The sequence below is a fragment of the Elaeis guineensis genome, chromosome 3, assembly GCF_000442705.2.
Source record: "Elaeis guineensis isolate ETL-2024a chromosome 3, EG11, whole genome shotgun sequence".
Classification (NCBI taxonomy): Eukaryota; Viridiplantae; Streptophyta; class Magnoliopsida; order Arecales; family Arecaceae; genus Elaeis; species Elaeis guineensis.
In genome coordinates, this window is record NC_025995.2 from 98,859,254 (window position 1) to 98,931,342 (window position 72,089).

General features: G+C 37.8%; 4 protein-coding genes and 2 long non-coding RNA genes across 8 annotated transcripts in view; 3 read left to right on the forward strand and 3 right to left on the reverse strand.

Moving 5' to 3' along the window:
- Nucleotides 1-7,759: 7,759 nt before the first annotated feature.
- Nucleotides 7,760-12,543, forward strand: LOC105041937 (phospho-2-dehydro-3-deoxyheptonate aldolase 1, chloroplastic). Its single transcript, XM_010919014.4, has 5 exons — nt 7,760-8,358; nt 8,453-8,730; nt 9,365-9,641; nt 9,749-9,994; nt 12,016-12,543. The coding sequence occupies exons 1-5, from the start codon at nt 7,819-7,821 to the stop codon at nt 12,295-12,297; spliced, it is 1,623 nt and encodes a 540-aa protein (XP_010917316.1). The 5' UTR covers nt 7,760-7,818; the 3' UTR covers nt 12,298-12,543.
- A 14,121-nt stretch (nt 12,544-26,664) lies between these two features.
- Nucleotides 26,665-34,704, reverse strand: LOC105041936 (polyadenylate-binding protein 2). Of its 3 annotated transcripts, none has more exons than XM_010919012.3 (6): nt 34,537-34,704; nt 34,358-34,466; nt 33,860-33,930; nt 27,329-27,520; nt 27,073-27,200; nt 26,665-26,979 (listed from the first exon to the last, which is right to left on the reverse strand). In XM_010919012.3, exons 1-6 carry the CDS (start codon nt 34,657-34,659, stop codon nt 26,931-26,933), a joined length of 672 nt encoding a protein of 223 aa, XP_010917314.1. In that variant the 5' UTR covers nt 34,660-34,704; the 3' UTR covers nt 26,665-26,930. The 3 variants fall into 3 exon arrangements, with proteins under 3 accessions (XP_010917314.1, XP_073110233.1, XP_019705048.1); XM_073254132.1 differs by having other exon boundaries at nt 34,358-34,460; nt 34,537-34,699; XM_019849489.3 differs by lacking the exons at nt 33,860-33,930; nt 34,358-34,466; nt 34,537-34,704 and adding an exon at nt 31,601-32,136.
- LOC140856546 (uncharacterized) lies at nt 32,024-32,987 on the reverse strand. Its single transcript, XR_012139803.1, has 2 exons — nt 32,850-32,987; nt 32,024-32,136 (listed from the first exon to the last, which is right to left on the reverse strand). It is a non-coding gene; the product is annotated as an uncharacterized lncRNA (long non-coding RNA).
- A 27,090-nt stretch (nt 34,705-61,794) lies between the features above and the next one.
- Nucleotides 61,795-63,791, reverse strand: LOC140856548 (uncharacterized). The gene is made up of 3 exons (XR_012139804.1): nt 63,656-63,791; nt 63,328-63,556; nt 61,795-62,068 (listed from the first exon to the last, which is right to left on the reverse strand). It is a non-coding gene; the product is annotated as an uncharacterized lncRNA (long non-coding RNA).
- Nucleotides 63,769-65,909, forward strand: LOC105041935 (small heat shock protein, chloroplastic). Its single transcript, XM_010919011.4, has 3 exons — nt 63,769-64,144; nt 64,244-64,676; nt 64,857-65,909. Exons 1-2 carry the CDS (start codon nt 63,910-63,912, stop codon nt 64,633-64,635), a joined length of 627 nt encoding a protein of 208 aa, XP_010917313.1. The 5' UTR covers nt 63,769-63,909; the 3' UTR covers nt 64,636-64,676; nt 64,857-65,909.
- Nucleotides 65,910-67,006: 1,097 nt separating this feature from the next.
- LOC105041934 (ras-related protein Rab11D) overlaps nt 67,007-72,089 on the forward strand; it is a 7,615-nt gene continuing 2,532 nt past the window's right edge. Inside the window, exon 1 of the mRNA XM_010919009.4 lies at nt 67,007-67,386. Coding sequence (XP_010917311.1) covers nt 67,172-67,386 — 215 coding nt within the window. The 5' untranslated portion in view covers nt 67,007-67,171. The remainder of the gene's footprint in view (nt 67,387-72,089) is intronic.

Consider the following 72,089-nt stretch of genomic DNA (forward strand, 5'->3'; position numbering starts at 1 on the left):
CATCTCCATAGGGGAGCAAGACTAGACTCCTGGACCAGCCACCCTCCTCTATCATAAAATATAGCAGTCTGCTGCACACCATCCCCCATTGGTCCGACAATATTAGGCTTTACTAAGGATCCAACTACATCGGGCTTCTCCGCTATGGATCAAGCAACCAGAGGGCACAAGTCTGGCAAATGCTGCTGCCTACCATAGATCTAGCAAAGGCAACCATTTCATCCTGGGTCCGGCAATGATGGATACGGATCCAGCGCCAATGGGAATCTCCAAGCATAAATCTTGTGATGATAAGCACCAATCTCATGGTGACGAGCTCCTCTGTCATAGACCATAGGCACGACGAGTATGGGACAACCATCCCAGAGCACGACCCTCCCCTCCCCTCCTCCTTGGCTAAAGAATTGGTTTATGCTTTTCAGATCCGATGTTGTTCAGTTACCTACATTTCTATTTTCTAAGTTGCTACATTGGATGCAGGTACATCTCTTTGGCTTGCATATGATAATTGCTACTATAGTTGCCGTAATTGGTTATTTAATATGAAGCGCATCCAATCAGGGGTGGCAGTCGTGTTGGGTCAGTTTATAGCTATTAGATTATAAATTTATAAATTTAAATATAACATCCAATCTAGTTATTAAATAAGTTAAAATTTAAAATCTAAATTTTTTATATTTAACAAGCAGACAACCTAACCCAACCTACTAACCTATTTAATAAATAGGTCATATCATGTCAAGTGCAACAGAAAAACTATTTACATGTTAATTTCATGTGTAACATGTTTAAACTACTATTAAAAATAGTTAACTACTCAACCTATTTGTGGCACGCATGTGTTGCTATTCATCATTTTTTAAAGTGCTAAGCATGTGTTGGTTATGTATATGCAATGAACAAGTTAAGTAGTCTACTATTTTTAATAGTGAGTTAAATGGCTTTGCTCCTAGATCTAATCGGATGTAATTTTTTTGTTAAACAAGTTAAGCATATCAGATCGGGTTGATCTACTTATTAAACGTGGTTAGTTCGAATATCAAATATTGATATGTTTGATAAATTGATCATATTCGAATTTGAGATTTTTTTATCCAACTTGTATGTAATCTGATCCAACACGATTAACAACTTTAAGAGCATCTAGATCACATAATTTTTAAAAAAAGGGATTCAATGTTTCTCTTAAAACATGATTCACCATATTTGTGGTTTTTTAGGATTGTCAATTTGAAACTTCTTAAATTAAAAAAATCTCTATCTCTTCCACTGAGTATATGCTCTCACCCTACCATATACGGATAATTTCATGTAATATTCATTTATTATTTATCCAGGAGAGCTTTAAAAATCTTGGATATATTGATACCCAAGGTTGTCTCATCATTATTAAGATAACGATTAAAGAAATACATCTTGTTTTTAAAAAAAAATTAAACTATTAATTTGCTGATTACAGCCATACTATGATATTTTAAGAGGAACTCAATAAATGTTAGAAGGTAGACACAATCAATTCTCTAGAAAAAAGAGTAATTACACCTCCCATTATGCAACGACCTCCTTCGGCCAATTATTGGGGTCTTTATTATTTCACTAGCTAGCAAGGGACCGCAGAAAGCCTGTCAAATAATCAAACACGAAACCAAGTACAATTATTTTTCAAAATTATGGGCCATACTTGAGAGGCGGTACGACACATTAAATTAACAAACATGCTTGGTCCTCGTGGTCTCTGATATGAATGATGGCGAGGGGCATCGCAGCATGTTCATGTTGAAGCTCATGTTTTTAAGTCCGATTCGTTCTACCATTCAAAAGGCCGATCCGTCCAGACCTTCAGATATTCTTGATTTGCTTGTCTGATGCGTCAATTGGCCCATGGCCCATTATATTTTATTTGAATGAATACCAAAAGATTCCAGGAAAAAAATAAAGGAACGGAGCATGTTTAGAAGGGAACTATTTTCGTTCCCCAAAAAAAAAAAAAAAAAAAAAAAAAACCATTTCTCGAATTCATTTAAGCAGCACATGTGAAAGAATCGTGATCGGAATGCATTTTTTAAAGTCCTTTTTTGCATCTTGATGTCACCATCCCACCATTAAAATGACCAACAATTAAAGAAATCATGGGAACAGAACCAACGCGAGAGAGCCTAAGTAATTTATGAAGTTGAGATTCCATTGATCGAAGCGAAATATATAAATTTAGCTTAATGCCATCACGAGCTTTCTTTTTCTCCAAGAAAGTATCTGAGAGAGAATTAAGAAGATTATACCGAGCAAAGAACAGGATCATTGGCCAGCCATCAATGCTCTCTATGTCCCAAGAAAATCTCACTTATTGAAAGAACCCATTTTTGTACGTAAGTAACTCTTGGATTCAATTCCTTGATCAGGCATGCACTATATAATTATCAAAATACAAGACATTTGTAACAAAAAGGATAACAAGAAACTTCAATACTAGGATGTTTCCCAAAATAAATCTACGTTAATGCGGGGAAGGTGGATAAAGGGAGAAAAGCAAAAATCTCAAAGTTTGGGCAATAATGCGGTGGAACGCCAGGTCCTAAGCAAGGCCTCCTTTCACATCAAAATGATTTGATCACGGGGCCTAACTAGGTCGGCATGAAATAAAGGCAAGGATGCCTTGAAGAAGTTGCTTTAGAAAAATAATATAAAGCCCAATCCTACTGCTAAAACTATCCCATGCATTGCTGGCATGGCACATGACACGATACCATTAGTTATTCATGGATTAAACCAAACCAGCAAGTAACGCTATTTTTAATATATTTTAAATATTAATTATCATTAAAAAATTAATCTACGTATATTTTATAATACAAAATTTTTTATAATTTTTTTATAATCAATATTTGACAATAATTTTTCTTCAATAGATAGTATAGCTAAACCATTTAATCTTTCTTGTAACATCGTTGATCGTAAATATGATTTTAATAATTTTAATTTTGAGAAACTTCTTTCAGTAGAGACAACGGTGACAGGTATGGTCAATAATATTCTATATGCAATTGATACATTTGGATAACAATTCATTTCGTTAATATAATTAAATATATTCAAAGTAGTATTTTTTTCTTTTGGCATAATTGCTTTTAGAACTTTTAATTCTGAAAATAAATCAATCCCATCAAGATCATAATGATTATCATTTGTTAAAATACTTTGAAGATTAAGATAAAATTTTTTTCAAACTTTCTTCGTCCAATGAAATTAATGTTTTGAAATCAAACAAAAATCTAAAATTATTTTCATATAATTGAAATTATTCAAACCTATGTTTCAATGAAAAGATAGCTTGATCTAGTAAATATAAAAAATAATTAACTCTAAATGATTCTTCTGGTGATTGTTCAATATCCACATTAACATCTTCATCAAATTATTTTTTCTTTTTACTTGATATTTTATACGAAATATAGGATCAAGGAGGTGTTACGAGGCGATGAGAGGGGATGAGAATTGAGAAATTACGAGAGAAATCGAGATAACGAGAGCTAAAAAGCTCTTGCTAGGAGCTGTTGGGGAGTTGGGACTCCGGAGAGGAAGAATGATGTTTGGTTTACCCAAAAATAAGAACAGGGAGGTGATGAGAAAGTACGGGAGAAATCGAGATGACGAGAGCTAAAAAGCTCTTGCTGGGGCTTGGGAGTCGGGATTCGGGAGAGGAAGAATGGCATTTTGTTTGGGGAGTCGGGACTCCGGAGAGGAAGAATGACGTTTAGTTTATCCAAAAAAAGAACAGGAAGAAAGGTATTGCGAGGTAATGAGAAATTATGGGAGAAATCGAGATGACGAGAGCTAAAAAGCTCTTGCTGGGGCTTGGGAGCCGTTGAGAGTCAGGACTCGGGAAAGAAAGAATGGCGTTTCGTTTACCCAAAAAAAAAAAAATTGGGGCCTAGGGCGATCGTCCAATTTGACCCGTCCCAGGGCCGGCTCTGAAAATAAGCATCATTACTTCATATATATTAAAAAAAATAAGATAAAGATAAAATTAAATTTAAAAAATATACGATAGTGAGTTGGTGGATAAAAATTTGGGCCCATACGAGGAATGGAGGTTCGACCCTACTGCTGGGGTTCGAAAGAGAATGAATGATTGTGCGACAGTGGTTATTATGGAACGAGCAAGTGGAGTGATTGAGGCATAAAGGCAAAGAATAAGAAAGGATTAGAGTTTCATAGATTTCAGTTTAGTTTGGGATAGATTTTACTATTACCTGCATCCGTCTTAGATTAGCTTTGAGTTTTGAAATCAAGACCCATATTTGCCGTCAACTCCGAAGAAGTCGGATAAAACCCTTCTCATTAAAGTATACTACCATCCAGTGAGTAAAGTATACTCCCACCCTAAGCATAGATAGACACATGATGATGGGAATCAGGATTAAGACAAATTTAATGAAACTAGCATATAATTATCCATTCTACTTCATTAAACAGAAAACTACAAATACAATTTGCAAACTAGTTTTCTTTTTTTTATTAAAAGAATTGGTGATATAAGTTTCCTTGGAAAAAAACAAGTTAAGTTGTGCACTTTTATTCATATTTGTAATATCTCTTCCAATGTTCTTATTTTTCCCTTTTCAAGAAAAAAGAGTGACAATAATATTTTCATAACTGCATCAAGTTAGTATACAAAATGAACTTTGTGTCCAGCAGACCTTATTTTTTTTTATAGTTAAGAGAAATTTTTTGTGCACCACCTCCGGTGTAAAAAATCTGACGGGAAGCGCACCACTTTTTCTTATTGGATCACAAAATCATTGCTTTCTAATGCGTATTTAATATCCGCAGTTCTATTTTTTTTTTAAAATTTTAAATGATAAAAATACTTCTTTCTTTCTGAAAAAATTATGATATCCTATGCTGATATTATAGCATCCTCATTGAAATTATGATTTTCTATACATGATGTCATAATTTTTTTACAGAATGTCATAAAGACTAAAGGACATTTTTATCATTGAAAAGTCATAATTTCAACACATGATGCCAAAATATCAGCATAAGATATCATAATTTTTTCAGAAAGAAAAAGATATTTTCATCATTCAAAATTTCAAACCAAAAAATTAGAAACCGCTGATATTAAATAGATATTAAATGCGTGTTGAAAAGTGATAATCATGTGGTCCAATAAGATGAAGCGTTGTGCTCCACATCAAATTTTCTACACGGCAGGTGATGTACAAAGAATTTCGTTGGTAGTTAAATACTACCACATAGGCATTGAACATTTTAATAAAGAAGTGTAATATATTTGTAATAAAAAGAAAAAGAAGGGTAACCATCTAATGTCGGTAACATCGGCAAAATAATAATGGAGCTATTTTGTTATTTTTTTCTTGAAAAATAAAACTTATTTCATGAGTAAACATAGTGTCTTGTCTTCTGAACGTATTAAAGAATCATGAACGGGCCATCTACCATAACCAATTTTCAGCATATGTAAATTTGGATTCTAGTTTAGGCAAGTTATCACATTAGTTAGCTTTCTACAAAAAATAAAAAGAGTCAATTGTTATATTCCTGTACTGGCTTCATCATTATTTCCCTGCCCTCACTGCTGTTGGGGAGCTCATGACTTCATTATTCAGATATTTGCTCTACATTACAGTTCACAAAGACAGCGATCTCTTCAATTAATATTTTTTATGCTACTCCAAATTTCGACTGCTACTCCACGTCTGCATTCAACTTAAATGACTACGGGACCTATTTTAGACTATCAATTTCTTCTATTCAAAGCTATTATTAACATCCACTAGCTGTTGCATTACCACTTACAGGCTTGATGTTTTATGATTCTTGTAACTTGAATCTTTACACCTGTTGTGGGATGGGCATCGGGGGCTTCGAGCCCGAAAGTCCCATACCGAAAACATACAAGAGAGCCTACTGCTTAAGTACTACCAGCCTCCCTCTTCCACATGAGGTGCCTTTTGCGGGACAAAACCGTGAGGGGCGGGGTGCTGACTAGGTCAAAGGCCTGGGCCCCGTTCCAAAGCGGACAATACCTCACGATTGGGTGGAGGCGATGGGTTGGTACGACTGGGCAGTAGACCTCGACCGATGGCGCCGTCTGTGGGAACCCGTCCCCTACCTGCAGCAGTACGCTCCCTTGCAGGGGGGCTGTTGTGGGATGGGCATCGGGGGCTTCGAGCCCGAAAGTTCCATACCGGAAACATACAAGAGAGCCTACTGCTTAAGTACTACCAGCCTCCCTCTCCCACGTCGAGGTCTACTGTCCAGTCGTACCCTTTGACCCAGTCAGCACCCCGCCCCTCACGGTTTTGCCCCGCAAAAGGTACCTCACGTGGGAGAGGGAGGCTGGTAGTACTTAAGCAGTAGGCTCTCTTGTATGTTTCCGGTATGGGACTTTCGGGCTCGAAGCCCCCGATGCCCATCTCACAACAGCCCCCCCTGCAAGGGAGCGTACTGCTGCAGGTAGGGGACGGATTCCCACAGACGGCGCCATCGGTCGAGGTCTACTGCCCAGTCGTACCAACTCATCGCCTCCACCCAATCGTGAGGTATTGTCCGCTTTGGAACAGGATCCAGGCCTTTGACCCAGTCAGCACCCCACCCCTCACGGTTTTGCCCCGCAAAAGATGCCTCATGTGGGAGAGGGAGGCTGGTAGTACTTAAGCAGCAGGCTCTCTTGTATATTTTTGGTATGAAACTTTCAAACTCGAAGCCCCCGATGCCCATCCCACAACAACACCATTGCTTTGTTTGTTCATAGAACCTTTCTTCTCTTCTTCTACTTATCCATGTTCTGTTCCTGCTTGTATTTGGTCGTAGGAGATTTTGATCTTCTAGTTTCTAATATGGTATAATTAGCTACTCTCTATTGGATCCTTCGTAGATTTTTAATACATAGCTTACGGCTCCACTGTTTACCCAAAAAAAAAAAAAAGTGGGTCAAGTTATGGAACTTCACAATTAATATAACTACAGCACTGAAAAATGTCAGGACCATGTGCTTGTACATTATATATATATACACACACATACAGACATACATACATACATATAAAGAGCAAAAAAAAATCCTCGAGAGTCTCTCAAATTGCAGAAGGAAACAAAATGCACATGCTGCATGCAAATCCAAACAGCCGGTGTAATAGTAACACGAACACATGGCTATCCAACATGAAATCCCTTTTTATATATTTTATTTTTTTAACACCAAATCTCCTTTCTTAAAATTAATCTTAAAAGGTAAAAACTAAGGGTCTTTTGGATAAATCAGCAATATAAAGTCTGAATTCTTTGCTGGATTCAGCATAGCCTGCATCAACTGAGCACCATTCAATTTAGGAAGAATAAAAAAAAAATATCTATAATTTTTTTCTTTTTTTTAGATTAATAGATTCATATGGCACGTAGGTTGAAATTTTGGTAGACTTTAGAGATGCAGGTTGGGTAGACCAAAAATTAGGCTCCGGCGGCTCGGCTTGAATCCGTTCCCATCGGCTTCCCCAGTCGGACATCCAATCCGTTAATCACAGATTAGGTAAATAATTAGAAGAAAGTTTAGTCCACACGTTTATCCATTTATCTAAACGGGCGACTCCATATGGTCCACCGTACCTCGTATTTTTTTTCTCGTTCCATTCCCGAAATACCCCTCCCCAACTACCACGGCTGGCACCCCACCAACCCCCGCACTCACGTCCATCCCGCTCCGCCCGTATAAATCCCCAGTCTTTCTCCCTCGAGCTTTCTCAGGGCTCTCTCTCTCTAATTCTAACCAAGCGAACGAAGAGAGAGAAGAAAATGGCCCTCGCGAGCGGCTCTACTCTCTCCTTCACCAACCCTCTCCACCAACTCTCCCCATCCTCCGCCGCAACCGCCTGCGGCGGCCAGCTGCACCACTTCCCCTCCCTCCGCCCCACCCAGCCGCGCCACGCCGGCCCCCGCCCGATCTCCGCCGTCCACGCGGCCGAGCCCGCTAAGAACCCTGCCGTCGCCGAGAAGCCCCCAGCTTCCGCCCCTGCGGTGGCGCCGGCGAAGTGGGCGGTGGACAGCTGGAGGTCGAAGAAGGCGCTCCAGCTGCCGGAGTACCCGGACAGGAAAGAGCTGGAGTCGGTGCTCCGGACGATTGAGAACTTCCCGCCGATCGTATTCGCCGGCGAGGCCCGCCACCTCGAGGAGCGCCTCGCGGACGCCGCCGTCGGCAAGGCCTTCCTCCTCCAAGGCGGCGACTGCGCCGAGAGCTTCAAGGAGTTCAACGCCAACAACATCCGCGACACCTTCCGCATCCTCCTCCAGATGAGCGCTGTCCTTATGTTCGGCAGCCAGATGCCCGTCATCAAGGTATGATCCCCTTGCAAACCCCTCCGATCCGGATTCTCGGCCGTCGTATGGGCCGGATCTGGGGTTCTGATTGCACGATTTGGTGGTGGCGCAGGTGGGGCGGATGGCGGGCCAGTTCGCGAAGCCGAGGTCGGAGCCGTTCGAGGAGAGGAACGGGGTCAAACTCCCGAGCTACAGGGGAGATAACGTCAACGGCGACGCGTTCGATGAGAAGTCGAGGACGCCGGATCCACAGAGGATGATCAGGGCCTACTGTCAGGCGGCGGCGACGCTCAACCTCCTCCGGGCCTTCGCCACCGGAGGCTACGCCGCGATGCAGCGGGTGACGCAGTGGAATCTTGACTTCACCGAGCACAACGAGCAGGGTGACCGGTGAGTAGAGTGGATTTTTTATTGATCTAGAGTTGCGAGACTCTTGTCTCAACCCCACCGATCAGAAGTTTAGCAATGTTGCTTGTGTTCTTCTTTATAGTTTGGACTCTGTCTGGTTTTTTTGATTTTGTACAGTGTTCGCACGTATCAATATTTTATCATATTATTTTGTCCTTATATATTGATTTGTCTTCAGAATGTTCATCGGCTTTTATTCCTCTTGATCATTTGTTCCTAGTTTTCTTTATTTTTGTTGCAAAAAGATACGATTTTATACTTTTTCTGGGGTGAAATTGCTATAGTTTCCAAAGAAAGACCAATTTTCCGTTTTATCTTCCATTTTCGGAAAAAAATGTCTTCCAGAATATCCAGACGGTAAATCGTTTCCAAAGAAAGTGACTCAACTGGACAAGTTAGAAATATTTGCCTTCAACATCCCCAGACAAGGAGAAAATATAATGAGTCCATGACTTTTCCTCCTAATTCTGGGGGAAAAAGCAAGAGATTTCTGATATTTAATAGTCTACTACTGAGTCAAGACTGAGACCTGTTCTAGTTACCATCATTCTTATTCGAAATCCAAAATCTAAGGCTGGTTTCTTGGCTTGTTGCGTCGGTGGGAACGAGCTAACAGGTACCGAGAGCTTGCCCACCGAGTGGACGAGGCACTGGGGTTCATGTCAGCAACAGGGCTGACAGTGGACCACCCTATCATGACAACGACCGAGTTCTGGACCTCTCATGAGTGCCTCCTCCTCCCTTACGAGCAGGCCCTCACTCGCGAGGACTCCACCTCTGGCCTCTTCTATGACTGCTCTGCCCACTTCCTCTGGGTCGGCGAGCGCACCCGCCAGCTCGACGGAGCCCACGTCGAGTTCCTCCGTGGCATCGCCAATCCCCTTGGCATCAAGGTAGCTGCAACGTTCCGGCTTAATTTCCCTCCAAAGAAAAGTTCCCATTAGTATGCGATGTTTTGGAGACCAAAAAAATAGGTGCTTTAATGGGTGAATGGATGCAGGTAAGTGATAAGATGGACCCGAGGGAGCTGGTGAAGCTTATAGAAATACTAAACCCTCACAACAAGCCAGGGAGGATCACAATAATTACAAGGATGGGGGCTGAGAACATGAGGGTGAAGCTGCCCCACCTCATTCGAGCGGTCCGTGGAGCTGGCCAGATCGTCACCTGGGTCAGCGATCCCATGCATGGGAACACCATCAAGGCCCCCTGTGGCCTCAAGACCAGACCTTTTGATGCCATCCGGGTATGTCCAGATTCCTTCTCATTTGTCATTTTATCCTAAATTGTATTTAAAGCTCTTACGAGTATCCTACGTATACATTTCATTTTTAAAAAATGATCTCAAGTTTTTTTTTTTTTTTTTCTAGATTATTGATGATAAATTTCTAACTTTAATCTCTTGGAGTAGAATAAAATTCAAGTATGAAACAATAAAAGCTATTTGTGAACCATGAAGTGCATACCTTTCACAAAGTTGGTTTTTGAGGTGGTAGTGTATATAATCTTCAGCACCTCACAGCAACTAGAAAAAACTGATTTTGTTTATTTCAATTTTCAAGAGAATATTCCTTTTTCCTTGTTAAAGTTATTCTCAATCAATTCTTTCTACCATAATACATAATTGATGGGTCCACTGTTCTTTTTATCCTTCAAAATGCTAATGGTGCACAACATCTCTGGCCCATCATATAGAACACTGAGAGGGTTGTGGGGCTTTTGGCTCCATCAAACAGCTTTGGTGGCATAACGTTTTGGTATGGTAGCTATTGACTTACGTAAGGAAACGAGGGTTTGCTGGAAGTCACAATTTATTACTTAAATGGTAAAATGGAACACAAATATTAATATTTAAAAAAAAAAAAAAAAAAGAGAGAGAGAAAAGAATAATAGTCAACCTTAGATTAGTTAATCAACATACATGGCGACACCTTAGTGTGAGATTATCTTGGTTCCTAAGTAAAATCGTGATGGCATTTTAAGCAGAGTCTTTACATTCATCCAAGACAAAAAGCAGAAGGCTATCAGAGAGTATTTAATTCTGCATGTTGAAGTACCCTTCAGTGAGGAACAGAGACAGGAACACAGAAATGATGACCATGTAAATGGTATCATTGAGAACGACCGCCTTCTTCTCCTTCCCACTAAAATTATTATTCAACAATGGACGTACTAGTGGTTGGTGTGGCCCTAATGTCTGGAGCTAAGGTTGGTGTGGAGGATATTAATCTAATCTTTATAATATGGCATTGCTAAGTTGTTTGATGGGTATTGCGTGTTTGTGCGTCGATATGAAAGGCTGACCCGGCCCCTCATCTTTTCTTTTGTATACGAGTAGTTAAAGATTCCTCTAGTTTGAAATATTAAATTCCCAGTGGCATCTTTCTGGATTCGGTCAGTCAAATCCATGCCATTTACTGAATTGCTTATTTGCTCGACTGGGAACATAGGGAGAAGGACTGCAAAGGTTGCTTACTTTTCTAAATGCTGTTATCTACTTATATCGGAATTAGGCAAGAAAATTGCCGAACTAAACATCAGTCGGCATTAACAATGTTGAGAATATCGGAATTAACGCTTGTCTAGAGGTGAAGAGCCATGTGGCTGGGTGGCAGGCTCCCCACAGGCAAAAGTTTTGGGATATTAACATTATTTTTCCAGAATTTTTGTTTTGAAGAATTATGTTGGCTTACCATTTCTTGTTTAGCAACTTGCATGTGCAGCCTGTCTTGGATGTGCAACCCTTTTTCCAAGCTTTCTTTATGTTCAGACCTTATTCTTCATCACCCATCTGATGATAATTGACTCCATCTCACCCATCCAAAGTTGATAGGGACTTGGGGCATGTTTGGATTCCCTATTGCATCGTTAGGGTCCGTATTGAAATTGAGGTCGTAGGATTGCGACGAGCTTGTAATCCTTTTGAACTTGTTTGGATATATCCCGTAGGAGTTGGATCTTTCAAATATCCACCAAAGTTTTAGCCTAAATTCTAGTATGCGGACTTATCGGTCCGTAGGATATAGATCTTTTATTCTTCCTATAGGATTCAGACTGTGAAATTATTGCATTGATATGGCCATGCTTAAATTAACTTTCCGGTCTACAGATCTAGCAAGAAATTCAATCTAAATCTTGCTGGATTACGCAAAATAGACCCATAAACGTTGAGGATAGAATGCATCACTTTTCACAAAACATGCTTGATATGATGAAAATGAAAATCTGTTGCCGTTATTGATGTCATGTCATCTCCTTTCTGGACAGGCGGAAGTACGAGCATTCTTTGATGTGCATGAGCAGGAAGGGAGCCACCCTGGAGGCATTCATCTGGAGATGACGGGGCAAAATGTGACTGAGTGCATTGGTGGCTCTCGAGCCGTGACCTTTGACGATCTGGGCTCGCGCTATCACACCCACTGTGACCCAAGGCTCAACGCATCGCAGTCTCTGGAGCTCGCTTTCATCATTGCAGAGCGTCTTAGAAAGAGGAGGATCCGCTCGCCGCACTTCACCAATTTGAGCTCTTTGCCCCCATTGCCCTTCTGAGTGCATGAAGTTTGGTATAATCCGCAAGTTTGATATAAGCTCGTGTATCTCGCGATGTACTTTATGTTTACGTTACATGTTTGTAATGGAATAAAAGCAACGGAATGGTCGCTGTCACATCAAGTGGTTGGGTCGGAAGACCGTCTGTGTGGTCGAGAAGGCATCGGGAAGGCAGTGTGGTTGGTGGGGCTAAATCTTTTTGTCGTTGGGGTAGACATTATTGGTTTAAAGCATGGTGTTCCTTCATCCCACTTATCGTTCCTTGTCCATTTTTATGCGTTCGTCATGCAAGTCATATTTTAATAGGTGATATATTGGTGCTTAATGCAAGTCAAAAGAGAGAAGCCGTGTGGGATTTTTGCTTGCATTTCTTATACTCTCTAGCTATCATCAAAGCCAATTTTACAAGGGCATGGGAAGGGATAAGATTGCAAAGGAGTCGGGTCCGACTATGTCATGCTTGATCCTATTCTAACGGAACTTAATATTGGATCTGAATCCAATACAATAGATAACCAGGTTAGATCCATGAAAAATATTTGATCCGATGGGTTGCTTGAATAGGATCCAGTCGTGTGTGTCTTGGACATAATCCAAAATATCCGAATCCAGAACAACTCCAGATGGGATCCCGTCTATACTGATGAGATTTTATTAAGAAAATTCTGTTTTTAGTTTTGAATGAAATTAAACTTGGACTACCATAAACTTATTTGCTAATATGATCAAAATTTCATAAATTCATGTCCATCTGGTCTGCAATCTATTTCTAACATAGTGAGATCAGTTCGAATAACTGAGGAAGAAATTGACTTGGAATACTTTTTTCGAATCAATTCAAATCAAGTCGTAGATCAACGTTATCCATTTGCAGCCTTAAAAATGGCATCCGCCTAAGAAATGAAAAAAAAAAAAAAAAAATGTTTTTGAATAGTGACAAATTTTATTTTATCCAAAAAAAAAGGTGACAAATCTTGGAATAATACATCCAAAGAGGAGCATTGATTTTTAGATGTCCAACCAAAATCACAGTCCTCAAAGAAACACCTGTTCAGGAATTTTAATAAATAATACATCAATCAAAAAATTTGTGAAAGAGTATATATTCTTAAATTTTAAGCTGCGAAAATTTATGGACATATAAATGTGCATCTATAATGATCCAGGATATCATCCAAAAAACCTAATCGAAAAATATTATTTAAATTTATTATTTTTATATAAATATCTAAAATCTTTCAATGAATAATTGACGTGAAATTAAATATACGCTCGCGCAGATTCTCACATATTCTTCCTATTTAAATTTTGACATCCTCATCAGATTAAGGATTAAATTCATACATCTATTTATAAACATCATGATCAACCCATGATCAACCTAATAAACTCATACTGCAGTATCTTCTAGTCCACATGAGTTATAGATTAGATCCGTTCTGATATCATTTGTAACGATTCATGATCTTGTCCAAAAAAAATAGTTGAAAGATATTAATTAGATTTTTTTATTTTTTATAAATATTAAATATTTTTTTAATAAATAATTAATATGAGATTAAATATATATTCATACGAATTTTTACAGTATCTGTGATATATTAGACAGATATATGATACGCCGATATATGTATAATAGTTTATAGCTCCATTCTTTATTCGACATCTATGTTGAACAGACGTCATCCATCAGACAATGCCGTGGAAATGTCTCTTTCTGTAGTCTAGCATTTTAAGCATGATCTCTGCATCTTTCACTCACCAACCAGCCTCAATTGCAACATCACATGGTGGATCCAATCTTCGTGGCGTTAGGTAGGACATCTTTAAAAATCGTTGCAATCATGGAGGCACATACATCACATACATACACATCACATATTTTTTGTGTTGGCAAGCTGATCTTCTCTCCAAGGCGATCCAGCTAACTCCAGTCCACAAGGTACCAAATGTTCATCTGATGTGACCTAGATATCATATCGATATACGGCAGCACAGATCACATGCATTTTCTTATCGTGGAGATGGAGATTGGATTCATTCCTTTTCTTCACAAAATTATTAGTCAGCATCATCCTATCACATATATCTTGTACTATTCAATAAAAAATCAAACACATTATTTATTATTAAAAAAAATTCATTATTATTTAAATTTTATATATATATATATATACTATTAATCATGATTAGCTAGCTAATTTTTTTTTTACTGATTTGAAAAAAAAAAATTGTTTTTTGGAGTAATATGTCGGCTTTTTATTCAATGGTACGTGTGCTAGGACGATTCTAACTAATAATTTCTCCTTCCCTTCTCGTGCCGGCAAACGTCCGCATCATGTCCTCCTGCTCCATGGCGACGAGAAGCATGAGATGTTTGCCTCGGTGCATTGGCATGCAAAGAATGACAAGTTCTACCAAAAAAAAGGAATGACAAGCTCTAGGCTGCCATAGAGGAGAAGATTATGTTTGGCATCATTTAAGAAAGAAGGTGACGAGTGAAACAAAGTAAAAGGGAATTCCCACTACCAGCAATTTTGGGGAGACGAAAGATGACGCCTGCCTCCTCCCAAAAAAGATGATGATCCCAGATTAAGCAATCTGGGAAGAAGGAAGATGATCGAGGTTGGAGATGTACGGCATGAGAAGGACAGCGGCACGGTATAATCTCCTGTGACGCGCGGAAGGAAGACGGACTTGGAGGAAGTTGCGAAAGGTACTCTTTAAGATACGTGTGAACTTCGCTGGCACAGTATAATCTCCTTCAAGCGCTTGAGCTGCTGCCCAATCTGCTGCTTTGTTTCCTTGCCTTCGTTCGTGTGTAGCTTTGAATTCATATATGACCTTCTTCTATAACTGAATATCCTGTAACAATGGGTTAGTTTGTAGACGTTGTACATTGTTTGAATTGAGTAGGGATATAATACTCATGGAATCTCCTTCGACCCATAGTGGAGTAGCCTGGTGTTGCTGCGCTGCACATTCGATACCTCCCCATACCACCACAAGTTCTACATATTGTCACGCTCCCGATCCGAGATTGTGAATCGAGGGTCATGGCAACCGCCGCATACTCATAGAAAACTCTTCCCATAAGCATGCAAGACATCTTATCATACTATCCTAAAACAACAGCGGAATAATTAGTCAATAATTTAAATCCAAAATATAACGATCTAAATTTTTTCTTTAATATCTTAATAAATTCAACAATGATTCATAGGTCTTACATCAAATTCAATAAGACTTTCAACCTAAATAAAAGTATAATGATTCTGCTTCTGATCACTCTTCCATTCATATCTTGTATCATCTTAATTCCTCAACATCTGTAAAAACAGTAAAATAAGAGGTAATGAGCTAGACAGCCCAGTAAGCAACGATCACTTCTCAACAGATTTCATCAGGCATATAAGTAAATAATCATTTATAGAAAATAAGCGTATAGAGTTCATCAATTCGAAATCAATTTCAATTATGCAATATAATTCATGCCAAATTCATTTCTTTTTCGAAATTTCAAGTTTCTTTCAGGATTTCAATTTCTTTTGTTCTTCAATTTCTTTTTCGTCAACCATGAGCTATGACCACATTATCCCTGTGGCAGGGTCATAATATCGCGTATCTGCTTGCGGTGGGCTGCGAATCATCTGGCAGCCAAGTCCTTTGAAACCGCTGGTCTAACTGGCGGTTTTGTCGCTGGTCTATCTGGCAACATAAATCCTCAGGACAGTCAATTGCCAACGTATATGCCCCCGTTGGCGGGGTCCTCAACACAGTCAGGTTGTCAATTCTTATTGTTTCTTATATCATAATTCTTCATAAATCATGTTTCATATTCTAATTTCGATAATAAAACATATAATCATGTAGTATCGAAATCAATCAATATAATACATCATGAAATCAATATATTCAATCATGCTTCATCATAACATTTCAAATAAGATATTTTCATAACAAAAATACCATTCATCCAATTCATGCATCGTTTCACAAATCATGTCAGAAGAATACACTATAATTTGCCGATGAATCTAGAAAAGGTGAAACATTACTTACCTCGAACGCATTCCAATAAATCCATAAAATTCTATAAATTTTCTTCCAAAAATTCTGTTCGTAGATCATATCGCGATATCCCATGATCAAACATCCACAGTCCTATACAGAATCAATTTGAATAATTAGAAAGAATACGAATTCTATATTTCAACGGTTTAGATTGGGTCCGATCATCTAATTTCATCTAATCAAAATCTAATTAGGACCTAAACGATCCAAAGTTTGACTATCAGATCAAATCGGATTCGAAGTGATAGGACCAAGGTTTCTTCATCGATTTCATAAAATCAAGTGGAGAGAGAAAATCAGAGGAGAGAGAATTCATGAGGTACAATTCGAATTGATCAGGTGACACAATCCAACATTACGATGGGTCCAATATCTCGATTGGTGAAATCAATGTGATCAAATCAAGTCATGGCTAGATCGGAATCATGGATGATCAAATCTAAAGATTCATGGTCTGATTAGAGTGGGTGCCAGTACGTTGTTTGACAATCATGGATCAGGGTTCTTCATTAGAATCAGATCAGACTTATTAAAAGAAATTTCTTCATTCACTAACCTTTTTTAGAGAGAGAATCAGTCAAGAGAGAGAATATTTTAGAGAGAAAAAATTTTAGAGAGAGAAAATTCTAGAGAGAGAAAATCCATCTTGAATTCTTCAGACAATATGATTCAACAAATTCTGATTGATCATATCAAATCATGTTAAAATTATCATGTGGATAATTAAATAAGATCATGAGAAATAAAATCTAAAAATACTTGATCTGATCAAAGTGGATGTCGGTGTACCGTCCGACGATCACGGATCAAAAATCCATCACGAGGATCATTTAAATTCATCATCATTCTTCTCAAAATTCTAGAAATCTTAGGAGAGATAATCTAGAGAGAGAATTCTAGAGAGAGAAAGTAGAGAGAGAAAATCCAATTCTAGAGAGAGAAAAATACTAATTCAAGCTGAAGAGAGAGAGGGAAGAGAGAGAAACTCTCTTTCTCATATTTTATTATTTATATCATTATTTATTAATTAATTTAATAATTTTTCTTTTCTTTTCTTTTCTCTCTCTTTTTTTTTTTCACGGAAGAGAAAGGAGAGAAAATCCTATTTATTATTATTATTATTATTTTATTTTTCTTTTCTTTTTTTTTTCCTTTTCCTTTTTCTTTTCTTTTTCTTCTTTTTCTTTTCTTTTTCTTTTCTTTTCCTTCTTCTTCTTTTCTTTTTCTTTTTCTTTTCCTTCTTCTTCTTCTTTTCTTCCCGGGCTTTCATTGGGCCGAAACAGGGGACCTAGAGGTCCCCGTGCCTTGATCGGCCGATCACGGCCATCTCATGGCCGGAGGTGGCCGGCGGCAACGGCCGACTCTCCCGGGTTCGGAGAGACCAGGGCCGGCGGTCGGCGTGACCGTCGGCGCCGGAAAATCAGAGGAAAGAGGCGGCGAACAGGGGGGTTTCTTTCTCCAACTAAATCCGGCGACACCCGTCGCCGGCCATCGTGCACACAGGCACGGGAAAGAAGGGAGAGAAGAGAGGGAGAGGAGGGAGACCTTACCACAACCTCCGATGACCCCCACCGGCGAGAAATCGCGGCGAACACGGGTCGAGGAGTCGCAGCTTCAAACGGGAAAATCGGAGAAAAATCTCCGGCAATTGACGACGACGGAAGGATCTACCCATAGAGGAGAGGGGAAGGGTTCTTATAGAGCTCGTCCTAGGGTCTTTCAATGGCCCTAGGACTCCGATTCTTGATCGGAGAAGAGGAAGACTCCGATCGGGAGTCTTCCTGCTCTGTTTTTCTTTTTCTTTTTTCTTTTTTTTTTGTTTTGGGCTTAGAATTCGTTGCTTGGGCCAGGCCTCACATTCTTCCCCTCTAAAAGAAATTTCGTCCTCGAAATTTTTCCTTGCTTGAGTCTTCATAGTTTCTTATTTGAATCTCATCCATAAATATTTTAATTCTTGATATAAATTCATTCTTAAATCATTTCATAAGAAAAAAATCGGTACATCAAATATCGATCTGAACGGAACCATCCATTTTCTTATTTATCAAGATCAACATCTCAAAGATTTTCAATATTTCAAGATTTCCAAATTATGATCTTATTTTCTGTAAAAATTAACATTCAATATCTCATGACTCAAATTAAAATCAAATCTATTTCTTGTGAATAGAAGAGGATCAATGTCTCTATTCTTGCATAAGAACTTCATTCATCATCATCATTCATTTTTCTTTTCTTTTTTTTATATTTATTTCAAAATATTTACCACTCTTAATTTCAACCCATCATAAGATAGGAAAAACATACTTATGTGAATCATTTGATGATATCACAATCAATCAAAATTCAAAAATATTTTCTCTTATTCGTACTTTCAAAAATTAAAAATTTATCATTTCAATCTCATTCTCGAGCTTTTGATATTTTAATTCTCGATACAACTTCATCATTAAGTCATTTCATAAAGATCAATATCACCATTATTGATTGAATCAATATCACTATTTCTAGTCATCGAAATTTTCTTACTCAAACCCTCAAACTCTTAAATATTCTAATTCTTGAAGTAAATTTTATCATTAAGTCATTCCATAATAAAAATCAGTAACTCAAAAATTGATCTAAATCAAAACTATATTTTTCTTATAATCAAAATTAATGTCTCTATTCTAAGTAAGTATATCAATTTTCTTTATCTAAACATTAACAACTCTTAATTAATCGATTCATTATCAAATTATGAATAACTCTATTCTATCTTTTGTAGAACAATCGTCAATATCAACAGATAACCTCAATCTTTTTCATTCAGTCTGAGAAATAATAATAATCAAAAGAGTTCTAACTTCAAATTTCATTATACCCTGGAGATAATTATTTGAGTATACTAATCTAAGATCAAAATCATCATTCGATAAACAATCTCAAATTCTTCTTAATAAATAAAGAATTATAAAATTTAATTCTAGAATAGAGAAAATTTATCTCTAAATATTCTAAATCTAAAATCAAAAATCAAAGGTCCACTCATCCTAGAATTAGGATGCTAATTATTTTTGTAGCATAGTAGGTGGAAGCACTACTTTTAAAAATCACATTAGGATATCTAAAATTTTTTTTTTATATCAAACTATATCATTTATTATAATTCTTTGACTCAGAGAATCAACATTCCTGACTTACTCAAAGTAGTTCAGATTACCATGCTTCCGCTGCGCACTCTGATCTAACAATCAAAATTTCTTAGGTTCACCAAAAAAAAGTTGGATCAAATTATTTCTTTATCCTAAAATTTTAAATTTCAATTGAAATCAAAGATTAACTTTCGATTCTCATTCATATCTTTACTGATGTACAATAATCTTGATTAACCCTTGAGTCCAATATCATATTTAAACCATCATATAGATTTACTATAATCAATATGAATCAAATCTTAATTCTCATATCAATTCAATTTGATAATTTTCAAACCAAAAATCTTTATAAGTCAAATCAACGAGAAAATCCTTCGATGCTCCACCAAATTTGGACATAATCAGAATATATATATGGATTTCAAATCATTGTTTTTTTTTCTAAAATTTCTATCATCAGGATCTTCAATATCTATTAAATATCCTTTCATAACAATCATACAAGCTTCAAAAAAAATCAAATCTCCATTTAATAGTAGATTCAATTAGGGACCTCATTAACAAAAGCAAAGGAACTCCATATCAATTCCTAAATCCCAATTTTCTAAATTGTAAATTCACATGGATCTCTTAATCTGAGATAAATATAAATCAGATCATTTATCTTAATCTAAAGATATCAATTTTTCATTAACAACCTCAACAATAATATCAGAAAATCTCTTGATCAACTTAGATACTAAATCTTTAAATTAAAATTTCATACATATCAGGTAGTCTCCAAGAGATATAATAAGATCTATTTTCTAGATCTAAGGATGATGATTCAAAGATTCCGGTACGATGAATATTCTACAACCTCATAATCGATTTCATCAATAAGAAATAGGCTTCTTTGCAATATCTTCAAATATACATTCATCATAATATGCCACTTTATATATATGATCCACATACCAAGTTCAATTTCAATAAATATTCCAATCAAGCATCATAAAAGATTTTTCTTAGCCCATTCTGGAATAATATTTTATTATCAAATCTTTATCTTGCCAATAATAGTCAACTTCTCAACTAGAAGTAATATCATAGTATTATTTTCACATAGAATTTGAACTTACGATTCACTTGAATAACCAATGATCAAATTAATAACCACAATGCATAATAAAATTTTATTGTCAATCCTTTTGTGATTACTTTCGATCAAGATCTAGCTAATCATATCATGATCAATAGATCATCCATCATATTTTAAATTCTATATGTCATAATCTATTGTGATCCTTTCATACATAATCTCAATGTTTAATCAAAATTTTTAAATATTTCTCCCACTACAATCATTAAAGATCTACACTATAATGTCCCTGGTGTCTATCCACTTACACCCATTCTATATCTGATTCTATGTTTCATAATTCATCTACTTATGCTCTGATACCATATTAATTGTCACGCCCCCGACCCGAGATTGTGAATCGAGGGTCATGGCAACCGCCGCATACTCATAGAAAACTCTTCCCATAAGCATGCAAGGCATCTTATCATACTATCCTAAAACAACAGCGGAATAATTAGTCAATAATTTAAATCCAAAATATAACGATCTAAATTTTTTCTTTAATATCTTAATAAATTCAACAATGATTCATAGGTCTTACACCAAATTCAATAAGACTTTCAACCTAAATAAAAGTATAATGATTCTGCTTCTGATCACTCTTCCATTCATATCTTGTATCATCTTAATTCCTCAACATCTGTAAAAACAGTAAAATAAGAGGTAATGAGCTAGACAGCCCAGTAAGCAACGATCACTTCTCAACAGATTTCATCAGGCATATAAGTAAATAATCATTTATAGAAAATAAGCATATAGAGTTCATCAATTCGAAATCAATTTCAATTATGCAATATAATTCATGCCAAATTCATTTCTTTTTCGAAATTTCAAGTTTCTTTCGGGATTTCAATTTCTTTTGTTCTTCAATTTCTTTTTCGTCAACCATGAGCTATGACCACATTATCCCTGTGGCAGGGTCATAATACCGCGTATCTGCTTGCGGTGGGCTGCGAATCATCTGGCAGCCAAGTCCTTTGGAACCGCTGGTCTAACTGGCGGTTTTGTCGCTGGTCTATCTGGCGACATAAATCCTCAGGACAGTCAATTGCCAACGTATATGCCCCCGTTGGCGGGGTCCTCAACACAGTCAGGTTGTCAATTCTTATTGTTTCTTATATCATAATTCTTCATAAATCATGTTTCATATTCTAATTTCGATAATAAAACATATAATCATGTAGTATCGAAATCAATCAATATAATACATCATGAAATCAATATATTCAATCATGCTTCATCATAACATTTCTAATAAGATATTTTCATAACAAAAATACCATTCATCCAATTCATGCATCGTTTCACAAATCATGTCAGAAGAATACACTATAATTTGCCGATGAATCTAGAAAAGGTGAAACATTACTTACCTCGAACGCATTCCAATAAATCCATAAAATTCTATAAATTTTCTTCCAAAAATTCTGTTCGTAGATCATATCGCGATATCCCATGATCAAACATCCACAGTCCTATACAGAATCAATTTGAATAATTAGAAAGAATACGAATTCTATATTTCAACGGTTTAGATTGGGTCCGATCATCTAATTTTATCTAATCAAAATCTAATTAGGACCTAAACGATCCAAAGTTTGACTATAAGATCAAATCGGATTCGAAGTGATAGGACCAAGGTTTCTTCATCGATTTCATAAAATCAAGTGGAGAGAGAAAATCAGAGGAGAGAGAATTCATGAGGTACAATTCGAATTGATCAGGTGACACAATCCAACATTACGATGGGTCCAATATCTCGATTGGTGAAATCAATGTGATCAAATCAAGTCATGGCTAGATCGGAATCATGGATGATCAAATCTAAAGATTCATGGTCTGATTAGAGTGGGTGCCAGTACGTTGTTTGACAATCATGGATCAGGGTTCTTCATTAGAATCAGATCAGACTTATTAAAAGAAATTTCTTCATTCACTAACCTTTTTTAGAGAGAGAATCAGTCAAGAGAGAGAATATTTTAGAGAGAGAAAATTCTAGAGAGAGAAAATCCATCTTGAATTCTTCAGACAATATGATTCAACAAATTCTGATTGATCATATCAAATCATGTTAAAATTATCATGTGGATAATTAAATAAGATCATGAGAAATAAAATCTAAAAATACTTGATCTGATCAAAGTGGATGTCGGTGTACCGTCCGACGATCACGGATCAAAAATCCATCACGAGGATCATTTAAATTCATCATCATTCTTCTCAAAATTCTAGAAATCTTAGGAGAGATAATCTAGAGAGAGAATTCTAGAGAGAGAAAGTAGAGAGAGAAAATCCAATTCTAGAGAGAGAAAAATACTAATTCAAGCTAAAGAGAGAGAGGGAAGAGAGAGAAACTCTCTTTCTCATATTTTATTATTTATATCATTATTTATTAATTAATTTAATAATTTTTCTTTTCTTTTCTTTTCTCTCTCTTTTTTTTTTTTTCACGGAAGAGAGAGGAGAGAAAATCCTATTTATTATTATTATTATTATTTTATTTTTCTTTTTTTTTTTCCTTTTCCTTTTTCTTTTCTTTTTCTTCTTTTTCTTTTCTTTTCCTTCTTCTTCTTTTCTTTTTCTTTTTCTTTTCCTTCTTCTTCTTCTTTTCTTCCCGGGCTTTCATTGGGCCGAAATAGGGGACCTAGAGGTCCCCGTGCCTTGATCGGCCGATCACGGCCATCTCATGGCCGGAGGTGGCCGGCGGCAACGGCCGACTCTCCCGAGTTCGGAGAGACCAGGGCCGGCGGTCGGCGTGACCGTTGGCGCCGGAAAATCAGAGGAAAGAGGCGGCGAACAGGGGGTTTCTTTCTCCAACTAAATCCGGCGACACCCGTCGCCGGCCATCGTGCACACAGGCACGGGAAAGAAGGGAGAGAAGAGAGGGAGAGGAGGGAGACCTTACCACAACCTCCGGTGACTCCCACCGGCGAGAAATCGCGGCGAACACGGGTCGAGAAGTCGCGGCTTCAAACGAAAAAATCGGAGAAAAATCTCCGGCAATTGACGACGACGGAAGGGTCTACCCATAGAGGAGAGGGGAAGGGTTCTTATAGAGCTCGTCCTAGGGTCTTTCAATGGCCCTAGGACTCCGATTCTTGATCGGAGAAGAGGAAGACTCCGATCGGGAGTCTTCCTGCTCTATTTTTCTTTTTTTTTCTTTTTTTTTTTTTTGTTTTGGGCTTAGGATTCGTTGCTTGGGCCAGGCCTCACACATATGGAACAGAACAACAACAAATTGGTGTGCCAGTTGCCCACAGTAACCGAGCATTATGATCTCTGGTTAGGAATCCTGCTGCAGCTTTTTCCCCTCCAAGGCTTCCATCAAAATTCAATTTAAGGACTCCTGGGTGTGGAGGAGCCAGCTGACTGCTGTTTGATAATGGACCCAAAGATATCTGATAAAAGCTTCCCCAGTTCCTTAATTGAGCTCTACCATAAATCTGTTCTACGGTAGAATGCTCGTCAATCAAATAAAATGTAGTTCTTACCAGTTTGATTGGAGATAGTTTTTCATTCTAAAATAACCTTGCATTTCTTGCTGTCCACAATTGCCAAGCTAGGCAAGCCATTTCAGATCCTTGTCTCTTCTCTATCAATGCTGGCAAAGAAGAGGGTATTTGCCTGTTGCAACTTAGTTGCCAGCTGTCTTGCAAAGGAACAAGCATTGATGACATGATTAGTATCATCAATTTGGCCTGGACATAAGTCACAATGTATCATTTTTTTCCGCCTCTGACGTTCCTTTCATGAAGATAAAATTTGCAAGGTAATTTGAGCCACATAAGTTTCCCATAGAAGATTTTGATCCTTATGGGTAATAACTGCAACGTCCAGATCCACATTGAATTCATTGAATCAGCTGCATTACATGGTGTTAATATGTTATAGTTCTCTAACAGCCCCATAGAAATAGGTATTGTGCTTATGTGGGTCATAATATCAGTAGAAAATATTTTGGATAGCTTCTCGAGGTTCCAGGTTCTATCATCATTTATGACATCAGCCGGCTGGGTGTTTGGAAAAGCAGCATCCATATTCGTATAAGTGGGCCATGCATTTATTGGTATATTATGGTACCAGGGGTCCGGCAGTGCATGTATCTGAAACCCGGCACCTAATAACCATAAAAATTGAAACTGAATTTGTGATGCTGCAGCTACTATTTTTATTCATAAGGCGGAACTTTGTTGGGGCTTGTGGTAAATAAAAACATGAACCCTCAAAATGGAGTTTACCAGCCACTGTTTTTGCCTACAATTATTGTGGATTCAGTATCAAGCAGCCTGCTAGTTTACACAAACGCTTGTTGCCTGCCTCTGGGTAATTTAAGACCTAGCCCTCGTGTTTTTTGAGTACAAACTACAATCCAACATATCAAATGTAACCCCTTTTTTTATTCACTTCATGACCTCAAAAAAATTCTCTAAATTTCTTTTCCAGCTGCTGAATTATGTTGCTTGGGACATGTATAGCAGCCATTATATACATGGATAGCAATCATAAAACTGAATGCATCAAGATTGCTCTTCCTCCATCCACCACCAGTCTTCAATTTTACCAGCCACTTTATCCATGAGGAGTCTGAAATCATCAGGCAATAGCTTGGTACATGATAAAGAAATAACCACACATGCCTAAATCTCTCTGCATAAACTTTTCCTACACCGGAGATGGTGATTTTGGCATGGGGGTGATCGATCAATTGCAACTGAGATCACCTGACGACAACACTCAATAATTTGTGTAATTTGACGGGTTTAGAAATACCGACACATGCTTTTCCACGTTCCACTTCATTCAAACGATCGGCGTTATCCACGCCGTTTTCCCAATTTTACTCTCCAAAACAAGACCAGATAGCATCATTCTCAGGAGGGATAATGTCCGCCCATCAGAGTTTTAGGTCTTCCATCCAAGCTGACATTTACCAGCTTGGTGTTTGATGACCAAGAGGTTACAACAACTATTATCATTTACATTTAACAACCTATCTAAATTATTGATAATTTAATATGATAATTTGAATTACTATATTTAGTATATTTTTTTGAATGATAATTCAGATTATCTTGACGATCGACAATTTGGATTGCTTTGAAAAAAAAAAATGACTATCTAAATTACCATTTTTTTAACAATATTATAATAAAATTTTTATACAGAATTATTTCTCCTCTCAAAAAAATCACACAACCTGTTACTCAACTCTCGCCCCCTCCACATACACCTCCAGCCCACGATTTCTCATCTCCCTTTGTCTGTCCGTGACTCTTCCGTCTTTTCCTCCACCTTTCATGACTCCTCCACGCCCATCCCCATCACCATCACAGCTCCACATCCACCTACCCCCTCCAACGCCTGCATTTTCCCACACCTCTCGATCCATCACTTCTCCACGCCACCACTACACCAACATCCCTCCCCTTACTTCTCACTAGAAAAAAAAAAACACCAATACAAAATTATTGAAGATATTTTAAAAATTTGATTTCACATTATCGATAATTATCATATCAATCATGTCTATCAAAATTTTTAATAATTTTATTATAATATCATCTGTATATCCAATACAATAATCAATATTACTACTGATAATTTAATGATGACAATCTATTCTCAAAGCAATCCACGTTATCTTTCAAAATTGTCCAGTGACACACCAAATGCTACCTTAGGATTACAACAATGGACCAAAGATAACGACAATGGACCAAAACCATTTCGACGGTCACAAGTCATTGATCAATCTTTGCAACGTCAGGGACACTATTTTAGCCATCATTACTTGCCATGTACCCAAGAAATTCTCACGCCGGAAAAGAAAAAAACACAAGAACAAAGAAAGAGGAAGAAGAACAATACAACTAGTTCTTCGTGACCACGGCACGTGACCCTCTAAGATGGAGAAGCAAACCAAATCAATCAGGAACGAAGCAAATAAAAGATTTGCTGAAACATTCTGCAGATAGGAACCTTCTGAGGGTCAAACGACACCAGCAAGGCAGTTTATACTTACCATATGGACTCTTATGAAAGCATTATAGAGTTGCTATGCAAAAATAATGTCATAACAGATCAAGATGTTATCCTTCAACAGTCTGGCAGTCACATTATAATAGTCACTATCCTACGAAATCACAATAACATATGGTTCACCCTAATTGATAACCACGAGTTGCTTAAGTCTGACAACCCACCAAATATAGGCTAAAAGCAAATGTCAAACCATAAGTATTTCAAGGATATGCATATTTGGGTCCTAAGCACGCAAGCCTGACAAGACCATCCACTATTCAGAAATAAGGCCTATAGCGCATTGGCCTCCTGAATCTGGGAACCTTCCTGCAAATGCAAGAAATAGCTTGTCAAAGGCAATTCATGTATGGAATACAACAAAAATCCTATTGCAATACTAGGATCAAACGGTCAACTGACCCATATCCATATGGGGAGGACAAATATGGTGGCATATATGGCCCCCTAAAACGATATCCCGTGTATGGATTGAAACGCCTTGGACGGAACTGCTTCATTCCAGGGACATTAGTTCGTTTAGGCGATACCTGCAAAAAAATAACATTTTCTATGAAGAGCTGACCAGGTGCAGACATGTTGTTCCAGCTGGAAAAAAATAGTGCTCATTCAAAAAAAAAAAAAAGACAATAAATTAGACATCTTGGACCAAACATACTTTGATTTGACGCCCATGTAATTCAGATTCATTCAACTGAAGAGCCTCTTGAACTGCCTCAGTTTCCAGAAATTCAACATAAGCAAACCCCTTTGGCTGACCAAACTTGTCTGTCAGAATGGTAACCCTGTTGACTGTTCCACAAGACTGGAAATGCTGCTGCACTTCTTCAGGTGTGCAAGCATAATCCACCTGCAGTGTAACAAAGACAATTGACCAAATACAACCAAATAATGTCAGATTTGAAACTTTATCACAGTAGGCATGCAGCAAGCTGATGCTAGAAAGTTGTTTATACATGTCACTGTTTTGTCTCTACAAGCAAAGCCCATAACCATTGAGTGCTTGCTCGAATGGTACGGTATCACCTCTTACCACTTGGGTAAGCAGAGAAAGACAAAGAGGGTCATAACTAATTGCTGCTGGGTGCTGCAAGGGATAAAAGCCTCCAATGGCAACCACAGGTAGACACCCAGTCACATGACCGTGAAAAATTATAGTCAAGAAAAAAAAACTGCTTTAAATTTGCCCCAACCCAAAAATTATAGTCAAGTAACCACCCCACCCCCCACCCCCGCAAAAAAAAAAAAAAAAAAAAATCCAATTTCCACCATATTTGTCCTTAAGGTCTTTCATCCAATAGAAATTCCACATTTCTGTGAATCTCAGACTCTAATTTCAGAGGAACACCCCCTTCGTTGAGTCTTTTGTAACTAAACCATTAACCAATATGTGGACTAACCCACATCGTAATTACTCCAAAGTATATTCTTCGAGTCATTCAAGTTTCATAACCAAAGGCATATTAAAGGAACATACAGTACGCAACCAGATCTTTTAATGTTGACTTTGTTATGAGATAACCTCTATGCAAAAAGATAGTTGCACTCCTAAATGGTGAACCATCCCTATATGCTTCCAACAATAGCATTGCAGCATAAAACTAATGTTTTCCAACAACAGCATTGCAACGTTTCTTCAACTTATGTGAGATACCTAGAGATAACCCATAATTTTCAGTAGAAGACATCCCCCATGTCGCAATTGAAAACTTCTGCAGGGTTTGGTATCTTCCTTCCACCTCACTTTCTCAACATTGCTCTTGAGCGAAATAGCACTTGAAACATAAGATTCATGTGACATGCAAGAATAGCTCATCATCCTTGCAAAAAGAAAGGACTTACACAACTGAAAACATAATGCCAAATTCCCACTAAAAACTCAATGCCAATTTTGTTATGGAAATCTTGACTTGAAATGGTTTCAAGCATCAAAACAAACTCTAGAACTGCCATTATAAAGCAGAAAGAAATGTGGACATGTTTGTGCAAGACCAACCAAAAAGACCAACTTGCACAGCATTTCAAATTCCTTCATATGTAATATAGAAGTCTAGTTCCACCAATATTAAACCTTCTTTTGCATTCCAATTAACATTCCTTCTTTGCCTATTCTATCTGAAACACTCATATGCAATCAACATTCCATCTTAAGTTTGTTTCCCTTCAGTAATAGCAACTTGGACAGCAAAAATAATATTAAACATAACCACCTTGGTTTTATAATACCATCACTTTGGCTTCCCAAGCAAACAAGAATCAATAGGCTAAAGAGTAACGAAATGGAGATTTTCATCCATCTACGCTTCCTATGAAATTCTTCATCAGATCTACAATTTCATCTTGGAAGATGTCCTGCAGTTATTCATAGAAAGAAGTTATAATCTTTACCATGCAAATGTTTCTATATTGTCAAATCAAAGACCATTTTATGGACTTCCTATTGAAACCTCATTCTAAAATTTCAAACAACAAACCCATTACATCTGTAGGCCTGAAGAAAGAGACAAAATACAAAACTATAAAGTTGGTTACCCACCTCCTTTCTTGATAAAACATAGACTTCCATGGAAAGATAATCACCTAATGCATCTCTCTCCACAGATCAGTCATTCCCTCCAATTCTTTTTCATACACAAATCCATTTCTTTACAGGATTTTTAAGATACATGAAAACACAATATCTTACCACCTATTCCAATAACTCTTAACTCTATATTTTTCATTCTAAGTATTAACCCTATCTAATAGTCATTCACTTTTGTCCTCTATGTTCAACCTCTATTCTGATAATCTTACTCTAAATTTTGCATGTCTTAGTATTTTTTGAGTGGAGCATTTCTAAGTATGAATCCTGCCTAATAGTTATTTACAGTTGTCCTCCTCCATGTTCATCCTTCCCCTTCCTCTTCTCAAGTGATACTGTCTAATCAACAAACTTTGCAGTAGCCATGTCAGTCAGTCTTGTCTTTTCCTACATTGTTCCAGTGCTCTTTAAACTCTTGTGATCCTATATTAAAAACCTGAAAGTTTGTGAAGCAATATTAGAAGAAAAAGATTCCCTCCCTCATCTCAGGAGCCAATTTGGAAAAACTTAATTTAATGTTGAAACATCTTGTCCTCAAGCTCTTATATCAAAAAGCTTCTGCTCTGGTAACTGTTATTATGGTTCAGATCAGGACAAGATGAAGGAAGACCATTACCACCTTGCTGTCAATTAGGGGCAACAAACTGTCCCATGAAGGAGTCTTTGATGGTTTCATCAAATGGAAGAATGTGTTTTAAAAGAACATCTGTAAACAATACATGTCCATATATAGCACTATGAACATTGATCATCCGTGTCTCCTGGGTGAAATAAACGCACCCTACTCCCTTGCCTTAAGAGTCAACAAGTTGCCAATTCCATAGCATGAACTAATAAGCTTTTAATTCAACCCATAAAAAAGTCTTTACAGCTACCAACTAAACCTTAATGTTTCACAATTAAAATTTATTCCAACCAGAGAGATCAAAAAAAATGTCCCACAACTTACATTCTAGGTTAAATTTACCTTCCAAGGCTGATTTAACCATATGGCGAGTTACGTATGGTACTTGTATACCAGAGAATACAGTATCTAATGAAAATATCACTATATAATATGCTCATGGCATATTAAAGAGAGACAAAGTGCATAGAGGGATTGTCAATTGAGGCTGATGATGCACTAACTCAGACCTTCATAACTGCACTTGTCAGCCCAAGCTTTTTATCATTGCACCAAGCAACAGCCCCTTTAGCCCAACTCAAAACCAACCTAAAATTTAGGGATTAGGTCTGAAAAATGGGCCCAATAAGCTATTGGTTTGAATTTGGTTACAAAATCAAACCCACAATCTTATAGGGCTGAGTTTGGATACATGCTAAACCATACCCGAAAACGAAAACCTGACCTAATCATATAAGTACATAAGTGTCTTCATAAACAATATGCTTAATATTTCACCTTTTACTTCCTCATGTAAATAGTAATAAAGACATTCCTAGTTCTCTTTCCCTCACATGAGTCCTTAGATTATGGTTGCCTCTCTCATAGTGAAAGCAGCAAAAGCTATTTTGGTGAGGATTAAAAACATAAATCAGAAAACAACAAGAAATGATGACTCTTTTTCTTCTTAAAATGATGACTCTTTTTCTTCTTGTCCCTTCACAATCTGCACTTAGACTTACCACCCTTTAACCTCACCTCATGGTTAAGATAAGAGTTCAGTAAGACCAATAAATACCTGACAAGAACACAAAACTCAATTGATACCAAATCATCTTTCAGTCTATTTTTGGTATGGATGTCGGATATACATCGGGTTTAAATTTGGATTTTGACATATATAACTTAGGTTTCTGTATGAATATAGACAAACTGGACCAAAACCCAAATCATTGACCCCCTAATCTATAATCCATGAAGCTGCACAAGCACAATGCCTTCATCAAGATGACGGCTAGAAGAGCAAGCTAAATAAAAGCAAGAGGATAAAAAGGGAGGAAAATTAATATCTGATCTTTTCAACCAAGGTTTTAATCATTGTGTAGCTACTCAGTGATAGCCAGAGAATCGGACATTATAATGATGCTATTAAAACGAGAGCATAAGGCTCCCAAGTCCCATCTAAAAGGTGCAGAGTCATAGCTGAGTATCTTAAATCTACATAGAAGCCCTGCCTTCCGCAATATATCCGGCATGTTCTCTTCACAATCTGAAAACTGGTGACTCTGGGTTAGCGGTATATTACACAATCAACAGCCAAAAACCTAGAGACATGATAATGTATGTACTAAAATGCAAATTTAGAAACTATCAAACAGAAAAAATGAGTTCACAAAGTATTCATAAAAAGTGGCAGAAGTGAAATTATTATTGTCACAAGCAAGAGATCAAGGACCTCTCACCATATAATGCAAAGCAACAAGACACTCCAAGAACTTCAACTCCACCTCCAAGAATAGTGAGGCTTCAGCATCTAAAGTTGCATGTTCACATGATATTCCATTATGTTGACAGCAGGAAGGGATTCATTACTCCACTTGCACCCTTGTCTTACGCCATGCCAGGAAGTCCTATAATTCAGTTTCCTCTGGCCAAATACCTAAATCTTCACATTCTTTCCTCATCCTCCTGTTAACAATAATATAAACATCTAACTCTATAGTCTTATCCATCTTTTTTTTCATTTTTGCCCTTTTCTTTTTCCTTTCCCCTCTTCCTGAGATTTTTTTCCTTTTTTGGCCCTTGAATTTTCTGCTCTCTCTTTGGCCTCCTTGCACTCATCCTTTTTTCTAAAAAGAATTGTTTTTTCAATCTTCTTTTGTTTCTTTGTTTCTTTTTTTCTTTTTTTTTTTTTTCAAACCACAAGCTATTTTATAATAGAGCTTCCTGGCACCCCTAACATTGGGTATCAGAGAACTCAAATGATTGAAGATTGCACCTGCGACCATTATTAGACGTACAGTCAAAAAGACTACACTGGAATCAAGGAAAAATTGCTAAAAAAAAAATGAGGGGAAAAACAGACTGCTAATGTGACACAAGGTGCAAATCAGTATCCAGAACATCATTTTTCTTGCTTTCTGTAGTTCTATTAGATATTCATTCAATTACAATGAGCCTCACAACTTGCATAAATAAACAACTATACACAACATATAAGTTTCATACTTTTGGTACAAAATCAATTATAGGACATATATATACAGCAGAATGTGATTTTCCAAACACGCACACACAGACTAAAAAAAAATGATGCAGGTTTTAGTATACCTCAGAAGGAAAGGCTGCATATAAGTCATGAACAATACACCAAAATCACATGATAAATGGAATCCCCAATAAAAAGTTGCAATACGGAGAACAATAACATGAGATGAAATTCTAATAAATGGAAATTAGCATGTATTGCATAGTCTCAGACAATGTGGTAATGCAATATGGCTGAGAATTATGCCCCCCAGTGAGACTGAAGACTATTTTAATTATAACAAAGAAAGAGGCACTGGATTTTTTTTCTTTTTTTTTTTTTTTTTGGTACAGAAAGAAAGAACTAATCAAAAATCATAATGATGGAATGTGCAAAACCGTATTAATGTACTCTTTCAGGAAATATGAGCCTTCAAACCTTAAGTTTCAGAGCTATGTACTAACCTGATAGAGAAAATATCAAAACATCAGGTTCCCTTGCTGGCAGCTATAGCATAGAGGACATCACCATGAAACACAAAAAGCTCTTCTATCTAAACTAAATACATTACAACCAAAATTCAGTGACAGAACTGAACTGGCTTCTTCATACACCATAAACATAACCATCAAGCCATCTCCCAGCTTTTCCAGGTCAGCTATATGCATCCCAGTCAACAAGCATCCCATTTTAGGGCCCTCTGATGTTATTTCAAGCTTATTCATATCAATATTCATTTGTCAAAGTCATCATGAAGTACAAAATCGCATGCGTCATAAAACATTAAAACTGGAGAAATAATAATAAAATCCTTAATTATCAGTAATGAATGCTAGTAGAAAGTCCGTGCACATGTCTGAAGAGACAAATGCTTCAACTCAAATCATGACCTTGAGCACATAAAAGAAAATTCTAATACTAGAAATATTAGTCATTGCAATTTTAACTGCTTTATGGAAATCCCTATTATCAGTCTTTTCAATTTTCACATTTTATTTATAAAGAAGCAATTATGTAGAATCAATCTTCTCTTGCTACCTGATTCAAGGACAGAAAAGCATTTACTACATTTCCTTCATCCATTTTTGCCCTAGCATTCCCTCTGCTTCGATAGATACACCTTTCAGCATGATATCCATCAACTCTTGCACAACAAACCTCAATCAGATTGACAGGTTTCAAAAGGCCAACACACAGTGGTTGCAAAAGGAGAAGAGAATGGGTGAAAAGTGAAGAAACGGGGACCACATGGTTCAGTTTAGCCATAGAGGAGATGCTCACAAGTCAATATGAAGCTAATTCTCACAATCTTCAGTGCACGCTAAATTCACAACTCTCTTAAAAATTATGTGCACATCCAGTAATTCTCAATCCATGGATCAATAACTTCGCAATAAGCTCATGATCATAACATTGACTACGATACAATGTAATGTTCAATCAGTGTGCATGATTACTGGAATTAGAAACTTACATTTCCAACAAACACTGACCGAGAATCAACCTCCTCCCTGCTTGCTTGAGTTGCAGCTGCACTAGCGGGATCTAAACACACAACACAAACAGAAAACTTATTGATATATACACAAATAAAAATATAAATCAACAAATCCTCATTTCACCTGTGCATGAATACGAGTATATATATTCCACGTGAATTTTCTACCTTAAAAAAGAAAAAAACGATGGAAAGTAGTCTGGAGCTACTCAGAACCCCTCTTTCCTCATCAATTTATTTCAAATGCCTGCCTTCGACCCTTGTCTAAGTTGGCATGACAGAAACAAATTAGAACCGAGACGAGACGTCCAGCAACAAAAGTTACGGGCCGAGGGTTTCAAATCTAAAGAAATCCAGCATTCCATCAAGTGGATTATCTACAAGAAATGGAAGCACTCGATTGTCCAAAATCGATAAAGATTGGAGCAACCCTAGACGCTGGCCGAGGGAAGGGGGCAAAGAGGGGGAGCGGACCTTGGACGGCGCTCATCTCTTTCTCGACTTTGGCTTGCATCTCCCGCAGGGCGGCCGCCTCCTCCTCCATCTCCTTGAGACGCTTCTTCATCTCGTCCAGCTCCTGCAACTGCGTGAACTTGGGGGGATTAGGGTTAGCCTTAGGGTTTCGGGAAGACGAAAGAAGAGAGGAGGATAACCTTGGAGGCGTCTTCATCGGCGCGGGCCATGTCGATGTCGGCGTTGGCGGCGTCCATCTCGCCCTCCATCTCGGCCTCGTCGGGGATCTCTCCGCCGTAGACTTCGTGCTCCTCTTCCTCCATTCCGCCAGCCGTCGCCCCTCTTCGCTGGGCTCGCTCCCTCTCGGATCTCCTTTTATATACGCTAGAATTCCGCAATGCCTGGCACGTGAGATAGGCAATGGCGTCATGTTAACTTCATAAAGCCGGATTTTTTTTTATTATTTTTTATTCTTTAGATCCAAAAATACCCCCTCCCTAAACTTATTTCTGAAAGTGCCGATCCATGTATGAAATCACCTTCTGAAATGATGATTTCATATCATGCGTACCTCCCACATGGCAGGAGGGATGCCACATGGTCAAACGCTGAAATCACCATTTTATGAGATGAATTCAATTAGTAATTACCCCTTCATCCGGTGATTTCAAGTGACCTTTTTCTACCCCCTCGATCCCTCTATCCCCCAACAGTCCGACCTCTTTCTTGTTCCAAGAGCGGTTCTCTCACTCGTCCGAGCTTTTTTCTATTCCCAACTCGATCCTCCAACCCCATTGCCATCCGTGTCGACGTCGTCCTACCTCACCTTCCCTTCTCTTTTTTTTTTTGATTTTTTCTGTTAATTGTTGGATCACCGACTTCCCCATCCGGCTTCCGACTTCCCCACATGCTCCTCGTATTCCATGTTTCCTTAAAAGACTGTGGTTTTTATTTTTAATTTGATAATTTTAATTTTTTTTCAAAATATGTACTTAGATTTAATTATTTTTGTATTCTTATGACTAATTTGTGGTCTGCTTGTTTTATTTTAATTACACTAGTTATGTTGATTACGTTTATTTAATATTTAAAATAAATTCAAATAATTTGAAATAAAATATATTATCTATGGTCGATTAAAAAAATTTAATTAGGAATAAAATAGATTAATGAGGTTAATTAATTTATTTTAATAATTTGTGCCATAAATATGATTAATCTGTATTAGTCACGATTGATTGGTGCAGTGATTATATTGTGTTAATCTAATAACCTAATTTGAATTTTTTTATTAATTTAAATAGAATTAGATTAATTAGTTTAATCTAATTAGAATTTGTGCTATGTTAAATTAATTTCTATAATGAATTCAATTAATTAATTTTTATTAATTAATTTTTACGAATTAAATTCTGCTATGTAATTATTGTATTATTTTGATTAGTGTGAATTTGTTTGATTAATTTGAATTAAGTCGGATTAGTTACGTTATTTAGATTTAAAACTAAATAAATAGTTTATTTTTTGTGCCATGTCAGATTATTTTTGTTTTGATTTATTATAATTTTTATTAATTAAAATAATTTGAATTAAATTCGAGTGGAACTTGAATTAATTTGAAGTAAATTAGATTATATTAATTATTTTACTTTGAATTAACTCATATGAATTAGATTAATTTGATTAAGTTGTGTTAATTTAGTGCTTGGTTAAATTAATTTATACCATACATTTGATCAATTTGAATAATTTGTGCTATATTAATCGAATTAATTTATTCTTTAGGTAATAGAAATGGCAGAAATAGCGACGGTCTCATGCTATATCAATGGTTCTATGGTTAAAAGATCGTATGAAATAGAGTATACTGAGTGATCACAAAAGGACAGTATGAAATAGCCTATACGCCTTGTAGATGATTTATCCTAGATTTCGGTAGGTCTGACCTCAACAACATTATCATTATTAGTGATAAAGACATCCAAGGCCTCGAAGATAGCAGTTAGAACAACTACATAGGACAAACAGATTGTGGATTTCTCAAGACATTTAATCATATGGTTTATCATTACACACGGCAGATTAACTTTATCACCCGAAAGAATTCTTGTGAAGAAATAAATATCTATATGTGATACATTATCTCTATGACCTCCTCTAGATAGAAAATTCAATGTTAATATATGATGAATTAATCTATTTTTCAGTGATAATAGATGTGCACTAGGTTTATTTGTTTGTCCTAGACCATCATCATCAAAAATAGTTCTAATACAATTATAGTAACCCAATCTATTATGACTCCAATAAGTGATATTAAAATATCTATCACCATCTGACGTAATACCTAGAATTTGATCAAGAATATCACAGTCAAACTCGATAGTCTTTCCTTTCATAAAAGATAAAACAGAACAAGTTGATCTATCAAAACTAAAATTACTATAAAAAAGATATGTTAGCTTATTCAATGTAATCATAGAAAGCCAATCAATTCTTTCAAATAAAAATTCAATTCGAAAATCACTAAAAGAACTTAACTTAACTATCCTTCCTCCTATAGTTTTTCATTGAAAAAAATTTGATTGATATTTTTTACTAGACTTGAAGTTCAAAAATAAATCCTATTCATACATATCCTGAGACTTTTGTTTTCTTTTGTCTACTTGAGCCTTTTTTTCTTTTGAAATATTTCTGTCTTTTTTTTGAAGCCATGAGATTGATTCAGGCTGGAATATATACATGACGGAGAGAAGAGTATGTTCTTGATGCTTAGAGAGCAAGGGGTGGGGGGTAGAGAGGATTATTAGGGTTTTAGAGAGCAACGGAGGTGGGGGGGGGGTTATATCAGGGTTTTTTGGATTCTTGAGGGAAGGGGAAGGAGAGGTATTTAAAATCATAAACTCGCCATTTGTGATGGCAAGTTCACTGAATTTGTCGGTCCAACAGGTGACTTCTCTGAACTTACCACTTGGACTGGCGATTTCTAAAATCGCCACTTCGAATAGCGAGTTCATTGTCCGGACACCCATTCTTTTATGTGCCATATCAGGTGCTTCTGTGGCCATAAAATCGCCACTTGAAGTGGCGATTTCATACGTGGACGGTAAATCCGAAAATAAGTTCTGGACGGCCATACTTTTGAAAATATTTAATAAAAAAAATTAAAAAAACCCTTGAAAGCCCAATGGTGAGCTGAGGATCCGTTCCTAAGCTGAGATGTCTGTATTGTGGCTTGTCGTACCGTGCACGTGCAAAAGATGGATTGACATTCCTTTGCACGAATCCACTATTGAATCATCCACCGATTGTTTTTAGATCTAATGAGGATGGAGTTCGGAGCACTTTGATCCAACAGTAGACTTTGAAACCGCTATTACATTGTTAGTATCGTAGCTTTTGCCCCTCAGCGGCATCTGTAGAACAGATTCTCAAGGATTGCTTAACAACAAATATCTGTAAAACAGAGTCTCAAGGACCGCTCAATAACAAATAGTAACTAGCTTATGACCCATGTGATTTTTCCTAAATAATATTTAATTTTATTTATCTATTTATTATATCTATTATATAAATTTTTTATAAATAATTAAAATAATTTAAACAAATAAAAGATGGTAATAATGAATGTCCAATCACAAATTAATGTAATTTTTAGGAAGATTTGTTAAGGAGGAGGATAATACCATTGGGTTAGAGATAATTGCTTTCTTTCTCGCTCTCCTTCCTTGCCATTTACCTTTTTGGAGTTATAATAATTTAAGACTAAATAATTCTTAAATTATCTTTTTGCATGAGATGCAATATTTTTTGAAAAAAGTATTCTTTATTAATTTATTAATATCTAATATATATATATTTTTAAAAAAATTAAAAAAATAAAAAATATTTTACGCATAGCATGGATTATAAGCTTTTTTTTTTCTAAATTTGGGATTCTATATGGGCCTCTTGCCATCTAACTTCTCCTAAAATTTTCGCCCTCTCTCCGTATTAGTATTTATTCTTCTCTACTTTACTCTTCACCTTAAGAGCTCGTTTTTTCTTTTTTCTTTTCGCTGCTATGGAGGAGCTCAAAAGGCTTTGAAGAGTTGAGACCTTATTCAGACTGAGAATTTTACAAAGATAATAGATTTTTTTTTATAAAAATTGATGTCAACATGGGATCATGAAGTACAATAATATTGATTTTTTTTTACCCTCCTCAACCAAGAGTGATTGGATTATCTTTATTATATATAATATCTTATTATTTGAGCATATCTCCAATTTTTAATAGTATTTTTGAGTTTATATTCTTCTATATATTCAAATTATATAAATAACTTCACAAAGTTGTTTGGATATATGTCCTTATAAAGTTTTTTTTTTGCATATCTACCTATTATGACATTTCAATCATTTTAATTTTAAACTATTTATTTTTTAATGATGTTGGATGATACAGGTACCTCAGCAAAATATATATATATATATATATATATATATATATATATATATATACATATATATATATATATACATGCAAATACTAATTTTAAAAATGGTAATTTCACATATATGTATATATATAATAATTTTAAACGTATATGCATATAATTAGGAGAATATATATATATATTAAGAAAATTATATAAATATAAAATTCGTTCCTAGCCTTCGTTCAATGTAGGCCTAAGCCCGTGGCGGTTACATTTATTAATAACTTGATTAGTTGATTATGGAGATAATCCAGATTCTCACCGGGGGGTGGGGCTGGGAGAGTATAACTTGAGAGTATCTCTACAGAACCATGGTGTACATCAAAGTAATTAGGAAAGCAGACAACTCCATCACTTCTACTTATTTCGCTGCCTTCCTTATCTGAGCGCTTTCCCTCTCTCACCCTTCCTCGCCCTCCAAGACCTTGGATTCATCTTCCCTCTTCTTTCTAGTCTCTCCATTTTATTCTCTTTTTTCCATTTTAATATACATATATAAGATTCCCATTCTCCTGGGCGAAGCTATCAACGGATAAAGAAAAGAGGGACAAAAAGAAAAGCTCGAATCCTCTCCGCCCTTCCGATTTCGACCTCCACCTTCGCCTCGCCATCCAAGAACAACGACAGGAACCCCTCCCCTCCCCCAATGTTATGATATGGACAACAATGATGACTTGGTGGCACTGCAAGTAGCATAGCTCCAAGAAGCTATTACAGCGTTACCAGCCAGGCTCTCATCCATCCTGGCTATCTATGTATTGATCTTGTTCGCCACTACCATCTGGTTGTTTGTCTCGTTAAACTCATTTTTCATGTTCGCTACCAATTCCAGTGCTCGTTCTTGGATAATTATTAACTATATAAATGGAAACGAAGCTGAATAAGGACTTCAGAAATAGCTAAAGTACTAGACGGCCTCTGTAGATAAAATAAAAGGTCCTTACCGTATATGATGATGCAACTATTCTCCCATTAACTGTAAAACTATCATTTCTTTGATGAAACATATATTATGGGCCATCATAGAAATATCCTCTAACAGACGTCCAGTGAAAATATTGGACTACAGGACCAATTCTCAACCACATGAACTAAAAGAATATCCATAATTACAGTTCAAAAAATAACAATTTGAAAACTAACGTTGTTTTTTTCTGGATATACTTGGTAATTTAGGAGTTCTTGCAGCACATTTCAACATGTACAAAGAACATCTCCAAAACCATGAAACCTGCACCCGTGAATGTCAGAGGAGAACACTTATTTTGGATCTTAGGCCTCTGAAACTCCAGTAGCATGGCCTTCTGACCTGATGGGAGTGTTTCTTTGCCATACCATATCTACTCTGAATGATCCTACGGAACCACTCCAAAATGATTGGAGTGCTCGATGAATGCTAATGCCTGTGGCAAACCTTGTAAATATCCAAGGATCCGAATGCTGAAGCTTCTGGTACGATTTCACCTGTGCGCTTTGAGTTGGCGGGGGAAGCCAGCAGGAGAATTCGAGTCATATCGGGATGGAGTCGGGTTGTATCTTTCGCCGGAACAATGATTGATCTTTTTCTTTGATGATCTCAACCGTCGGATCGTACCCTGACAATATGTAAAGCATAACACGACTTCGTGATCTGCGCTATGGATGGACGGCAGAGGTTGTCTCGCTTTGCATGGTGTGATAGAGCGATCCAACGGTTGAGGTCGCGGAAGAAGATCAATCATTCTTTCGCGCGAAAGAAACAACTCGAACCGGGAGGGATTTGGCAGCGAACCCACTCAAGTAATTAATGCTCCACCGCGTCGCGTAAGACGTAAGCACGCCGCGGGGGCCTTTAAAACGATAAATTATTGCATGCACCAGTGAAGCAGGGCAAATCGCGGAGCATATGCACGGTGGAGAACGCGCAATCGGGAATCGGTGAAATACAAGGGATAGCGTGGCGTGTTATTCACCGTGGGATTTGCGCGGTCCGTTTGCACCTGGTGCATGCAATATGGAGGCCTTTAAAACGGCTCGGCTCAAAATTTTCTAACCACCATATAAAGGCCCCTCCCTTCTCATAAGGAAGCCCTGGCCTTCACCTCTTCGTCTAGCTTTCTCCGAGAGCCGTAGAGATTTCTCTTCCCACTCTTCTAGTGCTAATCTTTCCTTCTTCTCAGCCTTCCTGTTCTCCTCTTCTTCGTCGTGTTCCGAAGACCACCGACCTGTAGCCATGGCTAACTGGGTGGGGGTCATCGGCGAAAAAGGAGGAGAAGAAGAGACGAACGATCTTTCCATCGAATCTAACCAAGAATCGCTTTGAGTCTTCGAACCAACCCTAGGTCTCCGGCTGGTTTTTCTTTCTGATGGCTGGTCTTCTTCTTCGTGGGTAATGGCCGTGGAGTTATGTTTTTTTCTCTTTCTTCTTTTCTCTCGTCTCTGTGGATGCAGGATCTTATTCTTCTTTTTGTTATACGATTTTATATGAGGAGGCTGTGATGATTCTTGGACGAGGGTTTTGCAACATTGTTGAGAAATTATGTTTATTGGTGGGTAATGTCCGTGAAGTTATGTTTCTTTCTCTTTCTTATTTTTCTTTCGTCTCTGTGTCTTTTATCCTTGCTCTGCGATCTTATATGAGGAGGCTGTGATGATTTTTGGATGAGGGTTTTGCTGCATTGTCGAGTGGGATAATGGTTGGTTTCAAACGGCGAGGGAATCTTGGTTGGCCTTATGTGTTCTTGCTAAGGCAACCGTTTGCGGCCGTTTCGATTTAATTGCAGAGATTGGTAAATCTGAGCCCTCCTCTTCTTCTTCTCTGCTTTTCTAATTTCGGGGTTTTTTCCAAGATTTTGTTTTTCTAGTATTTCTTTAGTTTCTTTGGTATGCTTGGTGTTGCCCCTGAAGAATTCATGGCAAATGGCGAGGTAATCTTGGATGGCCTTCTGTTGTTCTTGCGAAGGCAACCGTTTGCAGCCGTTTTGAGTTAATTGCAGAAATTGGTTAATCTGAGCCTCCTTTTCCTCTTCTTCTTCCCTGCTTTTCTAATTTCCGGGGTTTTTTCCAAGATATTGTTTTTCTAGTATTTCTTTAATTTCTTTAGCATGCTTGGTGTTGCCCCTGAGGAATTTGGCAAACGGCGAGGTAATCTTGGATGGCCTTCTGTTGTTCTTGCGAAGGCAACCGTTTGCTGCCGTTTCGATTTAATTGCAGAAAGTGGTTAATCTTGAGCCTCCTCTTCCTCTTCCTCTTCCCTGCTTTTCTAATTTCTGGGTTTTTTCCAAGATTTTGTTTTCCTAGTATTTCTTTAATTTCTTTGGTGTGCTTGGTGTTGCCCCTGAAGAATTCATGGCAGACGGGGAGGTAATCTTGGATGGCCTTCTGTTGTTCTTGCGAAGGCAACTGTTTGCAGCCATTTCGATTTAATTGCAGAAATTGGTTAATCTGAGCCTCCTCTTCTTCTTCCCTGCTTTTTTTCTAATTTCCAGGTTTTTTTCAAGATTTTGTTTTTCTAGTAATTCTTTAATTTCTTTGGTGTGCTTGGTGTTGCGCTGAAGAATTCATGGCAAACGGTGAGGTAATCTTGGATGGCCTTCTGTTGTTCTTACGAAGGCAACCATTTGCAGCCGATTCGATTTAATTGCAGAAATTGGTTAATCTGAGCCTCCTCTTCCTCTTCTTCTTCCCTGCTTTACTAATTTCTGGGTTTTTTTCAAGATTTTGTTTTTCTACGTTTTCTTTGATTTTATTTAGTATGGTTGGTGTCACTTCTAAAGAATTCATGGCAAACTAGGGTTTCTTCCTGTTACGGTGGTTACCGTAAGTGCCACGGATCGACGGTTACCGCGAATGCTCGGATCAGCATGGTGTTGCGGGCTACTTCAAGTTGCCGAGTCACCACCACGGCCACTAATCGTTATGCAGAACTGAGGCGCCCACGCAGTCCATTTAGCATATGAGCTGCCCCTATTGCCTCAGTCGACTTATTTCTTCGATGTGTGTGATAGCTGTCCACTCTGAGTGGATCAACTAAGGCATAACGAGCTCCTCCAAGCTCGCGGGAGTGATTGAAGGCTGAATTATTTCGCCCACAATAGTATGTCCAACACCTTGCAATATTGGGATTGCACGTTCTCACGGCCATGCAACCAGTTGTTCGACAGCCTTCTATATAAACCATCGGAGTCCCGAGGATCAAGTAAGCCAATCAATCCCTTTCAGAGAGCTCGTTGCTGTTTTATTGTTCTCTGAATTTGACTTGAGCGTTGGAGGGTCCTCGTCGGAGCCACAACCTCTGATTTGGACTTGTTTTGCCAGGTTGCTCCAGCGCTGCAATCCTGCGCGGGGCTCAGTCGCCCTCTTTCCAACCTCGACTGATTTCAAGCAGCAACACTTCCAAACGGTCAGGTAATCTTGGATGGCCTTCTATTGTTCTTGCGAAGGCAACCGTTTGCAGCCGTTTCGATTTAATTGCAGAAATTGGTTAATCTGAGCCTCCTCTTCCTCTTCCTCTTCTCTGCTTTTCTAATTTTCGGGTTTTGAAGATTTTATTTTTCTAGTATTTCTTTAATTTCTTTAGTATGCTTGGTGTTGCCATGGCAAACGGCGAGGTAATCTTGGATGGCCTTCTGTTGTTCTTGCGAAGGCAACCGTTTGCAGCCGTTTTGATTTAATTGCAGAAATTGGTTAATCTGAGCCTCCTCTTCCTCTTCCCTGCTTTTCTAATTTCTGGGTTTTTTCCAAGATTTTGTTTTTCTAGAATTTCTTTAATTTTTTTAGTATGGTTGGTGTCGCTCCTGAAGAATTCATGGCAAACTAGGGTTTCTTCCACACAGCGAGGCAATCTTGAATGGCCTTCTGTCGTTCTTGCAAAGGCAACTGTTTGCAGCCATTTTGATTTAATTGCAGAAATTGGTTAATCTGAGCCTCCTCTTCCTCTTCTTCTTCCCTGCTTTTCTAATTTCCAGATTTTTTCCAAGATTTTTTTTTCTAGTATTTCTTTAATTTCTTTAGCATGCTTGGTGTTGCCCCTGAAGAATTTGGCAAATGGTGAGGTAATCTTGGATGGACTTCTGTTGCTCTTGCGAAGGCAACCGTTTGCAGCCATTTCGATTTAATTGCAGAAATTGGTTAATCTGAGCCTCTTCCTTTTCCTCTTCCCTGCTTTTCTAATTTCCTGGTTTTTTCCGAGATTTTGTTTTTTTAGAATTTTTTTAATTTCTTAGGTATGCTTGGTGTTGGCCCTAAAGAATTCATGGCTAACGGCAAGATAATCTTGGATGGCCTTCTGTTGTTTTTGCGAAGGCAACCATCTGCAGCCATTTCGATTCAATTGCAGAAATTGGTTAATCTGAGCCTCCTCTTCCTCTTCCCTGCTTTTCTAATTTCTGGGTTTTTTTCTAAGATTTTGTTTTTCTAGGGTTTTTTTAATTTCTTTAGTATGGTTGGTGTCGCTCCTGAAGAATTCATGGCAAACTAGGGTTTCTTCCAAACAGCGAGGCAATCTTGAATGGCCTTCTGTGGTTCTTGTGAATCAATAGGTCTGCTCTTCGGCAGGCAACCAGTCTGCAGTCATTGTTAGATAGGGAAGAGGAGGGAGAATCTTTCAGACCTATTGATTCAAGAATTCCTTTTAGTGGGATCTTTGGTCCTATTGATTCAATAATTCCTTTGCGTCTCCTCCTCCTCTTCCTTGTGTATATGTTATGTATCGTGGTGATGATGGGTGATTTAGATGGATAATTTCTCCTATTCTTTGCATGTCTTATTCTTTAGCAATAGACACGAGGCAGCTTTGGAAGATCTGCTGATCCGCTGGCAACCAATCTGCCGCCATTGTTGGATGGGGAAGAGGAATCTTTGGGTCCTATTGATTCAAGAATTCCTCCAAGTCTCTTTTCATTACCATGGGGTTCTTCTCTTTCTTGTTCTTGTTGATATTCTTGTTCTTCCAGGTAGTGATAGTTGTGATCTTTTGCTTCTTTCTCTCTTTTGCTCTTCTTATTACTTTTTTCCTTGTAAAGTGGTTGAGGATTGTTGGAAGATGGTTTTTGCTGCATTGTGGAGCAGAGCAGAAAATGAGTATTTCTAATGGCAAGGTGATCTTGTTGGATGGTCTGCTGCTCTGCAGGCAACTGTTTGCAGCCATTTCATAGAATAATGGACTAAAAACAGAATGCTGGATCAAATGATGAATCTGAGCCTCCTTTCTCCTATTGTTTGGTGTTCTAATCTGCTTCTTTTTCAAGATTTTAAGGTTTCATTAAACTTCTTTGCTATTAATAATTTCTTATTAATGAGTTGTTCCATGGAGGCTGCTGAAAGATGGGTGGTAAGGTTTGAATCTGCTCCCTTCTGAGGAAAGTGTTTGAGTTATTTTCTTCACTTTTAATAAGGTTATTGGCCTTCTCTGTATAATGCTGTTGCTTTTACTGCATCATCCTTTTTTCCTCTACTTTCCTTTTAAGCAATGTATGACAAAATTTTCTAATGTGATTCTCAAGACCACAAAGGAAAATTCTGCATTGCCATACCCAGCTGCAATGGTAAGTTGGTAACAGGAGCTGGTTTCTGTACAACTTCTGTTCTACCATGCATTGCTTGAGTTCTGATGAGGCATCATGAGAGATTCTCTGTCGTTATCTTTCCTATGCAGTGCTGTGGGAGCCTGCATACAAATTTCTCCAGAGCCGGTCAAGTCACATCCGCTTGATTATATTCGCAACCTCATTGGTACAACCCTTCAATTGTTTATGCTGCTGCTTTATATGCTTTTATTTTTTACAATCTTTCACTTGTCTCTACAGAGGTAGCGGTAATTTGCTTGCATACTTTTATGCTTGTCACTTGGACTGCTTATTTTTCACAATGTTTTACTTGTCTCTACAGAGGTAGTGGTAATTTGCTTGTATGCTTTTATGATTGACGCTTGGACTGTACTCCTGTTGCTGTCAACTGGCGCATCAAGGGCTTACTGTATAAATTTCTACACTTCTTGTTTGCATCTTGTGTGTGAGGGGATTATTTGAGTAGTTATTTGCCACATTATTTGAGTAGTTATTTGCCACATGTTCTTCATGGCCATTTTAAACAAATATGAGGACTATTTTATTATTTTAAATTCAAGAATTGCTAATCCCTATTGTTAGGGGAGAATTTCGCCTGGACGATAATGTGAAGAGGCCCAAGGCTCAAAAAGTCTAGGCCCAGCAAATTAAGGTCCCTCATCGTCGCTGACCCCTCATCGACTACTCTTGCGACAGATTGACCCTCGGCTCCCGAACAACCGGTCGATGCCCCGTTGCCCGAGCAGGCGGAGACTCCATCGATTGGCTTCTGGTGAGCCCTCCGCTCGGCAACCGATTGCCCCAGGCTGACTAGGTGGTAGCACTCAATAGATTCATTCAGCCGACTTATGGATTCTCTCTCCGATCTTGACTTTAGGTTTTCATCCTCTACTAATCACTGTTTCTGCTCGTAAGCCAGGATTCTAAGGCACGGGTGTCTGCCAAGTGACTGAACGCCAAGCGTGGCCACCACGCAATCCCGTCGGGTCACGTCACCTCGAAGCCATATCCTAAACGGCCAGCTGTGCATCATGATAAGAAGCTACGCTAAATCAAGTCATTCTGGAGTCATTAATCACATTACACGTATGGTAAGGCCCACCGCCGTGGCCCCTGACAAAATGCGATAGATTGAGGCGGCCGGGAGGGTCAGGAATGGCCCCCCTCTACCTCTCATTTATGGCTCTTTCCTCGGAGGTCAATCGAAAAGCGGTCGATCCATGGTCGGCTGACCCTCCTTCGGATGTCCTCTTAATCTCATCGAAGCCCCCGTGGGTCTACTGACAACTGTCAAGCGACAGTTGGCCATGGCACCTGAGGCGATGACGATAGACCGTCCTTCAGAAGCTCCTGCTTTCGCCTATAAGAGGAGGCTTAAAGGGGACTCCAAAAAAGATACGCAAAAACTTTGCCTCTCACACTTCTCTTTCTGTTGGACTAGATTTCTGACTTGGGCGTCGGAGGGCTCCCGCCGGAGCAAACCCCGATCGGAACTTTTCTTGCAGGTCTTGCCACCGGCAGCCCGACTCACCACCAACTCCAGCCGCTCCGACGTCGGTCAGAAATCGGCACCAACACCTATATTTTTGTGAAATTGTTTATGAAATATTTGGGAAAATATGGAAGTAATTGTAAAAAAAATATATATATATTCATCATAATTTGGAAGGCCCGTTGTTCTGCATGTTGCTATTATAAGTTGTGGTAAATGGGGTTGGGCAAGCCTTTCCTGCTACTCAACTCTACATGCCATTTTTCTTTCTGACTTTTCTTGCTTTCCTTGTTTGTCAAATATTGTTCTTTATTATTTTAGCAGCAGCTTATGAGTTTACATGTATCAAGGTTGTTTCCTACGCCAACTTCTAGAAGCATCTTGCCTGCTATAATTGTGATGGTAGTCTTGTGAAAGTTTGCCTCCTGCACTGAAACCGTAATTCACTTACTATTATATATGCATTTTTTTGGTGGTGAGGGTGGAAGGTGTTATTGTGTATCATTCTTGTTTTTATTTTTATTCTTTTATGATCTGTGATACTCAATCAGCCTTTGCTATCATTCTTTCACTCAGATTGTTGTGGTGATAACAATAATTTTTGTGAGGGCTCATAGTTGCGCAGTGTGCATATGATACTCTGCAGTAAAACCAAAATGTAAGCAATAATATATAGTTTGCTACTTCTTTTAATATCTTTTAAATTTATGGATTTTCAATCTTAAAAATCTTTTTACTTTAGTACATGTCCATATATGTACATGCATCCAACATAAACCTGTTAATGTGCATGAACGAAAATTGAGTCTGCATGCATACACTGGTATATAAACATAATTATAACTGTTCTAATGCTGGGCTTGTTTGTTGCATGTGGTTTAGTCAAAGGAAGGAATACTTGATCTATGGCTTTAATGCAATCAGTTACAATTGTTTTGGATAAAATTATAAAATATACTTATTATTTTAGTACATGCACTTATTTATCTTTCTCTTTTTTAATCATGTACATTGGAGTGACTGTGTAGGGCTATGTCTAGTGAAAGAAGAGTGCAATGAAAGTAGGGAATTGAGAAAGATAGCCTTGCACAAATCCTAGCTATGTTTGTATTCGTGTATATGTAAAGAGATGCATGGATACATGCAGTTTTTGTTACATTTCTGACATAACTGTAACCACATGCATGTGTGTGTAAATGCCAGGTTCTTTAGGCGAGGGTCATTTCTCCTTTTCTTTGCATGCCTTCTTGTCTAGAAATAGGTGAGGCAGTCTGCTGTTCTGCAGGAAAGCAATCTGCAGCCATTGTTAAGATGGGAAAGAGGAGGGAGGATTTTTCAATCCTATTGATTCATGAATTTCTCCTAACCTCTCATTCTTCTTCTTCTTCTTACGTGTGTATGAACATTTGTATATTGAGGCAAATGATGGGGTGACATTCAGTTATTTCTCCTCTTCTTTACATGTCTTCTTTGCTAGCAATAGGCGAGGCAGCTTTGGAAGGTCTGCTGTTCCACAGGCAACCAATCTGCAGCCATTGCTAGGAATGATGGGTGACTTGTAAGGGTCATTTCTCCTCTTCTTTGCATGTCTTCTCTAGCAATAGGCAAGGCAGCTCTGGAAGGTCTGCTATTCCAGGGGCAACCAATCTGCAGCCATTGTTAGATGGGGAAAGGGAGGGGGGAATCTCTCGGTCCTATTGATTCAACAATTCATCTTCTTTTTCTTCTTCTGTCTTGTTCTTCTCCAAGGCAATGATGGGTAACTTAGATGGGTCATCTGTCCTCTTCTTTGCATGTTTTCTTCTCTAGGAATTGGTCAGGCAGCTTTGGATGGTTTGCTGTTCTGTAGGCAACCAATCTGCAGCCAAGTTAGATCAGTAAGACGGGTGATCTTTCAGTTCTATAGAGATCCAAAATTCCTCAGAGCGATCTTTTCATTATCACAGCATTCTTCGTCTTGTTCTTGTTCTTGTTCCTCGTGGTGGGTAATGGCAGTGACATTTTGCTTCTCTCTCTCTCTCGCTCTCTTATTTTTTTCCTTCTTATATGAAGAGGCTCTAGTGATTTCTGGGTGGAGATTTTTGCTGCATTATGCAGCAGAACATCACTATTTCTAATGGCTAGGCAATCTAGGGTGGTCAGCTGCTGCTTTGCACATGTGCAGCCATTATCGAGTCGCAGAATAACAACACAATGCTGAATCAAATGATGAACCTGATCCCCCTTTACCTCTCCCATTTTTTGGTTTTGTAATTTGTTTTCTTTTACAAGAAATTTTCAATGATTCTTTATTTTCTTTAATATTAATAATTTCTTCTGATTGAGTTGTTCCTGTGACTTCCGTAAGAATTCATAGGATTTGGAGGCTACCAAAAGATGGGTGGTAGGGTTCAGATCTGCTCCCTTCCAAAGAAACTATTTTATTTATTCTTTTCACTGGTAACAACTGTTTTAATCTTGTCTGTATAATGGCATTCCTTTTTCCTTCATTATTCTTCCTTCCCCCATGTTCCATTCAAGCTACTTTCTGACAAATAAGAACATTAACTTTCTTTAATGCTATCTTCCAGACCTCAAAGGAAAATTCTGCATTACCATACCATGCTGCCACTGTAACTGGAGCTGGTTTCTCGACCACTACTCTTCTGTCATGCCTTGCTTGAGGGTTGATGGGGGCACCATGAGAGAGATAGTCACCTTTTCTACGCCGGATTGTGGGATCCTATGCACAAATTTCTACAGAGCTGGTAAAGTTATCTACTTTCCTCAATAATATTCTAAACCTCATTGATAGACCCTTCAATTGTTTATGTTGCTGCTTTATTAGGTTTTATTTTTGTAATCTTTTACTTAGTCTCTATAGTGGTTGTGTTAATTTGCCTTGCTTATATGCTTTTATTCTTCAGACAGTTAGATTTTGTTCCATGTTGCTATCAAATGTATGCAAAGCCTGTTGCATAAAAAGTGCTCTATGAGCTCATGGTTGGTGTTCTTTCTCAAGTGAGGCACTTGTAAAAGCTTAGATGGTTGTCTCTTCAATGATGCTCTTTACATGAAAATACATACATACATATGTATGTATGTATTCTATATTCTTTTTTCGTAATTCTAATTATCCAGGGTTTTCCTAAAGCTTTGATGAGTTGTTCTCATCTTTTCCAAGTTTTGAATCTTTGAGCCAAACTGTTCTTGAATTCTGACATGTGACAATGGTTTTAGCATTTCTGGAGCTTTGTGTCACTGTAAGACTGCTCTTGTTCTCTATTGTCCTTTATGTTCTTCACCTTCTTCTCTTATTTCTTTTTCTACATTTTAGTATTCTTAAGCCAAACATAGCCTTTCTGTATATATCTTTTATGCATATGCTTAGGTGATGATGATGGCGGACTCGTAAGTATGCATGGGCACTGGGCTGTGCTTGGCACGGCCTGGCCCAGGTCCATCGGGCCATGCCAGGCACGGCTCGTTTACCCCGAACCCTAGCCTGGCACGGCCCTAGGCTCGGGGTCTGGTGGGCCGTACCATTGTTAGACCCGCGGGCCTGATGGGCAGCTCATTTTTTTTTTCTTTTCTTTTTTAAAAGTAGCCCAAACGAGCCGTGCCAGGCACGACCCATTTAAGGCCATTACGGGCTGTGCCAAGCACAACCTGTTTAAGGCCGTTATGGACCAGGCACGGTCCGTAACGGCTAATTCAAATTTTTTTATTTTTTGAATTGGATAACAACTAATTTTTTATTTTTTACTATTTTAACCCTCCTAACAGCCATAAAACGGCTAGTTTTAGGGATAATTTGGGAAAACAAAAATGTTAGAATTCCACAGTTCTACATTATTTGTTTTCCTTGGTCCAGGAGTCCCTAATTTCTTCTCTTTCTCTCTCTTTCTTTATATATATATATATATATATATATATATATAGTAAGGACTGTATGATTGGTAAATGAGCTGTATAATTTAGAGCAAGCATTACTTTTATATTAAAAGAAAAAAATAAAAAAGCCTCTCTAAACTAGCATTGGCCTCTACTTTTAGGCATGCCAGCATGCGCATATAAATCGTTGTGTGGACTCCGTACCAGCTGTTATACCCTAACTAGCTGTTAGGCGTTCTTAAAACGTTCGGTGATGGCTCCAACGGCTAATAACGAGTAGATTTGCCCATGTATCATTTATAAACTTTCCTATGAGTTTGATGAATTCTTCCATTGCTTAAATTGTATGTTAAGAAAAAAAAATTATATGTTATTAGATCTGCCTAACATCTTGAAAGAGGTCGAGTATAGTTACAGATGAATTGGGGTGAGTTCAATGTATGATTAATTTGTCGTGGCTAATTTTCTCGAGACCATCAAAATTTTTTATAACCAAGCAGATGAATTTAAAAAGTTTATGGGTTGACAAGAAATCATCGGGGTTAGTACTAATTAAATTTTTAAAATCCCAGGATTGTGCATAGCTATTGGTTGATTGAGGCTCAATAAACTATCCAAACAAATCCCTTGTAGGGGTGGGCAAGGAGGGGCATCCTCGTAATTGGATTTACCTTTGTAACTTTTTAGATTTATCTTTTAATTATTGAGGTGAGTCATCTCAATTTTTTCTCTCTTCCTCATTGTATTCAGAGGTCAGGCCTAGCCCCCCTCTCTCGCTTATATCATTTTGATTGTTATTAATAAACTGGTAGAGGTCCACGCCAAACCCCCCACTATTACAAGGTGATTTTTTATTTTTACAAAAAAGCATCCCACATTTATTTTTAATTTTACTCAACTCTTTTATAATTTATAAAATATATATATATATATATTTTAAATTAAAAAAAAAGATCGGGCCAGCATGCGGGTCGTGCCTGGCATGGGCCATGTTGTGCCTGGCCCGTGGGCCGTGCTAGCCTAGGCCCTTATGGGCCATGTCAGGCTTGGGCCGCAGGCCGCAAACCCTCAGCCCAGTCTGGGCCCTTCTAATGGGCCGTGCCTGGCACAGCCCATTTTGTATTGGGCCAGACTATGTAATGGGAGGACCGGCCCGTTGTCCATGTCTACTCGTAAGGATTGCTTGTTAGTTTATCATTGCTTTTAAAAACCAAACCTCATTTCTGCCAGTCTTCTCTAACGATAGGTGAGGCAACTCTGGAAGGTCTGCCGTTCCGCAGACAACTAATCTGCAGCCATTGTTAGACAGAGAGATTACCATAAGGAAGAGAAGGCGAATCTTTCAGTCTGATCGATTCAAAACTGCATTGAGCCTCATAACACTAAATCTATGACTAGTTTATTTTATCTAGATTATGATGAAGTTTCCAGGGAGCTTGGTTGGTTAGCATGAAAGGTTGTCCAATCTATTCCTAAGCCAATTGGTTCTTTATATTTTCATAATGCCTTTCTTCTTTTTCTTCTCCTCCTCCTCCTCCTTCCAAGTGTGTAATGACCATGATTTTGTACCTTTTTTTTTAAAACAAAATTCAGAACTAGGATGTCAGGAAGCCTGGTTGAGATTTTGCAGCGAGGGTGGGACCGAAGCCAGGTCATTGTTATCCAACACCCAGTGACTCTCCTAACTTGACCACTTGGCATTCTCCTCTTTCTTTTTTTCTTTCTTCTCCCTTGATTCTTTTTTCTCATTTGTTGTTTCCTCAAATTGGCATTGTGTTTATGTTTTTATAAGCAGAGGATGTGATGATTCCTGGATGGTGGTTTGCTCCATGGTGAATCAGAAATCAATTGTCTACTGGCAAGGCGATTGTGGATGGTCTGCCATTCTGCAGGCAACTGTTCATAGCAATTTTAATTTGGTAGCACTATAGTAGAGAGTTTACAGAGTAACAACGTATTGCTGGATTAGACGGTGAATTTGACCTTTTTTTTGCCTCCCCCTTCGTCATGTTTCTAATTTCTTTTTCTCCATGATAATATTTTAGTTTCTTTTTCAAACCGGAAATCTTTGATTTAGAATGTATCTATGTATGTATGCACTGTAAACATAAATAAGGCAAAATTGCATGCATGTGCATATATACATACATACATAAAAATAAATACATATACATGCACCAATACTAGGCATGTCTGATTTTATTCAAGACGAAGGAAAATTTGTGATGGCTCTCGATCAATTTAAATTGTTTGGTATAATTTTATTGAATACACCTCCTGTCCTAGCCCAGGTACCTTTTGTTTCTTTCTCTTAATTATCCAAAATAAGAGGGTGTCTATGGTAGGGAATTGCGACTGAGATGAACTGCCTTACTCAGATCCAGTCACTCTGTATGTTTGCATATGTATAAAGAGGTGCATGGGTCCATACCCAATATTTATGCATGCACGTACATGTACATGCTACATTCTTTCATCCTGAATTCTTTTATTCAAAATTGATTTTATTTGAATTCATCTTCTTTTAATTTTTTATTGTTCTTTTTTTTTTTTTGGTGGCTGACCATTTTGTCAAGGAATTCTCGGATTTCAATTATACATGATTTTACTTTGAGACTGAATGACCATGTATGTCATGTGGATCTGCCAAGTTTTGTGCTCTTCTTTCTTAAATCTGGTTAGAAATAACGAGGCAAAGCCTGGATGATTTGCTGGTATGTAGAAAACCAATCTGTGCCATTTGTTAGATCGGCTGTTTAGAGGGGTTTCTCTTTTTCACAACACATTCTGAAAATGGGCAAGTTAGAGCCATCTATGTCATGTATCTCTTGTCACTCTCTAATTCTGCTCCTTATCCTTTTCTTCATCTCTTTTTATTTTTTTAATGAAATGGTGATGTTTGTAAACCAGCACAGTGAGATTTCAGTTTTAGTATCTTTGCATGGCATGGAACCTCTAGGTCAATACTAATTTACCCCCATCTCCTCTTCTCTTCCTATCTTCTCTGATAATTGGTGAGGCAACTTGTTTTGTCTGCCAGCATACAGACCACCGGTTGTTGCCATCATTTGGTGGAAAAGTTGGAGGTGGTGCGGTATGTTAGATGGGGGGTTCTTCCAGGCCTTGGCCCCTATTCACAGCTATTTCCCTTTTCCAAGTGCACAACATGCACCCAATACTATTATTATCTGTGGTTAGAGAAAACAAATGCCTTACAAGTTTATGATCGGTGTTTCTTACTACATGAGGATTTTATAAGAGCTTGATCAACAATTTTTATGTTCTTTTTTTCCTCATTCTACTTGTCCAAGTTTTCTCTGAGGTTTTTGTCAGTTTTTTACATTTTCTTTTTAAGTTTGAGGAGTTATCCCTAGCAAATTGTTTTTGAATCCTGACTTGTGAATGTGGTTGGCTATAACATTTGTCTTCATGTTGCTACTCCTTATAAGAGGCTTTGATAACTTATGGAACAAGGATTAATTCTCTCATGAAGTGACCACCAAATGCTTGCTTGGATGGTATAATTTCATGCCACTTGGGCAAGGTCAAGGTTTTGATTGTGGTTGAAGTCAGCCCTCAAAGGATGGGATGGATATGGGGTAAAAGGGTGGGAATATTAACCCATTCTATGCTCAAAAAGATTCTGCCACAAAGTGGAAAACACAAAGCCTCATTCATCTACCTTGAATGGTGAGCCAATCTTGATTTCTCAGCCGTTTCAAAGGCAACCGGTTGCAGCTGTTTTTACTTCCAGAGAGTTTGAGACTCAGATTTCCAAGAATCTAGTGAATCTGTGCTTCCTTTTACTATATTATTCTTTTAATTCATTTTCTTTTTGTTCTCTCTCTCTTTTTTTTTGTGCTGATTGGTTCTTGGGCTCGGGATTTTATTTGCTATACTATGGGTGAAAGATTCTGGAATATGGGGAAAAATCTCATATATTTTTAGTCCCTTGTGACACACGGTGATTGAGACTTCATGCCCCATAGCATTTAACAAGTGTAACTGCTATCAATCGCTGTGCCATTCTCTGCTCCGTTCTCTATTTCCTCAGAGAACCTGGATAGTTCCTGGATGTTGGTAAAAGATGGTTGGCCTTTCCCTTGTCTGGTAGCTTTTCCCTCATGAAACACTTTAGTTCCACAGAAAGAGAGGAAGGGAGGGAGGATGGGAGAGGAGCATCTGTGGAAATTCCTCTGTTACCTTTCACTGCTCCTTTTCTCTATCCTCCTTGTTCTTCACCTTCTCTTTTTATTCGTGTTCCATGTTTTCTTATTGTTTAACCAAATACAGCCTTTATATTTGTGTTTATGTATATACCAAGTAGTTGATGATTGACTTGTCATTGTTAGTTTTGCATTACCAACCCCCATCTCTCATCACTTTTGTCGGTCTTCTTTAACAATAAGGCAACTTTGGAAGGTCTGCTGTTTTGCAGGCAGCCGTTCTGCAGCCATTGTAGGATGGAGAGGTACTGTGGGAGAAGAGGAGGGGGGAATCTTTTGATCTAATCAATTCAGGTATTACTTTGAGACTTGGAACTAAGGTTTGCCATCTTGGTACCGGACCCTGTACCAGTATCATCCTATTCTAGTAATCGGTATGTAGTACAGTACGAGACGACAAGGCATACCTAGTATCGATACGGTATGAGACCGCATGCCAGTTCGGTTCTGGCATAGCATGGTATGCTTGGTACAGTACAGTATCGGCCGATACGGCGAACCTTGCTCAAAACATTAGGTCGGTGGCTGATTTCCTAGTCTTTTGGTAGAGCTTGGGTAGTTTGAAAGGTTGCCCATCTCCTCTTGAGCCTCTGATGACTTCTCTTTCTTGTTCTTCTTCTTTCAGACAGGCAACGACTATGAAGTTGTGTGTCTTTCTCTTTCTTTCTTCATTTCCTTCTTTTCTTTTGCTTTTGTTCTTCATCTTTATTTTTCCTAAATTGAGAAAGTGGCACTGCTTTTAGGTAAATACGAGGAGGTTGTGATGATTCCTAAGTGAGAGATTGGGACATTATGAATAGGAAATCAGATATTTCTGACAGCAACACAGGATGGTCTGCTGTTATTCAGGCAATCATTTGCAGCCATTTTGACTTCGTTGCATCAAGCCATGTATAAGTGCTGGATGAAATGGTTAATCTAAGCATCCTCTTTCTCTTCCCTTTCTTTTCTTTTTCAACTTCTGATTTTTTTTTTCAAGATTTGGTTTACTAAGGTTTCGTTTCAGAAACAGAAGTTGCTTGCAAGTTTATTCTGTGTTCCTTACTATCTGAAGGTTTTCTAAGACCTTGGCTAATTAACGCTTCAAGGTTTCCCTTTGCATGAAGGAATATATAAATATATCAATTGTTTTTCCTTTTTTTTTTTTAATTCTAAATACTAAATTATTGTTGAAGTTGTGGTGGGCTCTTTACATTTTCTCTTTTTCCTTGCTCTCTATCTCAAATCTCTGCCTCTAGCTGAATTGTTCATGAATATTGAACTTGTGATTGGTTTGATTCTCTCTTTCCCTTGTTCATCCCAAAGTGGAAAGCGGCATCACTCCTAGACTTATATGATCAGGCTGTGATGATTCATGAGACAAAGGTTATTTATTAAAGCACAAAACAGCTATTTTAAATTGCAAGGAAATCTTGGATGATCCACTATTCATCATGCAAGTGTTTCCAGCCATTTCGTTCAGTTTGCATGGAACTAAATATATACATAGTGGTGGTCGAACTTGTGAATGCGAACCTCCTCTTCTGGCGGTAGGTGCTTTCCTCATTTTTGTCTTTTCTGGTATACTAAACATGTTTACTATGTTTCATTATTTTCATGATTGTTGTAGAGGTTCCTCAAGAGTTTATAGCAAGTGGACATGGATGAAGAATTTAGGATTTTGGGGGCCCATATTCTCAAATATCCCATTTTAGTTGGCAAAAGTTTAGGGACTGGTTTCTCAGTATTGGAGCGTATGTAATATTTTAGCAGTTTGGAAATTCTGTTTAGATATTTCTTGTTGTGTTCCCTTGACTCATTCTTTCACTAGAATTATCTCTTTGCACATCACAATGGTTTTTGTCTTTTCTACATTCTTTCTCTCCGTTTGTCCTAATTCCCATGGCAGAAAATAATTTCAGAAAATCTCCAATGCTATCCTTGACACCTCCAATGAAAATTTCATTTGCAAGAGCTCTACAAAGTATCAATGTGGTGCCACATTCTGCTTTTCATATTTCTAATTTAAATTACTTAGTGGCTGGTGGGTTTAGGAGATTCTTCAAGTTGTTTTTCTGTTGTTCTTATCTTTTTAATCATCCTTTATTTAGGCCCTGCAGGAGCTCGCAAAGAGTTCTTCAATAGTGCCAGTGTTCAAAAGTTTTTGTTGATCATTGATGATGCTTCTAAAGTCCTAACTTGTTCGATATTGCTGTTTAATTCCTCAATTCCTTATATAGGTCCAGTACAACCATCCATGAATAAATCGGGGCAACTATTGCAGCCTAGTGGAGACCCTACATGATATCTATTAAATGGTCGAACTAAGCCTCCCTCCTACTCCTTTAACTTAATGCACCTTTTCTTTTCGAACATTCATATCCCTTTCTTTATATTCCTAATATTATACTTCATTTTTTAGCTTGACAACTTGCGACTTCATATTTCAAGGTCATTTCCTCCAGCAACTTCTGGATTTTTCTTTCCACTGGTGATCATAGCAATGGTAGGTGGTTTGAAGGGCTGCCTGCTCTCTTGAACTGATGATTTACCTATGATGCTTTTTCTTGGTACAAGTGGTATCGATTTCCTTTTTCTCTTTTGTCATTTCTAAATCATAAAAACGGAGGTGATTTCTCTTGGATGGATGAGGCTTGTTGGTTTAGTTATGCTTTGTGATGGTCAAATAAATTCTATCAAATTTTCCTCATATATGTGAGGTAATATTATGGTTTCATGAGAGTGATTTGCATAGTTTTACTGCCTGCATTTGATACTTATATGGCACACTTATCTACTTTATCTTTTGGAATAGTGCATCATCCACCAGTCACATCATCAAAATAAAGAAAAACACTTTAGCAACAATATTCTTTCATGACTTGTCCAGTTGATATACTGGTTACTGATTATTTTGAATATATTTTAGAAGATTGGGATACCCATTATGGAAAAATTTGGTTCAATACATATCTATACATTTGGATGCATGCATTTTACATTGTATATGTAACTGTCCATGCATATACATATGAAAGAAACATTACATTTACATGCATATATGCATGCAGCCATCCAAAAAATTTATACACACACTACTGCTTAGCATGTCTGATTTGTCTGGTTTATTCAAGACTTGAGCAGAAGGAGCATCATTTGATGGATGGTTGTAATCCCATCAATCATGATATTTAGAGTATTTCTGATAAATATAATAGTTGGTCTGTGTACTAGCATTTCTTTGTCTTTCATTTGTTAGAAAGCATCATCACTAGCCATCTAGCATATACAAAAGAAGAGTCATGGGTGGGAAGGAGTGGAATGAATAGTATGATGCTTGGGTGGTGTAAAGTTTTAGGTGCAAGAAGGTTTTCTTGAGATCAGGCGGCATCAAAGGAAAGGTGAAGGATGGAGGAAATCGGGGGAAACTGGAATCATCCCATATGGCTGTTAATAGTTCATTGGAGATGGAGGCATGGAAAACATGGAGATCGCAAAATTTTATTAGCATAAAAGAGACTATTAATGGCAGCGTAGTTGAGCTATATGGGAGTATGAGGTGCTAGGGAGGATGTGTCAAATGGACTGATTGAAGGATATGCCTTGGATAAAGCATCTTTCTGCAGTAATGGTTTGGTTTCATGGGTGAGGTTACCAGATTAAAATCTATTTCTAATTAACATGGCTAGAAAGATGGTTTTAACTGAAATTTTGTGATTCATCCATAGAATGTGGAAAAAAATGGAAGTCTTAAGTGTTCCCATTTGTAATTTGGGGATTTTTGAGATGGGTCAATTATGTAGGCTAGCTTAAAGTACTGCACAGAACCTGTGGTTTAAGTAGGATAATTAAGGGTGCCCAATTCTAACATTCAAAAGGTTGACACATGATAGGCATTTACAGGTTCACTTGGGGTTTGGGAGAGAATGAAACAAGTGTTAAATTTAGGGTCAACTTGTTGGAAATTTTATTATAAATAGAATTATAAGGGGTCCATTTGTGGAAAGTTTGAACAATATGCTTATTGGTCAACCCCACATGGGTAGGCTCTAGAGAATGTTAAGGCATAGTATAGGTGTATTGGTTTGGGCAAAGTGGTAAGATTATGTTGGAAGGTTAATCCTAAATGTGAGTCCAATGGGTTAGCTAAACCTAAGGGTAGGGTCATGTAGTCTAAGATCAATGGTAGGTTTCTATGAGTTCTTGGAGCTAAATAACGTGAGTGGTTAAGAATCTCATCTGGTTTTGCTGTAAACTCTTTATTTTCTCTTCTCATCTTCACACATGCAACAAAATCAAGTTTATCAAATAGCGTGTCTATTTTTTCCTCCTTAACTTTCGTCTCTCTCTCCTCATTGGTTCTCTATTTTTTGATACCTTTGTGGAAGCTGCACTTGATCACCTGCATAGTTAAAGCAGAGGAAGAAGCAGCAGCAGTAGTCTAACAAGCTGCAACAGTAGAACACCAGATTTTCAGATTATTCAATATAATTCAGTTATAGGTTGTGTATGATGTATATACTAGAAAAATAGAAAAAATATTTTAAATAAAAAATTTCACGGCCTATGCATCTCCAATAATTGAAAGCAGCATTCTAATACTCGGGTCTTCAAATCCTCTGAACGAGAAATTTGTATAAACTAGTTTTATACACTGAGGTTCCTTTATTCAATATAAAGTATTATCTTTATTAATTTGTTCAACAAATCCTGAGGTCTCTGGTCACTACTTTCCTCCCTCAAAAATTGCAAAATGTCGTGCGGTTCTTTATGTTGGTTCATTGCTTGCACAATCTTTCCTTTTTGTTTTATTTGATTTCCCTCTAGACTGCTTGACACACATGCACTTAGTTACTTTTGAAAAAGCCATCTACTTATTTCATTTTTAGGGAGTAAGTGGCAGCTAAATTGAGCATTGTATCTCCATCCATGTACCCACATAACCAATAGATGAGGTTTGGACTCACGTTTTACCTAACCAAGTCTGGATTCTGCATATTTATGTTTTACTCGTAACTCTTTCTTAGCTGGGGTTGGACATCATAATAGAGTAAGTACAATAAGTATAAATATTAGTAGTATAGTAAAAATATGTTCTCCATCATTAATATGTTTGCTCGTGGTAACTATGATAGCTCGAAAGAATTGATGATTGCATCAAGAATGCATTGCTAATACATCATTTGATCTGAGAATTCTTAAATGGCTATTTATAAGGGGGTTTGGGGCTCCATTCTTTGCAAACCAAGCGGTACATATTTATGGGCAAACTCGTTGCCCAGTTAGTATTAATTCAGGCTTCATTATAGGCTTCAATGGCTTCTTATGCCTTTCATGTCCCATACAAATTCTATGGAATCTTGCTAATGGGCTCTAGGATGATATCTTGCAGCAGCCATGGGGGTCTACATTCCTCTTTTGTAAGTGCCTACGAGAGCAGAAATGTTTTGCTGGAAGCTGCTGTGGCATAGAACCCATGTGAACGCATCCTTCCTGTGAAGGATGTGTTCAACTGTCCTTTGATCTTTGCCCCGGTCATGTGAAGGACATTGGTCACGTTGTAATTGTTGATCCCTATCCCCAAACAAATGTTGATATTTATTATTATTTTTTTTGATACAGATGGATGATCACAACAATCTAGTGCGAGAGCAGTCTAAAAGATCAAGATATATAAAATCTCATAAAGCTGGCAGACAATTGTCATTCTGTCTTCAAATTCAGTCATCGATATGATCTGCAACAAAGGTCGTCATTCAATCTGCTGCGGTATTTGCCTTTTGATAAATATGCTGAACATTGATCGTAGCATGAAGCTGCTGACTGACAAAGATGACGTCGGTTCAGACAGCATGAAACTCCGCACTTGAGACAGAAGGCTCAGCCAAGTGGAATGCTAGCATTTGTTGACTGAATTATTTAATGGTTCTACCTGTAACTTTTTACTCCTGTGCCCAGCAATGCCGGCATTTATTAGCTGGATTATACCGGCTCTACCCCTAATTAAACAAATTTACATTAATGTCAATGCTATGATATTATTTGTACAATATTATAGTAACATCATTATAATTATAGGTTATATTTCTAATTTAAGAGTTACCATATAAATGCATAATAAGTTTTTACAATATATATCATATTGTCATGCTATTGATATTATGACAATTAACAATATTATATTATATACTCTTATATAATTTTATTAGGTTATTTTGTACATTCATGATTTAATATATAATATAATAATATCAGTATATTATGCTATATGACTAAATAATGCATGCTATCAGAGTAAAGCTGAGGAAGGTCCGTATTACACACGTGGCTAAAATATCTGATTACGTCATCACTGAAAATAATTATATTATTAAAGTTATGTTCCTTTGCATATGTCCAAATTATTTAAAGTTAATTTTTTCTTGAGAATTTTTTTTTCCACAATTGCATCTTTTTTTTGAATAGGTTTTTTTGTGGGCGACTACCTATATCGCACAGAAATACAAAGATGCTTTAAAACTAAGTTATGTGGGGTTTTAAAGAAAGCATTTATGCCATCGCAACAAAAAAAAGATAAAAGCTTTCTACTCATGCAGAATTAGGGGATGAAATTTTCTGGAAACCAATGGGAAGGTAAGTTGTAATTTTGAGCTTTCCATATTTGAACGAGGTCTAAATTCTAAGACAGTCAGAGGAAATGACACTCAATAGAAAATTTGACAAAAATAAAGACCAACAGAGTGGGTTCACCATGTGAACGACTTTTGCCAGGATGGTTTCAAGACAAACTCTTTCTCAGCTGAGTAGATAGTGTGGACTCAGGCAGCTCACCCTTAATATGAACCCTATATTCCTTTTTTTACTTCTGGGTTGGTCGCCTGGGAGAAGAAACACAAGGTGTATGCATGTAGAACAGTTTTGGCCACATGCATAATGCATCCAATTTACGGTTTCACAAGTGGATAATAATATTCTCTTTTTTTGCTTGTGTTTTGGGTGACCTGATTATCACATGAACCAGTGGGATGTTGGTTAGGACTGGCTCATGTTTGGACCTGTTCACGACTGAGGACGGATGGAGGTTATAGTTGGATGCTAGATAACATTCTGTGGTGAATCACCGCCACAAAAAAGATCTGTAGAAAAAAAAAATCAACAAAAGTTACATAATATCCAATAGTCACATAGAATTTCACAATATATATGGCACTTAGTGGCCATCAAGAGCAGATAATTCAACCACTGTTACGACTTGTTTGGTTAGGGATAATATGACATGGGAAAATAAATCTAATATCAAATCATCATATTTGTTAGAAAAATTGAATAAAAAAGATAGTAAAATAAATGATGGATCTTATATCTATTTTTACAAGAGAAAAGATAAAATAAATATCATCTGAGATTTATTTTTCTATGCTGGACTACTGAGTGGATGTAATCTAAAATATCATTTTCTGATGAAGATATCTTCACTTATATTATATAAATTATATTAATTAATATTATATGATTAATATTAATTATATTAATATATTTATTTATATATCAAAATATATTAAAATTTATTTGTAATGAGAAATATATTTTCTAATATACATCTAATTAATTTTAAAAAAAATATTAACTTATATAAATATATTTTAATATTTAAAATAGTCAATATTAATAATATTTATGTAAATAGGCCATAAATCACAAACAAATGGATTGAAAATAATATTATTATTTAAATTATTTATTCAAATATATTATTGAAAATTTGGTAATATTATGATATAAAATTAACTCTAACCAAGCAAAATAATTTTTTTCGATACCATTTGTTATAATAATTTATTTTCATCCATAATATTTTTCAGATAAATGATTATTAAAAATTGTTAGATTATCGCATAATGTATCAATACTTTAATTGGATGAATCATTAAAAGAAAAGATTTGAGACCTTGACATGCTTCAGCCCAAGCCTCAACAATTCATGGAGAACTATTTCTGGGTCACAAAGATCTCTACCTTTTGTTTTCCTTTTTGTCCTTTTCTTTCTCCATGCCTGATCATGCCCACCAACAATTGAGAACCATATATTGAATGGTCTGGATAGAAACATATTGTTGTCTCATGCTCTTTTTAGTCATGTACCGAGAAGAGCTCATTGGATTTATAGGAGGAATTTTTTCTCACTAAAATATTTTTTTTTATAAAAATGATGCATGAAAAAATGATATTTATATGCTTGTCTGACAATGAAAAGTGGATGATCATAGAGTAACTTATGTTTGACCGGATATCTACTTTTCAAACAAAAAATATAAAATATATATTATATACTTTATAAAGAAAAAGCTCTCGTCTCATTCTAAAAGCTCAAGGCAATAGTTGGAAAAAAAATTACCTCAATTTTCAATTGACGGAAACCGGACTAAGCAAGAATCCTCAATGGGGTATGCACAGCATTGAATAGTGCAGTATATCATGGATGGTATCCATCACAGGATGGACGATCATGCATGAGTATAGGCCATGAGATCCACACCATATGCATTATTTGATGGTCGCTCATCCTCAGGTGGTGGCTATCCGTGCTTAATTGGATTTTTTCGTATTCTATATAAATTTTTTTCCTGCAATGTGAAGAATTTTATTTTTTTATGAATTTTTTTAAAAAATTCCAATTGAACAAGAAAGAAGAGTGACGGAACTATGCATTCCTCCTTTCGTACTCATTCGATCTTGATCGGACGCTCCATGAGACATGTAGTGTCGCCCTTCGTTTCTCGCCACGTACAACCAGGAATCCTCTGGAACGCTCGCTTCCCTTCCTCCCCTCTTCGCCAGAAGCTTCAGTACCGCTCTCGCCGCTTCTCTCCCCAGAAATCTCCTGCCATCCTATATCTTCTCCTATAAACCCCTCCGTTTTCCGGCAGAGAAAGTCCCAGAGAAAACGAGAACTGATCATCGACCGTCGGTCACGACGATGGCCGCCAGGAGAGCCCCCGTCTTCAAGCTCCTCGAGAAGCTCCGCGTCTCTCCCATCCGTTCCGCCTCCGCCACCCCCCGATCCTTCTCCACCGAGACCCGCGACCTCGCCGAGTCTGCGAGAACCCTCGACATCGACCGCCGCCACAACTACTCCCCCGTTCCACTCCCCCGCCGCCGCCGCCGCCGCGGCGGTCGCCGCCCGGGCGATTTCCTCTCCAGCTTCTTCTCCGGTACTCGCTATCATCCCATTCCCTACCCCGTTTCTCCGGTCACCGTGGTTAACTAATTGTTAATATTAACAATCCTCTTCGATTTGGCATGGGTTGCAGATGCGTTCGATCCGTTCGACCCGACGTGGAGTCTGATGGACCAGATGGTGGAGAGCTCGTTCACGGCGGAGCGGCCGGGTTGGGACGTGAGAGAGGACGAGAACGCGCTGTATCTGAGGATGGAAATGCCGGGGCTGGGGAAGGAGGACGTGAGGGTGAAGGTGGAGCAGAACACGCTGGTGATAAAGGGGGAGAGCCCGGAAGAGGAAGAATGGGAGGGAGAAGAGGAGGAGAGTGGGCGGAGGAGGTACAGCAGCCGGATCGATCTGCCGCCGAATTTGTACAAGATAGAGGACATCAAGGCGGAGATGAAGAATGGGGTGCTCAAGGTGGTGGTGCCCAAAGTGAAGGACGAGGAGCGCCAGGACGTGTTCCTGGTCCCGATACAGTGAACAAAGAAGGAAATGTCCTTCTCAATTTGCTAGTCCTTGTGGTATATTTTATCGTTTTTGCGAGTTATGTGCGATAGAAAAACCCTTTTAGTAGGATAGAATAAATATTTGTAGACTAAATTGTGTCAATTTCTAAGTTTCCAACCCTTCAGTCACCGGTACATGTTGAATACTCCAACGTACTGGTTCAAATTATATATGTTTTCTGTTGCTTATTGCAGTGCTTCCAATTCAAGGATGGGCACGACAGATTTTAGGCGACCGGTTCCTGAATTTGAGGCGAGTGGGTCATGAAGTAGGACGGACCTTTGCCGTGACCATTTGAAACATTTTGATGGGCAAGGTATTTTGGTGACAATTAAGAAAATTTAGGGTGAAACATGCTTCAAAAAGTTTGCCATTCTTGTTGCGGTGCAAGTTAGAGGAGCTAGCACGTTTTATATGCAATGATGGGTGTCTCTTGTAGTTGCACTCATAACCTCGTGAAGTCCGCATTACGTTTCCGCTATCATGGTTCATGGGACAAGCTGTGGTTAGATGAAAAATTCAAGAACCCATTGTGCACCGTCGCGCTGCATAAGCTATTATTTGTTATTGTGGTAAAAGTAACAGACGAAGAAAGTGGGATGATGTGTCATCGCTTGGGCAACAAAGCCTATTGAGACCATCATGGCAAATTCATTATAAAAAAATGAAATCGTATTTCATCAACAACAAAGTAGCTCGATGATACTTGTTTTGCATTGTATAGAGCACAGTCCTAGATCGCTGCTAGAACCATTGAGCTAGGCACAGTGCTCGGCGTGCAAAATATATGTATATATGGCATGCAACGTCTATCCTGCTTGATAGCTATCACTTTGTACGATCAGACGATGGATGGCCATCTGAGGCTGAATCGCTTTATGTGGTGTAAATTACACGCCATAAAATATCAGTACTCAAATGACAAGCTGATGCCTTGGTGTTGCTTTCTTGGGTCGATATGGGTAATGATCGTTCAACGTCCTCCCAACCAAAGGCACTCCTTCCTCATGCAGCTTGGAACAAAAAAAAAAAAGGGAAAAAGGATCATTTATAGTCATTTTATCCATTTTTACTCTTCCATTCGAAAATTAATGTGGAGATTATGTACTTGTACAAGCGATATAGAGCACTGTAGCATCTCCCTCAAAAGTATGTTGTTGTCTGATAAAAAGTTTGGAACTAGGATAACATGCTAAAGTTTTGCCAGTGTGTATGCCAGATTTAAAAATAAACAAATCCATTTATCATCCCTTCTTTTTTAGAAAAAAAGTTAGCGAGACTACAATGCGGGTTGGGAATTAAGAGAAGTATCTTAGAACATCCAGAGCAAAAGCATCATTTTGCTATAATATGATAGCTACTTGCTTTGCCCCGGGGAAACCATCTAACTCATCAAAGTTTTGAATCTCATCCATACGCAGAATCTTTTATTTAAAATCAATATGCTCTCCGGTTAGTTGCAATCTAAACCGCTTTGCTATAATCGAGGATATTTTTGGATTGGGTCATCAAGTCAAATCGTGGAAGAAACAAAACTGAGCCCCGTATAAAAATTTAGATGCTGAAACCAACCCATTTCTGGTGTACCCATTTGATTTCCTCAAAACCCAAAAAGGATATTTTACCAAAAAAAAAAAAAAAAAACCCCTCAAAAGGATACGAAAACAAATCATTTTTTTATAAAATTATGCAACAAAAGCCTAAAAAAACCTTAATCGAAATAGTGGGCAGCTACAAAATGTAAATAGTACAAATTTGCATAATTTCGCTCGGTCCTTTCTAGAATTTATAGGGTGGGAGTAACTATAGAAAGAAAATGATGTCGCAACCCCCTACTGACTTTGGCAACACGGTGTAGGCCACATTAAACCAGACCAATCGAGAAAACAATCATGCCAACCATGCCTAAACAAATCCCACCACCCTGCCCTGGTAGCCGTGTGCTACAAGCGAACAAAACCCTACCGGGAAAATACCATGTCATGTTACCAAATTTGCCAGCAACGTGCCGTTACGCGAGCCCATGCTCCCGCCTCCATCTCCTCCGGCCCGAAACATTCGCCGACTTAACCAATTTTACAACCTGAACTTCAATGAGCTAAATTCCCGATTACCAAAAAAGTACCCTTCTCGTTTGACGGAGTCTTCTAACTAACGTCCAGGATCTCGTCACCGGCCCATGACCTGGTGCTCCAAACAAATAACCATCCCCAAAATCCTTAAACCAGCCGGGTAAGCCCGTCACGTTAGCTTATCCACACGTACGGTGAGGAAAACCAGTACAGCTAGCCTCCAGCAAACACCCGTCGGTAGTATTTTCGTCCTTTTAATTTCTCGGGTCAAGTGTCTCGCCGAGTCTCGTGTGAGGTCCCAATAGGCCACTCCACAGACAGCTGGAAACTAGAGGGAGAGCGAGCACCGAGCGGGATCCGGTCACTCTCCTCGATTGCTTCGCTCTTCTCCGCTCCTTCCTTCTACTGCTCTCGTGGTGTCGGCGGCGGCGGAGGCGATGGCGGCTGTCGGTGAGAAGATCGACTACGTGTTCAAGGTGGTGCTCATCGGAGACTCGGCGGTTGGGAAGTCTCAGATCTTGGCCCGCTTTGCGCGCGATGAGTTCAGCCTCGACTCCAAGGCCACTATCGGGGTCGAGTTCCAGACCCGGACCCTTGTCATCCAGCACAAGAGCGTCAAGGCCCAGATCTGGGACACCGCTGGCCAAGAAAGGTACCTCCTCCCAAACCCTAGACTCTCGATCCGGTTCTCGTTTTTTTTTTTTCCATTCTCGGATCTGTTCCCATTTTGTCTTCTTTGTTGTGGAACTCCTTAGATCCAGTAATGGCTTCTTGTTTCTCGTTGGCGTTTGAGTTTGAATGTAGGTGGTCGTGTTTAGTGTCTGAGTTGTGTGTCTGTTGTTTAAAGCCTGGGAGCCTATTGATCTTGCTGAATTTCAGATTGGAGTGTCTTGAGAGTTTTCCGTGAATCGAGTGTGGCGTAATGATCCGATGCTTTAAATTTTGACTGCTTTTTTATCTTGTTGAATTTTAGATTGGCGTGTCTCGAGAGTTTTCCGTGAATCGAGTGTAGCGTGATGATCCAATGCTTTAAATTTTGACTGATTTTTGAATGTTTATGGTGTCTTTAATGCTTGAGTTATTGTTGAGTATTGTTTTCGCATTCCTATAGCTACTTGATCTTGTTGAACGTTAGTCTTTTGCAGGTGACTCGAAAAGTTCTGATCTTGCTTGTATTCTCAATTCAAGGATGGTTAAATCCTTTTCCTGACTCATTTACTGACATTGTCTAGGATCTGAATCAGTAATGAGATTCTTGCAATCCTGGATGCAACTGTGTTTCCTTGTGTTATTCATAGCTTAGGTGTAGTAAAGTGGCAATGAAACTAGAGGATTTGTGTTTGCTTGTTGGTTGTTGCCAAAATGTGCACTCGGAGATTCATTGCTGTGCTGTACCATTAAATTCTAACGTATTGCATTTGCGATCTAGGTTTTAAGCTTGCAATGCCTGTTGCTAGGCTGCTGGGGTTCTCTTTTAGATATGTAGAATTTTAAATATATTTGTCTTCTGGGTTCATGGAGCAGAGACTAATAGTTGAGATTTCGATTATTGTTCTGGATTTAAATCTGCAACTGTGGGCTATCAGAATCTTTGTTCTTGATTGTATCATTGGAAGAATCAACTGAAACGTGCAACCGGTGAACAAACTTCACATTGTATGTGAAAAAGCACTCTCACCCCAGGGTTTGATTAGAATATCCGTAGATACCATAATTAGGCCAGATAATTCCCATTTATAGCTGAGTTTCGGTTGGTTCTCTCCAATCCTGTATTGGATTAGCGCTACTTTTTACTGCAGTAGTGAGAATCATGGAATTGTGCAATCTCTTTTCGATAACAACAATGTCTCCTCATCTTGTTGGTTTCTCTTGATTTTATCTGCAGCTTTTTTTTAAAAAAAATTATTGTTATAAGGAGTACTTATACATCCCTCTGTTAGATAGACGGGGTTTTATGTGCTGCTTTTTAAAATATGTAGGAGTGACTTGGGGCTTGCTCCAGTGATCACACCTCTTCCACCTAACAAATAGAGATTTTCATTTTAAGACTTGGGTGGTGCATCCCCAAGTATTCAAACTTGAGTAAATATTAGTGTGGGTGGATCTCTCTTTCACTGTGTGTAGGGCTGGCAAAATATGATTCGATCCGTCAATCTGATCCGTGTTCGACCCGCCATAAACATGTTTGGGTTGAGGCTAAACGGATTTGGGTCATAAACGGGTCGACCCCTTTAACCCGTTTAATAATTGGGTCAGATTTGGGTTTTAGATATCTGATCCATTTAATCCGTTTAGTATTGAAGTCGGGTTGAGTCAGATAATCCATTTAATCCGTTTAACCTGTTTAACTTATTTCTGACCCATTTAACCCGACCTGTTTAACATGTTTAATCCATTTAAGATTCATTTAACTTGTTTAAAATCTGTTTAACCTGTTTCTGATCTATTTAACTCGACTTGTTTAACCTGTTTAACCCATTTAACCTAATTTGACTTATTTAATAAATGGATTAAATGGGTCGGGTCGGGTTACCTGTTTAATAAACAGGTCGGGTTCAGATTTAAATTTTTAACCCATTTAATAAACAGGTTGGGTTTGGGTTGACAATTTTCTGATCCAATCCGTATTGATCCAATCCGTTTATGATCCGACCCGACCCGATTGCCACCTCTAACTGTGTGTGTGAAAAATCATGTTAAAAATACGGTGAGTATTAATGCTTTCTTGCTTTTTTCTCACTTATCTATGATAGTGCACACTTTAGATATTCTAGAAGCTACTGCATCAGATGGTCCAAACGTTTTAAGTATAGGTGACACAAATGAAATTGATTGTTAATGGTGACTCATATATAGCTATAATAATATGGAGCAAATAAAAACTATGTGGTCTGCTTGGTTCTACAACTTCCAGAACTGAAACAAAAGAATTAGATGGATGCCGTGCAACTTCAATGGGTGAGCTCCTTGATTGAACAGAAAGAAAATCTTTCTTCTGGTGGCATGCATTTATCATCAATATTTTTTCATTTGGATTGGACGAGCATCCTATTATCAATAGCAATAGTTTGAATTGGGATTCCACACTCGGCAATGCCTCAGTATTGCTTATTAAAAATATTAAACAATTAAACAAACAAGGGAGCCTGGGCAGCTTCTCATTTGGAAATATTGAATATACCCAGAATTCCGAGTTTCATGTTACTTTTCCCAAAACACATATCAGAGAATGATTTCTTTGTACCTAAAAAGATTCTGCCGATTTCATCCTAGATCCAATCATGTTTTCTAGAATTTGGGGGCATGGATGATGCATCCGTGCATTACAATATCACACAAGTTTATGATACAGTGTTTTGAACAAAAGTCCATTGAAGGCTTAGATGTACACCACATGCATTCTCAAATTATAAACTAATTGATGTTTTAGGTTATATTTATGTATAAAGTTTGCATATGTATGTTGGCTGCACATTCAAATTATTCTTGAAGCTAATATGCCCATAGTATTGATGCAGTGTTATGTCAGGACCAGTTGTCCAGTTATCCATTGCTTTACATGGATGTCAGAGTCATATGCACATGTTGGTAGCATCTTTTACTTCACCTAATATGGATGATTGATTCTATCAACTTTTTTAGTCTCAACTTTTAAATTTTAATAGATTACGAGTTTTTTTTCCTGACTTTTTACTGCACTAAAAATGGACAAAATCATTCATGAAGGACGAAGTGTATATCTCCTACATCCTCTTATCAATGTGATAGGATAATTGCAAGCCCCAAATACAGATACCATAGTGAAAAGAAAGTATAAGATTACTGTGGTTGGAAACTAATAACTAGCAGTGCACATTATGTGCTTGGATTCCAAGATGCAAGAAGAAGAAGAGAATTAACACTACATGTGGAGGCTTATCTAATGAGGTAACTTGTCTACATGTGAAAACGAGAAATGTGGGCAAGATCTGGTAATCAACATAAGAGTCATTTCTCCTTTTCCCCCGGGGGATCTCACATACCACTGCTTGGCTTTAGAGAGTGACATTTGTAGGGAATTCTTGTAGACTGACATATGTAGGAAGCTGTCGATCTTTGTAAACATTGACCTATGTTGGAGTATGCTGCTGCAAGATTGCATGCATGCGGGCGTGTATGTCTATATGAAGAGGTGATGTAACACTCTTTCCCTTTTCTGGGATCAACTTTAGTCAGAGTGATGATGCATATCTTCTGTTCTACACTCATTTTTTTTCCCCTCTTCCAGATACACACCTTTTGTTTTAGATGGACACCAAATTCTTGTTCTCATTTAATGTCCAATATTAAGTGCCGTTAGGTTTCCTTGGTTTATCTTTTTCATGTTTATGCAACACAGCAGTTTCCATATTACTCCCAAATGTGGAAGGTTTTTACAGGTCATGCATCTTCTAGTGATATTATATCATATCATCATTATTTCCTGACTATAGGAAAACTCATTTTTATTTTTGTGACGCCAAATTATGCTTTGCATTATTGCCTATTTTGATACCTTCTAAAATGCATTTTTCTTTTGCTTGGGAATCATTTGGTCCTTAGTTTCATTTCCTCTGATTCAATCAGAGGCTAGGCTTTTCCTTTCCCCTGTAAAATTGCAATACTATCGTTATGATTGTTACTATTAGGGTTGGTATGATCCCAAGTTTTCCAATAAGTTGATTGTTGCCTTATCATATTATAAGTATGCTTAGCATATCCAGAAAGTATGTGAAGCCTTTTTAAATTTAAAAAAAAAGTTATACTGAAAAATTAAAATAAATATCCAATGCATATCCTAGTCATATCCAACAAATATTGATCTCCAATATGAAGTATCTCGCTATCCTACTGTGTGTAAAATATTTTATTTGACTGCACAAGCAACTTGTATGATGTGTGTGGAGTGATCTTATACTATATCTTCATGTTTACCAACAAATGATTAGAGAATAAAGGCATTTCAGGAAGCAAACTGTATCACCTTTTGCCCCAAGTTGCTGGAATGTTATTAATTTCCCATATATTAACTCCTATATGTAAGATGATGTATTTGAAAGTGGCATTATTGATGATTTTTTCACAAACTTTTTACTGTATATTATCATCTTAAGTATTACTCTTGATCAAGGCAAATATTACTCTTGATAAATTACAAGTGAATATTTCTATATAGAAGTCTGAACCTCTTTTCTTGCTATGTTTGAAGCCCATGTTGCAAACTGGATGAACACAATCTTGGTAAATAATCGATCCTCTTACTTTCTTAAGTGATACCACTCAGAATAATGATCTTAGATGGTAATCGTCAATAATAATGATCAACTTTCTGGAGAC

Excerpts from the sequence above, each read along its gene's own strand:
- LOC105041935 (XM_010919011.4), top strand. The coding sequence starts at position 63,910 with ATGGCCGCCAGGAGAGCCCCCGTCTTCAAGCTCCTCGAGAAGCTCCGC. Across the intron at positions 64,145-64,243 it reads CCTCTCCAGCTTCTTCTCCG|ATGCGTTCGATCCGTTCGAC; the intron begins GTACTCGCTATC and ends CATGGGTTGCAG.
- LOC105041937 (XM_010919014.4), top strand. The coding sequence starts at position 7,819 with ATGGCCCTCGCGAGCGGCTCTACTCTCTCCTTCACCAACCCTCTCCAC. Across the intron at positions 8,359-8,452 it reads GCCAGATGCCCGTCATCAAG|GTGGGGCGGATGGCGGGCCA; the intron begins GTATGATCCCCT and ends GTGGTGGCGCAG. Across the intron at positions 8,731-9,364 it reads CACAACGAGCAGGGTGACCG|GTACCGAGAGCTTGCCCACC; the intron begins GTGAGTAGAGTG and ends ACGAGCTAACAG.
- LOC105041936 (XM_010919012.3), bottom strand. The coding sequence starts at position 34,659 with ATGGAGGAAGAGGAGCACGAAGTCTACGGCGGAGAGATCCCCGACGAG. Across the intron at positions 34,467-34,536 it reads CCGATGAAGACGCCTCCAAG|TTGCAGGAGCTGGACGAGAT; the intron begins GTTATCCTCCTC and ends AAGTTCACGCAG. Across the intron at positions 33,931-34,357 it reads AGAGATGAGCGCCGTCCAAG|ATCCCGCTAGTGCAGCTGCA; the intron begins GTCCGCTCCCCC and ends TTGTGTGTTTAG.